Source organism: Mesoplodon bidens (genome assembly GCF_964165515.1).
Source record: "Mesoplodon bidens genome assembly, chromosome: X".
In the NCBI taxonomy this organism is placed as follows: Eukaryota; Metazoa; Chordata; class Mammalia; order Artiodactyla; family Ziphiidae; genus Mesoplodon; species Mesoplodon bidens.
In genome coordinates this window covers 3,852,392-3,910,761 of record NC_138163.1, presented here as the reverse complement: position 1 = coordinate 3,910,761, position 58,370 = coordinate 3,852,392, and the positions used below count along the sequence as shown (strand labels likewise).

The window sequence follows — 58,370 nt, the reverse complement described above, 5'->3', positions numbered from 1 at the left end:
CCCTGCTTAGATGGGCCCAAACAAAGAGTCCTGATTTCCTGCCTCCCAGGTCAAGCTGTCCCCGACTAGGGCTGTGCGCGACCTCACATTCAACTCGAATGTTCCCCAAGCACCTCAGACACAGCCCTGCCCACGATGCCGCGTGGGAGGGCATAGCCACGTGCCCTCCGCTGGGCATCGAGCCTCCTTTTGAGCTCTGCCTGCCCCCAGACCTCATCCCTGTGCGGATCACAGAGGCATTGTCTTCAGCGTCCATTTCTTCCCGTAGAAGCCCTTCTCATGGCCCAAGAGCACTCACTTTTGGAACACCTGCGTGTGTCCTTTTCCCATCGCCTTCCCAGACCGTCGGATTCAGCCTCCCTGGAGGCTGCCTCGAAAGCCCTGTTTCCTTTCCGCAGTGGGGTGGTTTGGCTTCTGCTCCCCCCCGATCCTGGCCTCCCACGTCCACCTTGGGTCTCCGTGGGTACTTGCCCTTTGAAGGACTTGATTTGGGGCTTCAGCGTGTAGCCTGTCCCATTGAAAGCAAGCATTTCACTGGTGCGCTCCCAGGCCAGGCCTGCTCTCCTTCCCCACGCCCGCCCCTGCCCCCCCTCCACCTCCACCCCCGGGGCCCTGTCCCACTGTTACCTTGAGGATACATAGAATGATTCTGTTTGCTTTCAGCTTAGACACTTTTGAATGGGCCTACATGACACGGACTCAGTCCCAAGGAAATTTCCTACTTGCCAACCTAGACGTGACCGGAGGAAGCCCCCATCCACGTGCATTTGGAAATAGATGAGGGTCTGGGTGTCGGACGCGCTGAAACCCGAATGAGAGTCGTCCGTCTTCACCGTAGGTGGGAGGATAGGTTGGTGGGTTTGGTGATGCGCGTTCTCTGGCCGTTGTGGGCGACTTTGTCCTTCATAGTCACTGTGTAGGGGACAGAGTGGCACCTTGGAAAGGCCCGTCTGCGAGGATCCTAGGTCCCTGTCCCAGCTCTGCCACTAAGCAGGGTCATCTGTCCTCTGTGGGCGCCACTGCCCTATTTCTGAAAGGGGAGAGCTAAGAGGGTGTGGAAGAGGATCTCCCGAGGTGCCTTTCAGCCTAAGGACTGGCATCCTGGATGGAGCTCCCAGGCCTAGATTCGGGCCTGCTCCCTGGTCTTTATGCTTCTAAACTGGTTTACAAAGCATTCTTCAGGTCATGTCCTCCTGTAGGGACATGACCTCGGAGGCTGCGAATTTTGGTAGAGGCCGTCGGTGGCTCCTCAGAAGGGGCCCGAAGGCTGGGGCCTCCTTGGGCGAGCCTGCCTGCGTGGCCTTGCCTGCTGCCCCCCTCCTCGGGCCCTCCCTCGCCCCCTGCGTCCCGTAGGAGCTGCCTCCTTCCTGGTCCCCCTCCCTCCCAGGTGCCAGCCAGGCCCCAGCAGTGGGTTTGTGTGGCACCGTGGGGTCTTTCTCAGCCGGGTCTCGGGACCTTTCACTTGGGCAGGCACAAGCCCTGGTGACGTCCAAGGCCTGCCTTTCCCAGCCTTGCCCTCCAGCCCCTGCCCTTGGCTTCTGCACCCTGATGCCCCCAGCCCAGAGGCCCTCCAGCCGCTCCCCTCCCTCGCTGCCGCCAGGGTCTTGGGGTGTCTGCCAGCGTTAACTTCCCTCCAGTATCTGAGGAGGCTCCTGGAGGGGCCTTATCCCAGTAGGCACTGGAGCCTTACAGTCAGTCCCAGGCAGTCTCATTCCCTCCCTCCCCGTGGCTCAGCCATGAGCAGCTCAGCAGGCCGGGTTCCCGTTGGACAGGAGGGCCCCAGGGCAGGAGCAGGGACAGGGCGCCGTCACACGGGAAGGTGCTGGGACTGGACAGAAATGCCGGCACCTGGCAGTGTCAGATCTCAACAAACCACAGACGAGCCCCGCACTGTCTCTGCTTCTCCTTGGCACCTTCCTTTCTTGGGCCTGCTTTTTGTCAACTGAAAGACACCGTGTAACACTGAGAAGAGCAATGAATCGCCAGTCAGAAGGTCAGCCACGGGCTGGGGTGGGTGGGAACAGCATGGGCTCGAGAGGAATTCAGACCAGGGCTCTGGTCCCCACCCCGTCACTTACCAGCATGTGATCCTGGGAAGATTCTCAAGCCCCGTGGCCTCGGGTTCTTCACCTGTGAAGCGAATGGGTGTGATGAGCCCTGTCTTGGGTTGCAGGGATGTGTGTGAGCTACGTAAAGCAGCTCACAGGGCCTGGCGTCTGTTGGAACTTTGATGATGGGCAGTTATTTCTCGTGTTGTTTGGCCTCAGACCCTTCCCCTCTCTCCTCTGGCATTTGGTTGGGAGGTTTCTTGTCCCGGTCATGTCAGAGAATATGCAGCTCAATAGGATGTGGAAAAGCTAATTAGCCAAACAAGATGTTTCATGAATAAAACTAAGTAAATTTTCCCAGTTAGAGGATGTGTTAAATTCGGGTGGGGAGGAGTGTTCCCAGTGGGATACAACACGAAGCTCCAGGAAATAGAATCAAGGAACAAGGCTTTACATCCCTCCCAGATGCTCTTCCATCCAAACCGTTCCTTTGCTTCATTTCAGCCCCACCAGACATCGAGTCCTTGATTACAATTGCCAAATTACAGTCACCATAATGATTAAAGCTAATTAACACCTTGGGTTCTGGTCCCCCCCAGAACAGGGAAAAGAGGGCCTGTCCACGGACTTCTGGGCATCACGTCAAGGGAGTGTGACCGCATTTCTCCAGATGTTGCATATATAACACCTACTTCTTCACTATGGTCAACAGCAATGCGACAAGAGCCAGGAACCCTTCCTTCCTGCCCGAGTATGAGATTTCTCTCGGGTTTATCTGTGATCCAGAAGAACACCTCACAGCAATGTCGCATTTCAGACTTTCCCCCCAAACCCAAGTCACACCGCCTGCAGGTCTGGCTGCTGCCACCACCCAGCTTCATCACCATCACCTCCCACAGAAGGAAGCCCCACTTCCCAAAGCCCCAAACTGCCCTGGCTTGGGGCACTTACCCTCCAGGGCCCGCTCCTGGAGCCTCACCGCCTCGTCCCGTGTTGACTTGTTCTGTGGGACTTAGGGGACGTCTCACCACGTTCCTCATGTGACTGCAGCTCCCAGACCATCACTCTTCGTGTGGTGTGTCCTGCTTTTCCTAGCGTTCCCGCTACTAACACAGGGCCTTCCGGAGAGCAGAGGCTCCGTCGAGGTCTGCCGAATAAATAAGCCGGAAAACAGGGGGCTTACTTATCAAATCAATTTTTTCATACTTTCGTAAATCACCGTGCAAATCCAACTAAACAGAGATAGCTTAGTTTTACAGAATGACAGACAAGAAGGATAAGAAGCAAAAACTCAGTACGATTACTTTTATTTTTCTAATTCTTCCCCCATCTATATTACTGCTAAGTACTTTCACATTTCCAGAGCAGTTCTGATTCCAATTCTATGTTATCTGCTTCAGGGTCACAAAACGAAATGGGAGATTTCCCAGTCTCTTTTACAAAACAGCAAAACCCTTGTTCTTAAACTGGGTAATTATAAACACATTCTAATCAATGTCATTCACAAAGTTAGACACTGAAGCTTGTTTAGTCTTCCATTAAAAGGAATAACGTTTGAAAAACTCCTAAAGAAAACACGGGTGATATTCCATGTCATCAGACACAACAGGAACCCAAAGATGCAGCACACCGGGTTCCCCCCACTCGCAGGGGCCCTCACTACTTGGAAACTCGACCGCTCCCTCTTCAAACTCAGAGTGAAGGACCAACCTCACTTCCTACCAGTGAACTTGGGCCTGGAAGGAGCCTGGCTGCTGCTCTGGCTCAGGGTCCCTGTTCCTCATCGCTCACACCCTCTGCACACAGGGATGGGAAGGACCTGGGATCGGATCCAAGCTACTGACCCAGAGCAGATGCCCCAGGACCTGACACTTGCTGGTCTCCGCGTGGGCCCGGGGACCCCAGAGGAACTCGTAGCGGGCGGGGTCGCTGTGGGGCACCTGCCGGTACTCCACGTAGCCCTCCTGCACCCACACTTTGGTGAGGAGCTCCCTGGGCTCCCCGTAGATGTAGTGCTCCCTCCTGGCACACACCCCAATCTTGCTAAGTGCTCCCCAGACCTCCTCCCCAGGGGCAACAAAGTCGTCCTCCAGGAGGATCAGGCCCAGGGGCAGCACCAGGAGGCTGGTCTTGTGCACGCTCGGCCTGTCACTCAGCATCCCATCGTAGGTGAGGCCCAGGAGCTGGGATTCTAGCCATAGCACACCTGAGACCGGCCCCTTATACCTGTTCCTAAGCCTCTCTGAGACCCGGATACGTAAGTCAGCACTCGCTGCCAAGTGCTCAGCCCGCCTCAGGGCCTCCCAGGCCTGAAGGCGGGGAAGGGTATAAGGGTCAGGGTCTCACAGAGACTGCGGAGCAGGTGTAAGGGGCGGGGTCTCAAAGAGGCTAGGGAAGGGTATAAGGGGCGGGGTCTCAGGCGGGCACAGGAGAGAATCCCAGGTCCTGCGTGGAGTCAAGTTGAGAGCACTGAGGGAGGACTGCCGGAAACCTGGACACCGGAACAGAGTTGGCCCTGGGAGGCCATAGGGGGGGATGAGCACGTGCAGCACTTCCTGACATCCGGGCCTCAGAGAAGCTGGGGACCTGGGATCAGAGGCGGGGCCTCCACTGGGGAGAGTGGAGAATCCCGGGTCCTACCATGAGTCAAGGTGAGGACCCTGAGGGAGGACTGAGGGGATCCTGGACCTGAGAACGTGGGTGGAATGTGGTGTGTCCTGGAGAAATCTGTCCCTGGCCTCAGCTTGTGGAAGCCCCATGGCGTGATGAACAGGTGGCAGCCTGTCCTGACTTCCTCATCTGGGTCCCACAGAGACTGGGCACCTGGTATGAGGGGCGGGGTCTCAGGGGGGGAGGGGGGAGAGTCACGTGAGCCCACAGTGAGAGTGAGCACCCTGAGGGAGCACTTAGGGGACCCCACTGAAACCCGCCCCTGCTGCCAGGCCAGGGAGGCCCTGGGTGGCATGAGCACACGAGGTGTGTCCCAACTTCTGCATCCGGGACCTAGAGAGAATGGGGAGCTGGTGTGAGCAGCGGCGTCTGGATGAAGACGGTCCAGTCCTGGACCTGCAGGGACGTTAGTTGGAGACCCTGAGGGAGGGTCGGCACTTGGACTCCAGAACCCCGGGGCCTCTCTCCACCCCTGCTGTGCCCCTGGGGCCTGGGCTTTTGGCTCCAGGTGCCACCCCCGAAGGGCAGCCTCGCAGGTTGGACCCGGTGAGGGTCTGGGTTGAGGGGTCAGGAGGCTCAGGCCCGGGGGGGTGGAGAGGGCCTGTGTGTGAGGCGCCCCAGGATGAGCCTGGGCGGGAAAGGCCTGATCCACCCTCGTGGAGAGCTGTAGGTCCCCAGCTCCCTGAGAGCAGTGACCCCAGGGGCCCGGCTGTCCCCTGTCCCCCACGGGAGCCCAGGCAGGGAGGCTGGGATGACGTGCCTTCCTGCTGCGCCATGCTTGGGGGTGCTGAGCGGCTCAGGCTTCAGGGGGAATAGGTCAGCAGGGGTCAGGTCAGGCTCCACGGGAATAGGGGCGAGGATCCTGGGGCCGGACTGAGGACGCAGCCTTCCAGAACAGAGGGCACCCTGCGTGGGGTCAGGGCAGCCTGCTGGGGAGGGGGGACCCGGCGTGGGAGGATGGCGTCGGGGCATCTAGGGAGCACATCTGCTCAGCAGCGGGAGGAGCCCCAGAGCCGCCAGGAGTCAAGGTGAAGACCCTGAGTGAGGGGTGAGGGGACCCCACCCTCACCACAAAGAGTGAGCCCACAGGAATCCCTCCAGCCAGCCCTGGAAACCCCCGCAGGGCCCGTACGCCAGCCTCCTCATCCAGACGGCTGGTCTCGGCCAGGGGGCCTTGCTCCGTGGGTCTGGCCTCAGGCTCCGGCAGGGGGCACGGTGAGCACTGGGGAGACCCCTCCTCACACAGAGGACTTGGAGCCCAGCCGGCCCTGCCTCTTTTGTCACCCGTGGGTGTCCCAGAATAGGTGGGAGCATTGACGGCCCTCACGTCCTCTCCTGGTGTCTTCTGGAGGTGAGGCCTTGGCTGAAGGAGATTGGTCACAGTCAGCAGAGGGGGCTGTCCCAGGCCCTGCAGGGTGTCAAGGTGCAGACTGAGCCGACCGCCATCGTCCCAGCACAGATGGACCCCACGGACTTTGGTTGTCCCCTGTGACCCCTGTTAGCCCCTGCGCAGGTGTGGCCAGTATTCGGGGCCCCACACTTCTTTTCAGTGCAGGGAATTTGTCTTGAGAATTTTGACTCAGGACAGCAGACAGCAGGGCCCAGGCCCTGCCAGGGGGAAGGGGAGGCCCTGCCCTGAGTGAGCACAGAGGGGGCCACCCACGCCAGGACAGTGGGAACCTCACAGAGTCCAGCCCAGTCCTCCTGCCAGCACCGAGGGGCCCAGGGCTGTGCCACAATCTACACAAGAGGTGCCTCCTCCATTCCTCTTACAGGGGCTCCAAGAACCGGGAGGTGAAGGCCCAGGTCTGAGGACCGTGTCCTCAGGCCACAGAGCAGAGGAGGTCCAGGCAGTGCCAGGAGTCAGAGGGAGGTATGTGCCCTGAGTGTGTACCTAGGGGCTCCCCCTCCCAGAACAGAAGGGACCCCACAACACCCGAGTCACCCCACCGTCCTGTTCAGCCCCAGAACCTGGGGCCGTGCTGGCTGCACCCTGAGGAGCCCCCTCACTTCCTTCTTCTGGTTGGCAGGGGACAGGCCGCCCAGGAGGACCGCCCCTGTGAGGCCCGAGGTCACCCCTCAAGATGAGACCTGTAAGTGACTTTTGTCAGAGCTGCCCAGGGTGCCTTTCTCTGCCGAGGCCGCTCACACCCCCTGTCTCCCCCAGGTCCGTGGTCCCTACCTGTCACCCCTGCCCACACTCCCGTCGGCGGCCCGACCCCAGTCATCATGCCCCTGGTCGAGATGAGTGAGCTCCGCCAGCCGGAGGCAGACCTTCAGACCCCAGTCCCAGCCATGGGCCCGGTGGAGGCGCAGCTGTTGGGGGCTGAGGGGGAGGAGGCCGCATCCCCCTCGTCCTCCTCCTCCTCGTCCTCCTCCTCTTACTCTGTCCTGTTCCTGGACACCCTGGAGGAGGTGGCTGATGCTGGAGAACCAAGTCCCCGCCAGAGCCCCTCCCCCACTGCCATGGCCACCCCACCTTGGAGCCAGTCTGAAGACGACAGCCTCAGCCCCCAAGATGAGGAAGGGCCGAGCACCTGGCATGACCAGGAAGATGCTAATCCCTTGCACCTAGACCGACTACCACTGAAGGTGGCTGACCTGGTGGCATTCCTGCTCCTCAAGTATCGCACCAAGGAGCCAACCTCCAAGGCGGAGATGCTTGATATCGTCCTCTGTGACCATCGGGACCACTTCCCTGTGGTCTTCAGAGAAACTTGCGAGTGCATGCAGCTGGTGTTTGGCGTGGACGTGAAGAGGGTGGACCCCAGCGAGCGCACGTACGAACTGCTCCCCACCCTGGGCCTCACCTGTGATGCAGTGCTGGGCGATGGGCCGAGCATGCCCAAGGCTGGCTTCCTGGTGCTGCTCCTGGGCCTGATGCTCCTAGAGGGCAACCACGCCCCTGAGGAGAAGGTCTGGGAAGTGCTGAGCATCATGGGGGTGTATGCAGGGAAGCAGCACTGCATCTATGGGGAGCCCAGGGAGCTCTCACCAAAGTGTGGGTGCAGGAGGGCTACGAGGAGTACCGGCAGGTGCCCCACAGCGACCCCGCCCGCTACGAGTTTCTCTGGGGTCCCCTGGCCCACGCGGAGACCAGCAAGTGTCAGGTCCTGGGGCATCTGCTCTGGGTCAGTAGCTTGGATCCGATCCCAGGTCCTTCCCATCCCTGTGTGCAGAGGGTGTGAGCGATGAGGAACAGGGGCCTTGAGCCAGAGCAGCAGCCAGGCTCCTTCCAGGCCCACGTCCAGCAGCTTCTCCCGTGGGGCAGGAAGGGAGGCTGATCCTTCACTCTGAGTTTGAAGGGGGAGCTGTCAGCCTTCTAAGCAGTGAGGGCCCGGGCCAGAGGGGGAACCCGGTGTGCAGCATCTTTGGGTTCCTGTTGTGTCTGATGACGTGGAATGTCATCTTTGTTTTCTTTAGGAATTTGTCAAATATTGTTCCACTTGAAAGAAGGCTTAATGAGCTTCAGTATCTAAGTGTGTGAATGACTTTAATCACACATGTATTTGCACTAATTCGGTTCAACGACAAGAGTTTTGCTATTGTGTAAAGGAAACCGTAAGATTCCCATGTTATTTTGTGACCCTGAACAAGATAACATGGCATTGGAATATGAATCTCTTGGAAATAAGAAAGAACTTTAGAATGCAATGGATGAGGTCAAGAAAAAGAGGAATAAAAGTACAAGTTAGTTAATTCTCACTTCTTGTGCCTTCTCATCTGTCATTTTCCAAAACTAATATGCATACATATATGTATGTGTAAATATCAGATTAGCATCGTTCACTTAAGAAATAGCTGAAAATTAATCTGAGTCAATAAGCCCCCTGCTCACTGGCTTGTTTATTCCGCCGACCTCCACGGAGCCTCTGCTCTCTGGAAGGGCCTGTGTTAGTAGTGGGGCCACTAGGAAAAGCAGCACACAGCCGCACCTAGAGTGATGGTCTAGGAGCCGCAGTCACATGAGGAACGTGGTGAGACGTCCCCTAACTTCCACAGAACAAGTGAACACGGGACGAGGTGGTGGGGCTCCAGGAGCGGGCCCTGGAGGGTAAGTGCCCCGAGCCAGGGCAGTTTAGGCCTTTGGGAAGTGGGGATTCCTTCTGTGGGAAGTGAGGGTGATGAGGCTGGGTGGTGGCGGCAGCAGGCGTGTAGACGGAGTCTTAGGGGTGAGAAGCAAATCTGAAATGGGACATGCAAATTAGAGGTTTCTCTTCCGTCGTGGATAGATCTTCTGGGGCAGGAAGAGAAGGTGCACTTTGGGCAGAGACCCTCAGAGTCCTGGTTATTCTGCCTGCGCCTAAATACACTCAACATCTTCCAAATGGGGAGGGGTGAGTGGACTTTGGTTTCGCTCACAATTTACTCAGCCCTGAGGCATACAGTTGAAGCAGCTTTGGTAACCACCCCCAGACTGTTGGCAGGATTTTAATGGGGCAACTTCTTTGAAAGTGGCTTCTGGACACTTAAACTGATGGATCAGCTTTCCTAGGTGGTCGGACCCCAAAGCCTTAGGTGAGGAATGGTCATAGAAACCATGGTGGCAAAAACACCGAGTGAAGCTGAATTCCACGCATCTCAGGAGCCTCCTTGGAGGTGAAGGACGGCTCCTTGTGCGTATCCTAGCGGAATGCTAGCAAGAAAACTCACTAGCCCTCCTCCCACAGTCTGGTGTCTGGTCCTTGCCCCACAGGAAGGTCGTGGCTGTCAGGGTGCCCAAGGGCACCTGTGCAGGTGCTCAGGCACGTTCCATCGTGTGGCGGCAGCTGAGACTCCCAGGCTGAGTGAGGTGCGTCCTTGCGTGAGGAGGAAGGGGCACATCCTCAACCTGCTGTGACTACGGGCTTGATTGCAGAGGGAAGGGCAGGAGGTGCTCTGGAGGGAATAGGGGGAACCCTCCCTGTTGACGTTCACAAGAGCCTTGGAAAGTCAATGGGATCTTGTATTAGAAAGTACCCATCACAGAGAAGTGACTAGAAGTAGTTGCAGATTCAAGGCCCATTTGGCTTTGTCAGAAGCTCCTCCACCTAATGAACGGAATTTTTTTCAAGGCAAAGTTATAGCAGCTGCTTTTTGTTGAGCACCTAGTACACAGCATTGCAGGGGAGAGACTCACTCCAAGTCCTGGCCCATATGTTGTCTTCCTCTGCTTCCTGGCAGCTGCCTGCAGGGAATCTGGGATCCTTTATGTAAACCCACAAATATTTAAAAATAAATGGTGTTTAAATCACTGTTTTAAATACAAAGACAGAAGAAACTTTCCACTTAAACAAAAATAATACATTGGTGCGGAAACATTGTGGATTCTGGGCAGTGCAGAAGGTGTCCTAGGGGTGGGACATGCAGAGGGACCCAGGAGGGGCCGAGATCCCCGGGAGCAGGGGGCAGGGATGCAGCCTAGGAGCCTGGAGCTGAGCTGCAAGCAAGAACCCCGTGAGGAGCCTGCAGTCCTCTCACCACTAGCCTCATTCTGGGGACAAGCCTTCCGTGCCCTTCCCTTGCCCACGTGGTAGGGCCTGGCCGGGTGGAGAGCAGACTCGGGGATGGGGAACTGGCACCTGAGCCTCTAGGGGGAGGAGCCCACAGTGCCCAGGTGGGAACCGTGGCTTATAGGTCAGTAGGACCCTTATCGTGTCTCCTGGGGGAAGCAGTCTCGCTTTGGGAACCATAGGTCCTGCCAGCCCTGTCAATGGGGCACCAGTAGCCACATGAGGCTGCTATTGAGTACTGACATGTGATTGGTGTGTCCCAGGGCCTGGACTTCTACCTTAAAACGCTTTAAAGTTAAATGTCAATAGCTAGATGTGCCTATAGCTAGATGGCTGGACAGCCCAGGTGTGGAACTACGGACCCTGAACTTGGGGGACAGGGGGAATCTATGGACAACACATCAGGCCCCCAAGCCCAGGGCTTCCCAGGGCTGAGATGGTCCCGCGGGGTTGCCTCAGCCCTCCCTCGGTCCTCACTTTCCCTCCCAGCTGGTCTGGGCCCCTCCCTCTGCCCAACTGCCTTTGGTCCCCTGAGACCCAGGCCCTCCCCTGCCAGGACCCCTGAGAGGGAAGCGGGGGTCGCGGGTGGCGCTTATACCCACAGCCCTGCCGGGGGTCTCTCAGGGCTGACAGCAGGGCCGACCTGGATGCCTTGCGGCCTCCGAGTCCCCCTCACAGTTGTACCTTGACTCCTGGTGGGGCTGGGCTCCTTCCCTCTGCCAACCTGGCCCCGGCCTCCCTGACCCAGGCCCTCGCCTCCCCCTCCCAGGTGGATCAGTGCACGACCCACCTGGACAGCATGCCGGGGGGCTCCCAGGGCTGTCGGGAGGGCCTCAGATGCACCCCCTGGGGGCCCGCAGTCCTCCTCTGGTCCTCACCTCGACTCCAGGCAGCACCTGGGCCCCTCCCTCGGCCCACCTGAGACTGTGCCCCTCAGACCGAGCCTCTGAACCCCCAAGATCCCTGAGGACTTGGGGGCGGTGGGCGGGGATGGGCCCTGACAGCCCGGCCCGGTGTGCCCCAGGAGTCCCAGTACGGGTGGAGTTGCATGCTGGGGGACCCTTTGTTGCGGGCCTGCTGGACCCCTCCATCCTCACTCAGGAGGGTCCTCCTCAACCCCTCAGAGAAAGGCTGCAGTCCCAGCACAGATGCTGGATGGGGGGCTGCCGCACCCATGACCGTGGGGGGAGTACAGAGAACCGCACACCTTCCCCTCGGGGCTCCTCACCAGCCACCAGACTTTGGAAAGCTGTTTTAGGAAAGGTTTAGTTTTAGCTGAAGAGGCCTGAGCAGTGGCAGGTGATTTAGGGGAACGCTTGGTTTGATGATTAGATCATGTTACCTGTTGGAGTTACGTGATTGTCACTTTTTCATCGTGATTCATAGTGAGAAATATATTTTACATGTCTGTGTAGTGTAGTGTGTGTCCTATACATATACCTATATATCTATAACGTGTGTGTAGAATATATGTGTTTATATACCCATGCATCGACACACCACCACACGTATGTATAGGGAACGCATCATGTATGTTCCAGTACCCACACTGAAGTCATCCACAGGGCCCTGAAGGGCACAGACACTCAGGCCCCGTGGGGATGCCGAGAGTCCTGCAGCCCGGCCGTCCCCATGCTTTGAATGCAGGCTTGCCGCCTGCCTGACAGCCAGTGTGCCCGGGGAAGTGAGCCTGCAGGAGAACGTGGGGCCACCACGCCTCTGGGAGAGAAGGAAGCAGAGTGGGCAGTGGAAGGAGAGAGCAGGGCCCAAGCCTGAGCATAAGAGCCGCCTTCAGAGGGCCTTGCCTCGGACCCCCACATCCAGGACCCTTCTCCATCCTCACGCCCTCAGTCCCAGACCCTCACCCTCTTCCCTGGCCCTCGTGTCCATTTCACGAGAGATGGTGAGCTGATGGGGCTGGGAGGCCACGTGGGCAGAATCCAGTGTCAGGCGCTCATGGGCACTAATGCCTGGCTTCCCCGTGTTTTCTCCATTATGTGGCCTGAGGCATCAGGTAGTAGGACCCCATTGAGGACAGCTGAATCCCCCTTGACTGTTGGGGAGACAGGTCAGGCCAGCGCGGGGACGGGGCTTTGCACATACACGAAGCTCAGCTTCAATAAGAGTCCTTCTAGTGATAAGCTGATCAAATCATGGAGACTCCCTATGCCTCGATTTCTCCATCTGTAAAATGGGCCTCGTAATAGTACAAGGCAAAAGCATTGGTGTGGGTTTCCCCATGATGTGACCTGTTTGTAAAAAGCCTGGGCCAAATGAAGTGGTCGGTGGATGTAGCTCTTGTTACTGAGTGTGTAAGAAAGATGCGCCCTCCCCCATGCTGTGACGATTCCCAAGCAGTCCATGTCTTGTGATCCCTGCATACGTGGATTAGTGCAGTTTTTCTTTTCTCGCTGAAAATTTGTCATCAGAATGCTTGGATTCGTCTTACTCTTTTTCTCGCTTGCCCCTGTGCAAGATGAGGCTATTGATTTGAGGTGTTGCTTCCATTTGAACACAGGTGTTTGCAGCTTTAACTCCCAAGTGCCTCTTTGTCCGCGTGCCATAAGTCCTGGGGGGTTTGGTATGTGTTTTCTTCATTTCAAAGTATTTCCAAATTTCCCTTGTGATGTCTTGTATGATCCCTGGGCTATTGTTATGGACTGAACTGCGTCCCCCCAAATTTTGCATGTTGAAGCCCTAACCCCTAGAACCTCAGAATGTCACTGTGACGGGAGTTAGTGGTTCTTAGGTTGAAATGAGGCCACTGGGATGACGTCTAAAGCAAGATGGCTGGTGCCCTTGAGGGAAGAGCAGATCAGCACATGCAAGGAGAGAAGGCAGGGGCTGGGGGTGTGTGCACAGAGGGTGACCATGTGAGGGGCGGTAAGAGCACGGCCACCTGCAACCAAGGATACCGGCCGCAGTACAAGCCACCCCTGCTGGACCCTCCCTCTCGGCCTCCCAGTCCCCACCACTGTGAGAACCTGTGTCTCCTGTTTCAGCCCCTCATCCTGTGCTGTTGGATTAGGTATCGCCCCAAACTAACGCGGTTATCTGGGGACGCACGGCTCAATTTCCCTCTATTTGCAGATTTCTCACATTTCCTTCTGTTATTGATATCTAATTTCACTCTATTTGGACAGAGAACATGCTTGGTACCTTGGGTCAAATTCCCCTCCTCCCCCAACCCTCCATTTTTTTCGTTTTTGTTTTTTTGGCCACGCCACAAGGCTTGGGGGATCTTAGTTCCCCGACCAGGGGTTGAACCCGGGCCACCACAGCGAAAGCATCGAGTCCTAACCCCTGGAACTCCAGGCAATTCCCACTCCACCCCCCACCCCACCGAGCAGTGTTTGGGAGGGGATGTCACCCTATCGCTGTGATAGCCAGCCACAGAGTCCTGGCCGGGTCCCCCGGCCCATCCCCCACGCGTGGAGGCAGCAGCTGTGAGCTGGGGGTGCGCCGTGGCCTTCAGTGCTCTGTACACATCACTGGGCACTGACCCTTCTCACTGTCTTCGTGGGGACGCAGGCTCAGGATGCCCCCACCCCCACCCCCGAAGCTGGGACCCAGCACATTTCCAGAATTTACATCGTTGACCAGTGCGAGCCGGATCAGTCACGTGTGTGCCCGCATGGTGCTGAGTCCTCGGGGCCCTGCCGCGGCTGGTATTGGCACAGGCGGCAGCGAGGGCGACGAGGCCGCGGCTGGTGGACAGGCAGCCCCGGGCTGCCCACTGGGCTGTAGGAGGCTCCGGCAGAGCTGGTAGCAAGTGAGTCCGCCATCGATCGCCAGCCTCACCTGGCTCTGCCCGTTTTGGCCGCCAGGGTCACCCTTGCAGAGTCTGGAGCACTTGTGATGCAGCCCTCTCTCTCTCTGAGCCACCCTTTCTGGTTGAGAAGCCTTTCCACTGTCCTAGACACTGTCGCCTAGGACGCCCTGGGAACAGAAGTCAAGCCCAGGGCTCGGAACCAGCCTGGACTCTCCTCTGGTGGCCCGGGCACGAGTGGTTCGGCGACTCTCTGTGGCTGTCACAGGTCAGCCTGAGAAGCCCCTTCTCGCGCCCCCTTTACTCCCGCGGGAGCTTAGGCCGCCGCCTCTACCCAGCCCAGGAGGGCGGGAGCTCAGTGCGCAGACATGCGGTGCAAAGTCTAGAGGGACTCAGCGCTGGCGAGAGGTACGCCGCTGGTCTCTTACTGACGCCAGGCAGCCTAGACTTCGTAAATCAAAAGGCGCCTTTGGTGAAAAGCAGAGAGCTTGACATTACAGTCCGCACAATCTCCCCTTTCTCTGTAGAGTTACACGGAAGCAAGTTCCCCCCCACGGGCTGAGGTGAACGGCAAAGTGGTTTGTAAATAGGAGCATCTCCCTGTGGTCCCAGGTCAGGAGGCCTACGGAAGTCCAGGACCAAGAGGAAAGCAACCTGCTCCTTAAAAGTTAAGGCCTGCCTCAGTCAAGGAACCCTACAAAGGGGCTGAACGCGCATCGGCGGGACTCAGGCTGTAAGCGTGAGCAGCCCGGGCCGGGTGGCACCTGCAGGTCAGCGCCCGGGGTGACGGCGCTCCTGTCCCGCACCGCCCAGTGCGCCCTTCGCAGGGGACCTGCTCTACCTGCAGCCACAGTGCAAACAAGGGAGCCGCCAGTCTTTTGGTGCTGGTGGACGGCTGTGTGCGCTCTCTCCTCCCGCTGAGCTCGGGGCTCTCATATCGACAGTATGACCCTGGAGCTTTACTTCCTTTGCTCCTTTAGGCAAGCACTCTTTAGAGGGGCTCGTCCACAAGGACTCGCGCTATAAGCTCGACACCCCAGCGCCCAGAGGGTGGTGGAGCATGGAGCCCTGGAAATGTTTAGCTCGAAAAGGCACGGAGAAGAGAACCAGGAAAATGTCACCAGACGCCGGACCCGCAGAGAAAAGCACACCTCAATCCTGCTGTCCAGACACCAGAGAGCACCCCCAAACTGAACACCCGCAGGCCCCTGGCAGGGACCGTCCCCTCCACACCTGTGCGTCTCAGGACAGTAAGGGCTCTTTTCAGGCCTCTGACCAGGGGAGGCCTGAGCTCTTCTCATCTGTCAAATCAAGACCCTGCTGGACACGGTGTCCCCGCGACTGTGAAGCCGCAGATGCCAGGCCCTTCCTTGTGCTTCTCAAGCCCTTGAAGGGTCTCTCTAGTGAGTGGACGCAGGGCGTCTGAGGGGCTTCACCGGCTGTCTGCTAGGTGCCCGCACTGTGCCGGGGGTGGGCTGTCACCTGTCATCGTTTCCTGCTGAGGGGACTCAACTGCTCAGCCAGGCCCAGGACGGAGGCGCCAAACACGTGTTGGGCGAAACATTGCTCTCATGTCCCCACGCTCTTTATTGCCCTGCAAGGTTCTGGCCGCATTACCACTTCCATGTGTCTGCAGGGTCTGCTTGGTCAGGGTCTTCTGTGGGCCGCCCGGAGGGGCCAGGTATTCCGGGAAAACAGCAGGAGCCCACGTAGTAGCAGCACAGGGGCCGAGGGATCCCTCAGGGGCTGAGGGATCAAGGCCAGGAGAGGCGACAGGCCTGGCGGCCACCTCGGTCATCAAGCGTGTGCGAGAGGCAGCGCCGCGGCCACCGGGAGCCGCGCGGGGGGGCTGGCTGAGGAGCTGGGGGGGCGCAGCGGCCAGGCCCAGCACGGGCCAGGGAGGACGCATGTGGGTGGGACGCCAGGCGCAGCAGAGCCTGGGGCCCTCGGCGGGCTGGGCCACCTCTTCCGGGACAGGAACTAGAAGGACTAGAGGGACCAGAGCCGGTGCATTGTGATCCGGCGCGGGGGGCTCGGCTGCTGTCCGAGGAGGGACCGGAGGGACAGAGTCAGTCCTGGCCAGGGCGGAGGCATGGTCGAGTTCCGGGTCGCTCGGGGTCCCCTGGATGTCCTCAGCATAGGGTGGGAGGCCGTCCTGTGGCTCCGAGGTGCTGGGCGGCAGGAGGTACCCCAGGGCTGCCGGCTTGCCGTCCACCTGCCCGGGTGCTGGTTTAGTGTGCTCCCTCCTCTTCATCCTCACGAGGAGGTGCGGGCAGTCTCTCTTAAACAGGGGACTGCGGTAGAAGTGTAACTGAGGTCGCAGTTGAGAGAGAAAAGGAAACCCCGAGTCACAAAAGAGTTGCTCGCAAGCAGCAGCCGCCTGGCTGGGCCCCTGACCGCCCTCCCCCAGCCGACCCAAGGCCTCTTTGGAGAAAGGGGACCCGGTCCCAGCAGGACGCTGTGCCCCAGCTTTTACATCCCCGAGACTCGCTCACTCACCATCCCCTTTCGCCCTTGGAAAATGACTGAAAATGGCCCCTTAGTATGAGTACAAGGCCCACGAAAGGGGACTTGGTGTTTGCAGATATGAGACTGCAAGAAGGTTCGGTAGCTTTCTAAGGAAGTGTCAGAATACCCCCCTGGCCAGCATCGCCTGGGGCGAGACCGGGGACACTGACTGCTTCCCAGGAAAGGACCTGAGCCCTCACTTAAGTGATGCTCTGGAGCTATGGGAGTCAAGGGGGCACAGAAACCTCCCCCCTCCCCCCGCCGGGCCACTTGTCCCCGAGCAGGAGGACGGGAAGGGCCAGCATTTCAGCAGTGTCCTCTTGTCCCCCGGTGTGACTGCGATGTCAGGGACGAGCAGCACTGCCCACGTGTCAGGAGGACAGGATGATGCCTTGCCCCTGTGTACTGTGAAATGATCACCACAGGGGGGTCAGTTCACACGCATCATCTCACACAGACACACCAAAGGGAAAAAGAGGAGGAAGAGAAATGACGTCCTTGTGCTGAGACGCTTCGGGTCCCCCCGTAACAACGTCCCAACACAGCGCGCGGCGCTGCCAGCTCCGGCCATCACGCCGGTCCCCAAGTACCACCTTTAAAGGAAGCTCTCCCGACACGCCTGCCGCCGTCCCAGGTGGCCCCGGGGTTGGCACCCACCCCCCACCCCACCCCCACCGCCGGGCCCAGCGGCTCAGCCCCTGGAGAGGGCTCCTTCCCCGCTGTCCCCCGCCCTCCTTACCTTGCTCAGGACGTCGGCGGGCCGCTCGTTCATGGAGAGGTCGTTCAGGCGGAGGGACATGTGCTTGTCCTGGCGCACTTTCCTAAATCCATAGATATTGAGCTGGTGGACGAAGCTCTCCATACAGTCTGTCTTGAACACCTTGTCCAGGCCGTCCCTGTCCAAAACCTCCTTTTGAAACAGCTGCGTGTTGAAGACTATGCAAGTCCCGTCTTCATTCCACGAAATAGATGTAAAGCGACTGCTATTGACAAGTATCCACAGCTTCCTGGGAAAGGGGAGGGAGAGGAGGCTGCCTTCCCACATGGCCTCGCAGGTGGAACGAGGCCTTTCCAACACAGGCTCTTCGGTCAAATCCTGGAAAGCGGCTTCTCCAGGCAGCAGCCTGAGGTCGGGGTGCCCCGCGGGCACGGGCTGGGCCAGGGCGAGGGACTGCGGGGTGCAGCTCCCTGAGCCGAGGGCCGGAGCCGCTGCGTCGGGAGGAAGAGGTGCCTCACCGAAGCCGGGTGCCCTGCCTGCGGCGGGGCCCTTCTCGTCCGCAGCCATGCGGAGGGCGGCGCGTGCCTCTGTCACGTGAACGGGACAGTGCAGCGTGGCCGGCAGCACCCTGGGTTCACACTCCTGCTCAGCCCCTCACAGAAGTGCTCCGGTTGCTCGGGGGTGACATCACAGCCCAGCCAGGACGTGACATCATAAACGGCAGGCCCCCACCCTACTCTGGAGGATCTTCCTGAGATTTCCACGAACCAGAAACGCCTCCAAACCCAATACGTCACCTGCCCACAGCCCAGGCGCCCGGCCCAGTGGGTGAGAGCGACGGCTCGGCCACAAGATGCCAAGGCCGGCACCACAGACCTGCTGATCCCCAGCTGCCTGGCTCACACCCTCGGAGCCTCTGCTTCCCCACGAGGCTACTCGTAGGAGCACATGCTTCATGGGGTCCTGAGGACTCAGGGGGACGTACAGCAGGAGGCAAGGTACCTGCCACTTAACTCACAGCTACCGTGGTTACGGAGAAGCGTGCTGTCTCACAGCAAGTTTGAATCTAAGGAGCTTAAGCAATGGTCCATCGGTGGCCCTTGGCTACCTGCAGGAAGCCTTCCATCACCAGCAAAAGGTGGCCTTCCTTGTCGATTCTTGCAAACCGTGGGCTGAAACGCCACCTGAGTTAACTGTCTCTAGAGACGGCTAGGGGGAGCTACACAGAAATCACAGTGCATTTTGCATAGATGTAAGTGGTACTCAGGGCCCACGTGACTGGGCAATGCCTCACGACCACTGAAAAGCCGAGTTCCACTTCAGAGTGTCTGGGAACTCGCAAACACTCTCGGGCACCTCCTCAGCTGTCAGCATTGTGGCCGTGTGCTCCCCCGCCAACAGCCGAATCCCTGGGCCTCCCGCTTTCCTCTCTGTACCGCATATCCCGGCTGCCCCTGGAGACTCCTGAGAGATGCTCACCCACCCCTGCTCCCCTCGGCTGCTGGTGGCAGCTCGAGGTTCCCTTTTGTGCTCGCTGACAGGACTTCCAGCATCCTGGACCATATCCAAATTAAGACCCGCACAGTGCACATGGAAAATGATGAACCGGTTTATTGAACAGCTAAAGGGGGAAAGGAGAGCGGGTTGGGCTACATTTGCTATACACCAAGCAGGAAAGGTGGCACCATTCCAAGTGTCCCGCTTCAGACAGCACAGGCTTCCTACAGGCTGGCGCCAGGGCGGAGCGGTGGGCGCGGTGGATGTCAGCGGAGCCCGGTTTAGACAGAGTAGCAGCTGCCCCCTCTCCCCCTCTCCCCTGCTCCCAGGTGACAATGCCAGGGCTCCTTTTACCTTCTTTTACTCACGGCCTGCTTGTTCCCATCGCATCTGCCCTCTTCCCTCTGACCTGTGGCTGTACCCCCAGCTCCTGGAGCCGTGGTCCTCCTAGCTAAAAGCATGGGCCCAGCTTGGGGGCAGACAAAAACCCCCAGACCTCAATGCGCACACTCTGATGGCCATTTCTAGTCTCGGCACCCTTCTCCAGTGTTCCAGTTTCCAGTCGTGCTTTATGGCTTTCTGCAAGTCAGTACTCCCAGCATGTTAGAAAAAAGCACAAACAGCTTCTTGCTTACTGTGGCCATTCTGGCAGTAGCAGCTACTATGCATGTGGAGAAACTGAAGGGGAAACGGCAATGTCCCATGAAGGGGTGGCACCCCAGTGGGCCTCTACTTCTGCAGCAGAGCACGTATGTCTTCAGTACAAGCTTGTAAAAAAATACTTTAACAGAATATACTGTACAGAACTAGGATTTCACACGGTATATTACAACGCTAAAATATTTGTATAAATACTATACAGGCACGGAGTCACTCCATTAGAAAGGGCTCACCAATGGGGCCAGTAAAAACCCAGAGAGAAACGACAGGAGCATGGCCAGCTGAGGCGGCATGGGTGCACACGGGGCCCGAGGCCTATTCACAGTCCCCTAACTATGCCACAACAGGGGCATCTGAGCTATGCGGCCAGGCCGGCCTGGTTCAAAAATGCATTTTTCAATAACACTTTTGATGGGAATTTTCACACTTTGAAAACCAGCTGTGTAGCCATTCCTGCTTAGGCCTAATCAGCCATCCAGGCTGGCTCCAAGCCAGCTCCGCAGGCACCTGCCCGGGGGAAATCACTGTTTCCCTCTCCACAGGCTCCCTCCATCAGATCCACAGCCACTGACACGCACCCCACACCATGCTGCGTGAACCAGGCACCTGTCACCTGCGTGTCCTGTCGCGGTGAGTCATTGGTAGGCATTGAGTGCAAACAAGGCATGAGATGGAAGTCCCCGGAGACCCAGCTCCAGCTCCAGCTCCCGTTCTGGGGGTGGGGGAGGCGAACGGAGAGGCAGAGGAAGGCGGAAGAGAGTGCGGGCCAGGTCCACTCACGATCTGCCCTGGGAGGGGCTGTCTAATCTGGCATTTCGATATTTAACTTGGGAGGTGGGAGGACATACTTTCCAGGGCTCTGGGTGATAACCACCCTGGTCTTCTTTCGAAACATAGGAGCGATCTTAGGAGGTTCTGGAACTGGCGTTTCTTCAGTTTCCTCATTACCTTCATGGTGGAGGTCGTAGGAAATGTTTCCATATTCCCTCAAAAATGGGCAGATTTCAAGCAGAAACTGACAGAAATCCTTGCGAATCCCAAACCACCCTGAAAAGGAAGAAATGTACTTTCTCAAACACTAGTCTCCACTGAATTTCAGGTTACTTTTCTTTCATGAATGAGAACTTTTCCTTGTACACTGTAGTGCTTTATCCTGATGTCTTGGGAATAATGAAGCCTGAGCAAGGCCTCAATACCAACTAAGGGTAAGAAGGAAGCCCTGCAGCTCTGCGGCTCTGCAGGTGGCAGTCGTGGACTGGCAGCTACCAGGTGTCTCCCGGGGGCCTGTCAGGGATGGGATCTCGGGCCCTGGCCCACACCTCCTGAACCAGAAACTGTGGTGGGGTGGCGGGGGGCGGTCCTGGGATTCTGATGGGCCCTCCGGTATGCGAACCTACTGTCCTCACGACTCTCAGATATCTGCGGTATCTGGACTATGTCACCATCCTCCAGTCTTCCCGGCCCATGAGAAACACACGTGCCACAAAGAATGTCACCCACGAAAAGGATCTGCATCACCCTCAGGAGTCCGGGAGGATGGCAGGCGTGTGTTGGTCCAGGCCTCAAAGCTCCTTCTCCAAGGCCTGCTCTCCCGGTCTGGGTACACCACTAAACCGTCAGCTTAGGGCTGGCTCTCCGGGGGCAAAACCCCCTGTGGCATTAGTTTCCAGAAGGGCGTGCTCTGGGGCTGCATGCAAAGGAGCTCACAGTCTAGTGAGGAGGGGCCCTCAGCAAAGGGCACTGCAGAACGGGTTATCACAGCACACAGGTGGAGAGGGAGAGAGAGAAGCCGGGCACCACTGACAAGACTTGGAGACCTCAGGAAAGACGCTGGCGAGAGCGAGGGCAAAACAGACACCGGGAGGACGCCCAGGGTTCGGTCGATGATGTGGATTTTCCTCTCATCCTCAGGAGCCCCTGGGAAAAAGGAATCTTGGTCCCCGTGTTGCAGCGGAGGGGGTGGGCTCAGAGAGGCTGCCTGCCGCGCTCAGGCCTCCCTCTGGTCATAGGGCCACGAAAGCAAGGCTGACAGCACGCCCTTCCCCTGGAAGATTCCAGGCCTTCTTCAGTCCTACTTCTCCCAGGGAAACTCCCTGATTGGGGTCCTTAGGCTCGTCTGTGCATAAAGCGGGGCCACATACACACACACACACACACACACAGCCACGCAACAGGCACACAGACACACACGCACACACACACAGTTGAAGCACTTCGGAAAGCCTGAGTACATACAGTGGTTTCCGCCCTTCTGTCCAAAAGTGGTTGCCATCAGAGTGATCAAGGAAAGCCACAGGGGGACAAAGATCGGGATACAAGAGAACGCGTTGTGGCCGTCTAGCTTGTGAACCAGCAGGATCTAAAGAAAGAGAAACAGTTGAGGTTCCACCGATGGAGCATCTGAAAACAGACCCTCTCTGAAGCCAGACTGCACTGCCCCTCCCTCGTCAGGTCTCATAAGGGGGAAGTTCACTCCACAGGAGGCAACAGTAACCCTCCATTCTGGGGGAAAGGACAAGATGAGCTTGCATATGGCTCTTCAGGACTAAGCAAAATCCATCCACCTACAACATTTCCAACATCAGGATTGTTCTGGGAAACTCTTGCTGCTGTTTTCTTGGAGGAGTCAACAGTGCCCACTCTACAATTCTCCACAGGGCTCCAATACAAAAATACCACATCCAACTTTCTCCTTCTGGAAGACGACAAATCAATACATTCAGATGCGGGGTGGCTAGAAAGGTACACTTCTCACTGCCAGCCCCCAGGCCCCCAAAGAAAGGCCTCTCCGACTGTCCTGTGGTCCTCTGTTGGCAGGCTCGCTCGGGGAGCTGCTGTTCTGGGGAAGCGCAGGCTGCTGGGCCTCAAGAGTTCTGCCGAAAGGTTACCTCAAAAGTGAGGAGGGGCACGACGATGGTCATCCAGCTCAGCGCCATGGTGATGTGTGTCCTCCGCTGCTCCGCGATCACATCCATGGAGCGCAGGAACAGGACGGACCACACGATGTAGTAGAGGACCACCAGGCACAGAAAAGACATGAGAATCCACAGGGGGACACACACGACCTAAGGGGAGGAGGAGAGAGGAAAGGTCTTTAGGGTAGGCAGAGCCAACTCCTTCCTGGATCTCTGCGCTTAAGATGGTGCCAGGCCTGGATGGGGCCAGCGTGGGAAGAGGACCCGCTGCTCACTGTTGGGGTTGCCATTGCCCCGGCAGCCCTCAGGGTGACGGGACTCGCGGCCACCGCCCTGAGGCGTGAGCTCGCTCAGCGGGCCCCGGGCTCTGCCCGCCTCCCCTCCACCCGTGCCCCGGCTCACCCGGACATCCCCTCTTCCCAGTCATTTCCCATCCTGCCAGAGGCACTGTGGCCAAAGGCTCCTTGGCAACTCGGGCTGCGCAGGGGGCCCAGGCCCCCCGTGAACTTGCAAGTCGAGGCCGGGAGGCTTCCGCCACTCGGTCTCCGCTGCCTCGCCCAGGTGGGTTCTGTGTCAGTTGCTGTCATACCAAAAAGAGCTTGTTTCACCCTCACACACAAGCCCACACGATGAGTCCTGGGGGCCTCAGCAGGCTCCTCCCGTGTGACCTTTTCTCCCTTCTGCATGGCCCCCTTGGGTACATCTGTTGTCCCTTTGTCTTCTCTTACAAAACAGTAAAATTGACTGTTATCCTTTGGTGTCCAGTTCTACGGCTTTTCTCGCACACACGTATAGACCTGTGGAGCCTCGGGCGGGACATGGGACAGCTCCTTCACCCTGCCAGACTCCCTCGTGCTCTCCCATCACTGTGTCACCCCCTCGCCCCACCCATAACCCCCGACAGCCACTGCTCTGTCCTCTGTCACGACACTTTTGTCTCTGCAAGAACGTGATGGAGATGGACTCCCTTCTCCCAATCAGCAGAACATCTCTGAGATGCCTGCAGGTTGTTGCGTGTATCTACACGCCACTCCTTCTCATGGCTGAGCGCTGTTCCACTGGATGGATGCACCCCAGCCTGCTATCCAGTCACCCTGGGAAGGAGATGTGCGTGCTTTCCCGCTTTGGGCTATTGCAAATAAGGTAGCTATAAACATCTGTGCCCAGGTTTTTGTGTGGCTGTACATTTCTCCAGGGGAAACACCCAGGATCGGCACTGCTAGGTCACATGGTAACTCCATGTTTAATTTATAAGAAACTGCCAAGCCGTTTTCCAGACTATCTACCTAGTTTGGCATTTTTACCAGCGACGGGCGAGGGTCCGGGTCCCTCGGGTCCGCCCCAGCACTTGGTATTGTGGTTCTTATCTTTGCCATTTTGATGAGTGTGTTGTGGTACCTCATCCTGGGTTTTATTTGCTTTTGCCTAATGGGTAATGATGTCCTTTGTCATGTGCTTACTCGCCATATGTCTATCTTCTTTGTGAATAGTCGGTTCAAGTCTCTTGTCAATTTTAAAATTAGGTTGTTGAGCTTTTAGAGTTTTGAGAGTACTTTAGATGCTTTGGATACATGTCCTTGGTTAGACATCTGCTTTGCAAATATTTTCTCCTGGCCTGTGACCTGTCTTTTCATTAATTTCATTTTAATTTTGAGCTTCTTTTATAGACCATGTTGTTGGTGCCATTTCCGGGAACTCTTCACCTAACTCCAGATCCCGAAGATTTTTCTCCTATGTTTTCTTCTAACAGTTTTTTAGTTTTTACCTTTCCCTTTTAGACCTACGACTTGAGTTGGTATATGAGTTTTAATCCTCCTGAGGAACTTGGAGTTCCTGACTGGAGGTTTGCTGTGCACAGCTTCCCCTTACGTTCCTCCTCCTAAAGCACGTCTGGGAACAGACTCACTTAGAGGCCTGGCCCTCGTGGGTGGAATGTTAGCGACCAGCCTCACCTGGTTTCTCTTGAACACTGTGGGAAACCTGCAATCAGGCTGCCTCATCTGTTGGGACTTGCACAGGATTGGGGCTGGAAAAATTCCTCTGTTCATCTATAGAAACACATGCACAATTCCTAATCTTTTTTTTTTTTTTTTCTGATTTCACCTTACACTAAAATTTTGGTCTTACCCAGATTTGTTTCCTCCATGGCACAACAGAAAGCTCTGAACCCAATTATCGTTGTCTAGACACAGCACCCTGAAGATGTAAGATGGGTGCCTGAACAGTATTTTTTATTATGAATGTTTTATCAAAGACTTTAGGCAGAAGGGATGGATCTTGTCTTTATTCACTAGAGAGGTAACTTATGTTCCCTTATTTTCTTTCTTGTCACCAAATGAATATTTTCTTTTTTTTTTTTTACTATATTTTTTTACATTTGTCCTTTTTTTTTTTAAAGGTAAACCATGTTAATCACAGAAGACAATGTCTTATGTACAAAAGTACACATCAAGCAGGGTGGGGCCGGGGAGAAAACCCCAAACCCTGGCAAGACCCCGCCTCCCAGAGGCAAGATAATTCTTCTACCTTTTGTCTCATCTTCTTTCTGTGCGTTACTAGTCGAAACCGTACTGTTTTCTCTAATTTGCAGCTTGCCATATATATATCTCTCTCCATCCATTCTTCTCTCTATCTATGCACAATCAGTTTTAACCGAACACCCATTAATGGAAGCAAGAGGTCACTAGCATGACTCACACTTCACCCCTGGCAGGAGTGTAAACTGGCTCAGCTTTTTTGAAAAGGGAGTTGGCAGTGCAGTTTGTATTTCAAAATCTCAAAAAGTTCCCACCCTCTGGCCAAGTAATACTGTTTCTGTAGTCCTTCCTAGGAAAACAATGAAAAAAAAAACAACAGGCAAAGATTTTTATGCACAAAATTCTACGCTGCAGCATTATTTATAATTGTAAAACACCAGTAAGAACTTCAGTATTCGGAAATGAGGGGCCAGTCTCGTCAATGTATTTGAAGAATATTTTGCATCAATTAAACTTGAAAAGTTATGCTTATAAAAACCTTTTATTGACACATAAAAATGCTTATAATACAACACTAGAACAACAAAGCAGGATACCAAATTATACATGCAGTATGATCTCAATTATCTTTATGAGACAATAAACCCCCAAACAAGGAAACAACAAACACTAACCATGTTAGCTCCCAGTGGATTATGGGTGATTATTATCTTATTATCTACGCTTGCCTGTCTTTTCCGACATTTCTACAATAAACACGAATAACTTTTATAATAAAAAGAAAAGTTTATTTAAGGATTTAAAAAGTTACATACAAGCCACGGCCAGTGGATGATCTTGTCCAGTCTTAAGGCAATGAATATGAACTGGAGAATGTTGACAGAACACAGGATTTCTAACTAAAAATGAAGAGAAGAATCAGTTAAACAAAATAACGGTTGCATTCAGTGCTACAACTGTTTGGTTAACACACTAAAAGGCAATGCAGATTAGAATGCAGCAAAAGTTTTATTATATCACAGTTGCAACCTTCTGATTTGCAGCACCGGAGGAGGAGCAAAGCAGTGCTGTGTCAAGGAGAAACCTGGCCCTGGCCTTGTGCCTCGTCCTCTCTGCTCAGTGGCTGCTCGGCCCTTTATGCTCATCCAGGCAATGACCTGTTTCCAGGCTCGTGATCTGCAGAGAGGCAATCTCCGGTGGTCTCCCCCAGCTTCCGTCCCGCGCCTACCCACAAACATCTCTCTCTCTTCTTAATCATGCCTGTACTGCTTTCTTCTTGTACCTGGCACTCAGCCTGCATCCCACCCCTTCCTTTCTGGCTCCTCGAGGACCCTGTCACATCAAGACATCAATTATGGATTCTTTATTGCATCTTTAACCCCGCCACTCCACGATCCTTCCCAGAAGCACAGAAACATGTTCAACTCATTCCCATTGAACACAAAATAACCCCAAGACCCAGTGAACCCACCCTTCCCTTGATCCAGTACCCCTCCCGGCCCTAGCTCTCTCTTTCCGTTACCATCAAGCTTTCTGAGACACCGTGGACACTCGAGCCCCTATGGCCACCCCTGCCACTCCAAGCTCCACCCACTGTGGCCCAGCCTCCACCCTCAGGACCACCCGGAAACTGCTTTCATCAAGGTCACCTGATCAGCTCTGCGGCGTCGGACCACTTCAGCTGGCATCCTACAGGGCATCTCTGCAGCGTGGGAGATTGCCCTCCACTGCTCCCTCCTCCCAGGATCCCAGCGTGCAGCCTCGCCATCCTCCTGGTCTCTGACAATTCCCTTTCATGTGCCTTTTCCTCTCCTTAAATGGTGATGCCCCCCAAAGCCTTAAACTCAGCCTCTCTGCCCACTGTAGAGACTCAGACACAAACACACGTGCTTTCGCTCCCTCACCCCGCCCTGGGTGGGGAGCAGACCCAGCCTCCACATCCCTGGCCTGCGCCACCTCCTGCTGCTCGCTCCTCCAACCTGTCTCCACCTTGGCCTTCCTGCTGTGGCCCAGAGCCAACTCTCCCTGAGGCACTTCAGAGGAAGCCCTTCTCCCCACGGAGTTCATTACCCCACCCCCTGCACCTTGCTGCCTTCACCCTGTCTCACCGGGAGCTACCGCAGCGGCCTGATTCCCCAAATCAGGACACAGGAGGGCAGCCCGCATTCTGTTTCCCACACCCTCGGGCTCAGGCGCTTGGCCCTGTCCTCCACCTTGCAGACTTCTCTAGCATCCACAGCCCGGCCCCACGTCCCGACTACTCCTGCCTCCTCGGGCCCTCGTGCTCCCGAATGCCCCACAGGCGGCCCTCCTTCTGGCTCCAGTGCTCACTGCTCTTCAAGGGCTCATCACTGCCCACAAGATGAAAGTCACAGGACGCCACGTGACCTGGCCCAGAGCTGCCCCAAAGTTCCCAGTTCGCAGGGCATTTAGCGACTCAGCAATTCATTCTGAGGCCTCTGGGCAAAAAGAAACACCTAACCGTTCCACTGATTTAAGTCATTAGATCTAAACTGAGTACTTATCCTAAGTAGCCATCTAAAAAAAAAATACCTCACGTTAACTGAAAGAAAAATATGATGTGTGTGCCTTCTTTACAAACGACACGTAATTCCTAGTGGCACGTGTGTGCCTGTTGGCTAGGCACCATTCCTCAAGACACCGCCACCCCCATCAACTGCTGTCCGCTGGTGGGGGGAGTTCTCCAGTCGGGGTGCAGAGGGTGGAGCTAATGGCTAAGCGTGGGGGGGCCCGGAGCAGAGGGCTTCCTGCTGGGCGGGTGTGGCCGGCCTTGGGGCCAGAGGAGAGGAGGACTGGCTGAGGGGGTGGGGAGGTCGGGATGGGCTGGCCCCCGCCCCAGGGGCCTACAAGGGAGGGGAGGGCTAAAGGCTGCTGCGTGTGGCGGGAGGAAGGGGGAGGTACTCCTGGCTGAGGCGGGGGTCGATGGGGAGGACTCCTGGGCGCAGGTACGTTAGGTAGGCGTTAGGGGAGGTCCCGCCGGGGCGGGGCGTGGGTAGGGGGGCGACGACGCTCGTGACAGGAAGGGGGCTCAGGCTCCCGGGTGGGGGGGGGCACGAGGGTTGGGCTCTGCGTCTCGGGTGCGAGAACCGAGGGCCCCTGGCGCTGAGGGTGCTCGTGGGAGGACTCTCCCGTGTGGGGAGGTGAGAGAGGCACTCAGATGTCTGTGCATGAGGGGCCGCCAGCGGAGAGTCAAGGTGAGGAGCCGAGGGAGCGCTGAGGGACCCCCGCGGGATCATCTCAGCCCTGAGAAGCCCTGGGCTTGGTGGCCTGATGTTTTGTCCATAGATTCCCCCTGGGGCTCTCGGGACAGTGAAAGCCTTGGTGTGAGGGTCCGGCCTCGGGTGAACACAGGGGGCGTCCCCGGACCTGCCAGGGCTCAAGCTGAGGACTCTGAAGGAGGACAGAGGGGACCCCACTGATCCCCGCCCCTGCCATCAGCCCTGGGCAGTCCCGGGCCGGAATGAGCACTTGGCAAGGAGATTTGACTTCCGCCTCCAGGTCTCAGAGACACTGGGGACCTGGTGTAAGGGACGGGGCCTAAAGAGGGCGGAGGGAAGAATCCCAGGACCTGCCGGGAGTCGAGGTGAGGAACCTGAGGGAGGAATGAGCGGACCCTGGACCCCAGAAGAGAGGGGGCCCTGGGGAGGCGATAGGGTGGGATGACCCCATGCAGCACTTCCTGACATCCGGGTCTCAGAGACCCTGGTGAGGGGTTAAAAGGGGCGGGGTCTCAGAGAGGCTGGGGAGGGGGTATAAGGGGCGGGGTCTCAGGCGGGCACAGGAGAGAATCCCAGGTCCTGCGTGGAGTCAAGGTGAGGGCCCTGAGGGAGGACTGAGGGCAGCCTGGACCCCAGAACAGAGCTGGCCCTGGGAGGCCATAGGGTGGGATGAGCACAGCAGCACATCCTGACATCCGGGCCTCAGAGAAGCTGGGGACCTGGGATAAGGGGCGGGGTCTCATGAGGGCAGAGGGTAAAATGTCAGGTCCCTGGTGGACTAGAGTTAGAGCCCTTAGGGGACCCTGAGAGAGGACAAAAGGGACCCACCAGGTCCCCGCCCTGGCAGGTGGCCGTGGGAGGCCCCGGGGCGGGATGAGCACAGTAGGCCTGTCCTGACATCCTGACGTCCGGGTCTCTGAGAGACTGGCGCCCTGGTAGAAGGAGCAGGGACTCACAGTGGCAGACGGGACAATCCCAGGTCCTGCCCAGAGTCCAGCCTGCACGCGAGGAAGCCAGGATTGAGGACGTTAGACCCCAACACAGGGAGGGATTCTTTACCCTTCCGCGGGGGCCTTGGAGGCGCCAGAGCACGGTCAGCAGATGAGATGTTTCCTGACTTCTGGCTCAGGGTCCTCGGGAGGTCAGGTGTTTGGTGTGAGGGGTGAGGCTTCAGGTCCGCAGAGGGTGGACTCCCAGGACCCCGAGGGCAGACTGAGCAGACCCTCAGTCCTGGTACGGGGGACTCCACAGAAACCTGCCCCTGTGGTCAGTGCTGGGAGGCCAGGCAGGAGGTGAGGACCCAGAATGTCCCCATCCTAGGACCCTCGGGAGGCCCTGGACAGGTGCGGCCACATGTGGGGACCCCTCACTGCTTTCTGTTCAGACTCGGGGTCTTGTTCTGAGTTTCCCCTCAGGCCCACAAAGGGGAGAGTCCAGGCCCTTAAGGGGAACGGTGAGCACTACGAGCCAGCCCCGAGGAGACCACCCACCCCAGAACCCAGAACTGGGGGGATCTCACAGAGTCCGGCCCATCCCTCCTACCAGCACCGAGGGGCCCAGGGCTGTGCCACAGTCTACACAAGAGGTGCCCCCTCCATCCTTCTTACAGGGGCTCCAGGAACCGGGAGGCGAAGGCCCAAGTCTGAGGACCGTGTCCTCAGGCCACAGAGCAGAGGAGGCGCAGGCAGTGCCAGGAGTCAAGGGGAGGTGCGTGCCCTGAGTGTGTACCCAGGGGCTCCCCCTCCCAGAACAGAGGGGACCCCACAACACCCGAGTCACCCCACCATCCTGTTCAGCCCCAGAACCTGGGGCCGTGCTGGCTGCACCCTGAGGAGCCCCCTCACTTCCTTCTTCAGGTTGGCAGGGGACAGGCCGCCCAGGAGGAGCGCCCCTGTGAGGCCCGAGGGCACCCCTGAAGACGAGACCTGTAAGTGACTTTTGTCAGAGCTGCCCAGGGTGCCTTTCTCCGCCGAGGCCGCTCACACGCCCTGTCTCCCCCAGGTCCGTGGTCCCTACCTGTCACCCCTGCCCACACTCCCGTCGGCGGCCCGACCCCAGGCATCATGCCCCTGGTCGAGATGAGTGAGCTCCGCCAGCCGGAGGCAGACTTCCAGACCCCAGTCCCGGTCCAGGGCCTGGTGGAGGCACAGCTGTTGGGGGCTGAGGGGGAGGAGGCCGTATCCCCCTCGTCCTCCTCTTCTTACTCTGACCTGTTCCTGGGCACCTTGGAGGAGGTGGCTGATGCTGGAGAACCCAGTCCCCCCCAGAGCCCCTCCCCCACTGCCATGGCCACCCCTCCATGGAGCCAATCTGAAGACGACGGCCTCAGCCCCCAAGATGAGGAAGGGCCGAGCACCTGGCATGACCAGGAAGATGTGCTCCAACATGCTCTATGTCAGAAGGTGGATGAACTGATGGGGTTCCTGCTGTTCAAGCATCACACCAAGGAGTTGACCACAAAGGCAGAAATGCTGACCATCCTCGAAGATTACCAGGACCACTTCCCCATGGTCTTCAGGCGAGCCTCTGAGGGCATGCGGCTGGTCCTTGGCCACGACGTGAAGGAAGTGGACCCCAGCAATCACTCCTATGTCCTCGTCCCCACCCTGGGCCTCACCTACGATGGGATGCTGAGTGACAGGCCGAGCATGCCCAAGACCGGCCTCCTGTTGCTGCTCCTGGGCCTGATCCTCCTGGAGGCCGACTCTGTTGCCCCTGAGGAGGTGGTCTGGAGAGCACTTAGCAAGATAGATGTGTGTGCCGGGAGGGAGCACTACATCTATGGGGAGCCCAGGGAGCTCCTCACCAAAGTGTGGGTGCAGGAGGGCTACGTGGAGTACCGGCAGGTGCCCCACAGCGACCCCGCCCGCTACGAGTTCCTCTGGGGTCCCCGGGCCTACGCGGAGACCAGCAAGAGTCAGGTCCTGGAGCATCTGCACAGGGGCAGTGAATGGGATCCCAGGTCCTTCCCATCCCTGTCTGCAGAGGGTGTGAGCGACGAGGAACAGGGACCCTGAGCCAGAGCAGCAGCCAGGCTCCTTCCAGGCCCACGTCCAGCAGCTTCTCCCGTGGGGCAGGAAGGGAGGCTGATCCTTCACTCTGAGTTTGAAGAGGGAGTGGTCAGCCTTCTAAGCAGTGAGGGCCCGGGCAAGTTGGGGCAACCCGGTGTAGCATCTTTGTTTTCCTGTTTTCTAAGATGACGTGGAAATTCATCTGTTTCCTTTAGTGCTTTTTCAAATGTTGTTCTTTTTCATAGAAGATGTTTTAAATGCCAATACTTTGTATTTTTTATACAATTTTTAAAGGTTACATTCAATTTACAGTTGTTACCAAATATTGGCTCTATTCCCCATGTTGTACAATACATCCTTGTAGCCCGTCTTACACCCCAAAGTTTGTGCCTCCCACTCCTCCATCCCTGTAGTGCCCCTCCCTCATCCCTACTGATAAGCACTAACTAGTTTGTTCTCTGTATCTTTGAGTCTGCTTCTTTTTTTGATATATTCACTAGTTTGTTGTATCTTTTAGATTCCACCTGTGAGTGATATCGTGCATTATTTGCCGTTCCCTGTCTGACTTACTTCACTTAGCATATTGCCCTCCAAGTCCATCCATGTTGCTGCAAAAGGCAAAAGTTTGTTCCATTTTTATGGCTGAGTAGTAGTCCATTGTACATATATAGTACCTGTTCTTTATCCATTCATTTGTCGATGGACACTTAGGTAGCTTCCGTATCTTTGCAATTGTAAATAATGCTTCTGTGAGCATTGGGGTGCATGGATCTTTTCGAATTAGTGGGGTTTTGAGGGGATATATACCCAGGAGTGGAATTGCAGGATCCTATGGTAGTTCTGTTTTTAGTTTTTTGAGAAACCTCTATGCTGTTTTCCCCAGTGGCTGCACCAATCTTACATTCTCCCAACAGCGTACAAGGGTTCCCTTTTCTCCACATCCTTACCTACATTTGTTATTTGTGTTCTTTTTCATGAGAGCCATTCTGACTAGGTGTGAGGTGATATCTCTTTGTGGATTTGACTTGCAGTTGCCTGATGATTAGTGATGTGGAGGATCATTTCATGTGCCTGTTGGCCATCTGCATTTTCTCCTTGAAAAAATGTCTATTCAGTTCTTCTGCCCATGTTTGTAATTGGGTTGTTTGTTTTCTTGATGTTGAGTTGTATGAGCTGTTTATATATACTGGATATTAATCCTTTGTCAGTCACTTCAGCTGCAAATCTTTTCTCCCATTCAATAGGTTGTCTTTTAGTTTGGTCAGTGGTTTCCTTTGTTGTGCAAAAAAGCTTTTAAGTTTAGTTAGGTCCCATTTGTTTATTTTTCCTTTTACTTCTTTTCCTTAGGAGATAGGTCCAAAAAAATATTGCTGTGATTTATGTCAAAGAGTGTTCTGCCTGTGTTTCCCTCTAGGAGTTTTATAGTATCCGGTCTTACATTTAGGCCTTTACCCTATTTTGCATTTATTTTTGTTTATGCTGTTGGACAATGGTCTAATTTCATTCTTTTACATGTAGCTGTTCAGTTCTCTCAGCACCACTTTTTGAAGAGACTGTCTTTTCTCCAGTGTATACTGTATTCCTGCCTAGTTTGTTGTAGATTAATTGACCATAGGTGCGTGGGTTTATTTCTTTGCTTTCTATCCTGTTCCATTGATCTATTTGTCTGTTTTTGTGCCAGTCCCATACTGTTTTGATTACTGTAGTGTGAAACCAGGGAGTATGATTCCTCCAGCTCTGTTGATCTTTCTCAAGATTGTTTTGGCCCTTCAGGGTCTTTTGTGTTTCCATAGAAAATTTTAAATTATTTGTGCAAATTCTGTGTAAAATGCCAAGAGTATTTTCATAGGAATTGCATTGATTGCAGTTCTGTAGGTTGACTTGAGTAGTATGGTCATTTTAACACTACGGATGCTTCCAATTCAAGAATGCAATGTTATCTTTCCATCTGTTTGTGTTGTCTTCAGTTTCTTTCATCACTGTTATACTTTTCAGGGTACAGGTCTTTTGCCTCCTTAGGTAGGTTTATTCCTAGGTATTCTATCATTGTGATGCAATGGTAAATGAGATAGTTTCCTTAATTTCTCTTTCTGATACTTTGTTTTTAGTGTATACAGATGCAACTGATTTCTGTATATTAATAATAGTATTTAATAAGCTTCAGTTTCTATGTTTGTGAATGGTATTGACCACATATATTTGTACTGATCCAATACAAGGCTGAATTTTGGTATTTGTAAAATCAACTGGGAAACACTCCTTCATAGTTTGTGATCCCAACCTAGATAACACAGCATTGCAATAGGAATTTACTTGGAAATGTGAAAGTAATTACCAGTACAATTAATGGCCACCGGGTTGTTCTTCGGGACACCACGTCGTCGGCTCAGTGGTGCGTGCCCTGCTGTGGGACTGTCCTGTGCCCACCATAGGGCAGGGCCAGGCCCCAGGCATGTGGGCCATAGCGGGAGGGGCTTCCCTGCGGGGAGCAGGCATTGCCAGCACACATCGTCCTGGAGAGAGGCCACATGTGGCGCCCTCAGGAAGGGAGACTGTGGGGGGATGGAGGGCCGATGGGTGGGGTGTAGCGGAGGCACCTTGTTGGGGACCCTGGGGGGGGGGACCCGTGGGGTCCGGTGGCCGTTAGAAGTTCCTCTCTGTGTTATCATGCCCTCCGTTCAATGGTTTCAGTCAATGTTTCTCTTTAATAAATTTCTCGGAACGTTTCAGCTGAGTGTGGCCTCCGCAGTGGGCAATGGAGGGAAAGGATTGCTGCGGGTGAGGGTGGGGGTCCAGAGTCGGATTCCTGCTCAGCACCTGTGGGACACCTCTCCAGTGAGAGGGTAGGGTAGGCACTTTGCAGACCCAGACATGGTGAGGGTTCTTCTTCCATTTCATAGGTGAATTGTAAAGTTTTAGCGAAAACTGATAATTGCCTGAAAAGGCAGTAGAGAAGTTAAAATGTAAATGAAAAACTTGATTATCTCAGCAGGAAAAAGGGAACATAGGAGCAACAATAGTTGGACTGACAGTGCTACGGACTGAATATTTGTAATCCTCTCCCCCTCATTCACCTGTGAAATTCTAACCCCCAAAGGGATGGGATTTGGAGGTGGGGCGCTGGGAAGTGATTAGCCCATGATGGGGGAGCCCTCATGGATGAGATTAGCTCCCTTATAAAAGAGACCCCAGACAGCTGCCTCATCCTCTTGTGCCATGTGAGAAGGTGGCTAGTTGATACAACTAGACAAGAAATCAGTCCATATAAAGAAGAGCTTTATTACTGTTGCTTTATTACTCAGCTGTACAAAGGAACGAAATGGGTCGTTTGTAGAGACGTGGATGGATCCTAGAGACTGTCATACAGAGTGAAGGAAGTCAGAGAGAGAAAAACAAATATCGTATATTAATGCATATGTGTGGACCCTAGAAAAATGGTACAGATGAACCGGTTTGCAGGGCAGAAACAGAGACACAGATGTAGAGCACAGACATGTGGACACCAAGGTGGGAAAATGGTGGGGGCGGGGGTGGTGGTGTGATGAATTGGGAGATTGGGATTGACAAATGTACACTAATATGTACAAAATGGGTAACTAGTAAGAACCTGCTGTATAAAAGAATACATAAAATAAAATTCAAAAATTAAAAAAAACAAAAGAAATCAGAATAGGTTTATGACATTATCAATCACAGTAGAAAACCACCTGTAAAGACAAATTGACATATTTGCCACAATGGGCTCTGCATCGCCAAGTTTGCTCCCCCAACTCCACAGCCTTGCAGGGAGGCCTTCCTATTGGTGCAAGGCCAATGGGCGTGTCTTTTGCCTCCAGAGGCGCCAAACCTTGGGACCTCAGACCCTCAGTGCGCAAGGCTTCTGCTGCTTCCATAGCAAAGCGCCTCCTCACGTGCTCTTCTCATCCAACCACTTTCTCTGTAAAGAGACGTCTAGAACTTTCTCCCGAATCTTCCTGGAGCTTCCGGGAGCACCCGGAAACCCGCGTGGCGTTCGCACGGAGTGCCTGGGACCGTCGGCTGCTGAGACGAGCTCTTCAGCCCCTTCTGAGCGGGACTCCGGAGTCATCCACAGAGTCAGAGCAAGTCAGGAGACAGGCGGGGGCTTTGCCGGGGGCTGGACTCCGCAGGTACCAGGGCCCTGGGAAGGAGTGGAGGTGGGGGGAGGGCTACGGGCTGCTCGGTTGGGAGTGGGGGAGCGGTGGTGGAGGGCAGCGGGCTGAAGCGAGGCTGAGGGAAGGGTCCCCATGTGTTTGGGTCCGAGGGGAGGACCGCTGGCTGGTGGGGTGGCTGGTGGGGGGCGTTCTCGAGTCGGCGTGCAGAGGGTGGGGCTAATGGCTAAGCGTGGGGGGGCCCGGAGCGGAGGGCTTCCTGCTGGGCGGGTGTGGCCGGCCTTGGGGCCAGAGGAGAGGAGGACTGGCTGAGGGGGTGGGGAGGTCGGGATGGGCTGGCCCCCCGCCCCAGGGGCCTACAAGGGAGGGGAGGGCTAAAGGCTGCTGCGTGTGGCGGGAGGAAGGGGGAGGTACTCCTGGCTGAGGCGGGGGTCGATGGGGAGGACTCCTGGGCGCAGGTGCGTTAGGTAGGCGTTAGGGGAGGTCCCGCCGGGGCGGGGCGTGGGTTGGGGGGCGACGACGCTCGTGACAGGAAGGGGGCTCAGGCTCCCGGGTGGGCGGGGGCACGAGGGTTGGGCTCTGCGTCTCGGGTGCGAGAACCGAGGGCCCCTGGCGCTGAGGGTGCTCGTGGGAGGACTCTCCCGTGTGGGGAGGTGAGAGAGGCACTCAGATGTCTGTGCATGAGGGGCCGCCAGCGGAGAGTCAAGGTGAGGAGCCGAGGGAGCGCTGAGGGACCCCCGCGGGATCATCTCAGCCCTGAGAAGCCCTGGGCTTGGTGGCCTGATGTTTTGTCCATAGATTCCCCCTGGGGCTCTCGGGACAGTGAAAGCCTTGGTGTGAGGGTCCGGCCTCGGGTGAACACAGGGGGCGTCCCCGGACCTGCCAGGGCTCAAGCTGAGGACTCTGAAGGAGGACAGAGGGGACCCCACTGATCCCCGCCCCTGCCATCAGCCCTGGGCAGTCCCGGGCCGGAATGAGCACTTGGCAAGGAGATTTGACTTCCGCCTCCAGGTCTCAGAGACACTGGGGACCTGGTGTAAGGGACGGGGCCTAAAGAGGGCGGAGGGAAGAATCCCAGGACCTGCCGGGAGTCGAGGTGAGGAACCTGAGGGAGGAATGAGCGGACCCTGGACCCCAGAAGAGAGGGGGCCCTGGGGAGGCGATAGGGTGGGATGACCCCATGCAGCACTTCCTGACATCCGGGTCTCAGAGACCCTGGTGAGGGGTTAAAAGGGGCGGGGTCTCAGAGAGGCTGGGGAGGGGGTATAAGGGGCGGGGTCTCAGGCGGGCACAGGAGAGAATCCCAGGTCCTGCGTGGAGTCAAGGTGAGGGCCCTGAGGGAGGACTGAGGGCAGCCTGGACCCCAGAACAGAGCTGGCCCTGGGAGGCCATAGGGTGGGATGAGCACAGCAGCACATCCTGACATCCGGGCCTCAGAGAAGCTGGGGACCTGGGATAAGGGGCGGGGTCTCATGAGGGCAGAGGGTAAAATGTCAGGTCCCTGGTGGACTAGAGTTAGAGCCCTTAGGGGACCCTGAGAGAGGACAAAAAGGACCCACCAGGTCCCCGCCCTGGCAGGTGGCCGTGGGAGGCCCCGGGGCGGGATGAGCACAGTAGGCCTGTCCTGACGTCCTGACGTCCGGGTCTCTGAGAGACTGGCGCCCTGGTAGAAGGAGCAGGGACTCACAGTGGCAGACGGGACAATCCCAGGTCCTGCCCAGAGTCCAGCCTGCACGCGAGGAAGCCAGGATTGAGGACGTTAGACCCCAACACAGGGAGGGATCCTTTGCCCTTCCGCGGGGGCCTTGGAGGCGCCAGAGCACGGTCAGCAGATGAGATGTTTCCTGACTTCTGGCTCAGGGTCCTCGGGAGGTCAGGTGTTTGGTGTGAGGGGTGAGGCTTCAGGTCCGCAGAGGGTGGACTCCCAGGACCCCGAGGGCAGACTGAGCAGACCCTCAGTCCTGGTACAGGGGCCTCCACAGAAACCTGCCCCTGTGGTCAGTGCTGGGAGGCCAGGCAGGAGGTGAGGACCCAGAATGTCCCCACCCTAGGACCCTCGGGAGGCCCTGGACAGGTGCGGCCACATGTGGGGCCCCCTCACTGCTTTCTGTTCAGACTCGGGGTCTTGTTCTGAGTTTCCCCTCAGGCCCACAAAGGGGAGAGTCCAGGCCCTTAAGGGGAACGGTGAGCACTACGAGCCAGCCCCGAGGAGACCACCCACCCCAGAACCCAGAACTGGGGGGATCTCACAGAGTCCGGCCCATCCCTCCTACCAGCACCGAGGGGCCCAGGGCTGTGCCACAGTCTACACAAGAGGTGCCCCCTCCATCCCTCTTACAGGGGCTCCAGGAACCGGGAGGCGAAGGCCCAAGTCTGAGGACCGTGTCCTCAGGCCACAGAGCAGAGGAGGCGCAGGCAGTGCCAGGAGTCAAGGGGAGGTGCGTGCCCTGAGTGTGTACCCAGGGGCTCCCCCTCCCAGAACAGAGGGGACCCCACAACACCCGAGTCACCCCACCATCCTGTTCAGCCCCAGAACCTGGGGCCGTGCTGGCTGCACCCTGAGGAGCCCCCTCACTTCCTTCTTCAGGTTGGCAGGGGACAGGCCGCCCAGGAGGAGCGCCCCTGTGAGGCCCGAGGGCACCCCTGAAGACGAGACCTGTAAGTGACTTTTGTCAGAGCTGCCCAGGGTGCCTTTCTCCGCCGAGGCCGCTCACACGCCCTCTCTCCCCCAGGTCCGTGGTCCCTACCTGTCACCCCTGCCCACACTCCCGTCGGCGGCCCGACCCCAGGCATCATGCCCCTGGTCGAGATGAGTGAGCTCCGCCAGCCGGAGGCAGACTTCCAGACCCCAGTCCCGGTCCAGGGCCTGGTGGAGGCACAGCTGTTGGGGGCTGAGGGGGAGGAGGCCGTATCCCCCTCGTCCTCCTCTTCTTACTCTGACCTGTTCCTGGGCACCTTGGAGGAGGTGGCTGATGCTGGAGAACCCAGTCCCCCCCAGAGCCCCTCCCCCACTGCCATGGCCACCCCTCCATGGAGCCAATCTGAAGACGACGGCCTCAGCCCCCAAGATGAGGAAGGGCCGAGCACCTGGCATGACCAGGAAGATGTGCTCCAACATGCTCTATGTCAGAAGGTGGATGAACTGATGGGGTTCCTGCTGTTCAAGCATCACACCAAGGAGTTGACCACAAAGGCAGAAATGCTGACCATCCTCGAAGATTACCAGGACCACTTCCCCATGGTCTTCAGGCGAGCCTCTGAGGGCATGCGGCTGGTCCTTGGCCACGACGTGAAGGAAGTGGACCCCAGCAATCACTCCTATGTCCTCGTCCCCACCCTGGGCCTCACCTACGATGGGATGCTGAGTGACAGGCCGAGCATGCCCAAGACCGGCCTCCTGTTGCTGCTCCTGGGCCTGATCCTCCTGGAGGCCGACTCTGTTGCCCCTGAGGAGGTGGTCTGGAGAGCACTTAGCAAGATAGGTGTGTGTGCCGGGAGGGAGCACTACATCTATGGGGAGCCCAGGGAGCTCCTCACCAAAGTGTGGGTGCAGGAGGGCTACGTGGAGTACCGGCAGGTGCCCCACAGCGACCCCGCCCGCTACGAGTTCCTCTGGGGTCCCCGGGCCTACGCGGAGACCAGCAAGTGTCAGGTCCTGGAGCATCTGCACAGGGGCAGTGAATGGGATCCCAGGTCCTTCCCATCCCTGTCTGCAGAGGGTGTGAGCGACGAGGAACAGGGACCCTGAGCCAGAGCAGCAGCCAGGCTCCTTCCAGGCCCACGTCCAGCAGCTTCTCCCGTGGGGCAGGAAGGGAGGCTGATCCTTCACTCTGAGTTTGAAGAGGGAGTGGTCAGCCTTCTAAGCAGTGAGGGCCCGGGCAAGTTGGGGCAACCCGGTGTAGCATCTTTGTTTTCCTGTTTTCTAAGATGACGTGGAAATTCATCTGTTTCCTTTAGTGCTTTTTCAAATGTTGTTCTTTTTCATAGAAGATGTTTTAAATGCCAATACTTTGTATTTTTTATACAATTTTTAAAGGTTACATTCAATTTACAGTTGTTACCAAATATTGGCTCTATTCCCCATGTTGTACAATACATCCTTGTAGCCCGTCTTACACCCCAAAGTTTGTGCCTCCCACTCCTCCATCCCTGTAGTGCCCCTCCCTCATCCCTACTGATAAGCACTAACTAGTTTGTTCTCTGTATCTTTGAGTCTGCTTCTTTTTTTGATATATTCACTAGTTTGTTGTATCTTTTAGATTCCACCTGTGAGTGATATCGTGCATTATTTGCCGTTCCCTGTCTGACATACTTCACTTAGCATATTGCCCTCCAAGTCCATCCATGTTGCTGCAAAAGGCAAAAGTTTGTTCCATTTTTATGGCTGAGTAGTAGTCCATTGTACATATATAGTACCTGTTCTTTATCCATTCATTTGTCGACGGACACTTAGGTAGCTTCCATATCTTTGCAATTGTAAATAATGCTTCTGTGAGCATTGGGGTGCATGGATCTTTTCGAATTAGTGGGGTTTTGAGGGGATATATACCCAGGAGTGGAATTGCAGGATCCTATGGTAGTTCTGTTTTTAGTTTTTTGAGAAACCTCTATGCTGTTTTCCCCAGTGGCTGCACCAATCTACATTCTCCCAACAGCGTACAAGGGTTCCCTTTTCTCCACATCCTTACCTACATTTGTTATTTGTGCTCTTTTTCATGAGAGCCATTCTGACTAGGTGTGAGGTGATATCTCTTTGTGGATTTGACTTGCAGTTGCCTGATGATTAGTGATGTGGAGGATCATTTCATGTGCCTGTTGGCCATCTGCATTTTCTCCTTGAAAAAATGTCTATTCAGTTCTTCTGCCCATGTTTTAATTGGGTTGTTTGTTTTCTTGATGTTGAGTTGTATGAGCTGTTTATATATACTGGATATTAATCCTTTGTCAGTCACTTCAGCTGCAAATCTTTTCTCCCATTCAATAGGTTGTCTTTTAGTTTGGTCAGTGGTTTCCTTTGTTGTGCAAAAAAGCTTTTAAGTTTAGTTAGGTCCCATTTGTTTATTTTTCCTTTTACTTCTTTTCCTTAGGAGATAGGTCCAAAAAAATATTGCTGTGATTTATGTCAAAGAGTGTTCTGCCTGTGTTTCCCTCTAGGAGTTTTATAGTATCCGGTCTTACATTTAGGCCTTTACCCTATTTTGCATTTATTTTTGTTTATGCTGTTGGACAATGGTCTAATTTCATTCTTTTACATGTAGCTGTTCAGTTCTCTCAGCACCACTTTTTGAAGAGACTGTCTTTTCTCCAGTGTATACTGTATTCCTTCCTAGTTTGTTGTAGATTAATTGACCATAGGTGCGTGGGTTTATTTCTTTGCTTTCTATCCTGTTCCATTGATCTATTTGTCTGTTTTTGTGCCAGTCCCATACTGTTTTGATTACTGTAGTGTGAAACCAGGGAGTATGATTCCTCCAGCTCTGTTGTTCTTTCTCAAGATTGTTTTGGCTCTTCAGGGTCTTTTGTGTTTCCATAGAAAATTTTAAATTATTTGTGCAAATTCTGTGTAAAATGCCAAGAGTATTTTCATAGGAATTGCATTGATTGCAGTTCTGTAGGTTGACTTGAGTAGTATGGTCATTTTAACACTACGGATGCTTCCAATTCAAGAATGCAATGTTATCTTTCCATCTGTTTGTGTTGTCTTCAGTTTCTTTCATCACTGTTATACTTTTCAGGGTACAGGTCTTTTGCCTCCTTAGGTAGGTTTATTCCTAGGTATTCTATCATTGTGATGCAATGGTAAATGAGATAGTTTCCTTAATTTCTCTTTCTGATACTTCGTTTTTAGTGTATACAGATGCAACTGATTTCTGTATATTAATAATAGTATTTAATAAGCTTCAGTTTCTACGTTTGTGAATGGTATTGACCACATATATTTGTACTGATCCAATACAAGGCTGAATTTTGGTATTTGTAAAATCAACTGGGAAACACTCCTTCATAGTTTGTGATCCCAACCTAGATGACACAGCATTGCAATAGGAATTTACTTGGAAATGTGAAAGTAATTACCAGTACAATTAATGGCCACCGGGTTGTTCTTCGGGACACCACGTCGTCGGCTCAGTGGTGCGTGCCCTGCTGTGGGACTGTCCTGTGCCCACCATAGGGCAGGGCCAGGCCCCAGGCATGTGGGCCATAGCGGGAGGGGCTTCCCTGCGGGGAGCAGGCATTGCCAGCACACATCGTCCTGGAGAGAGGCCACATGTGGCGCCCTCAGGAAGGGAGACTGTGGGGGGATGGAGGGCCGATGGGTGGGGTGTAGCGGAGGCACCTTGTTGGGGACCCTGGGGGGGGGGACCCGTGGGGTCCGGTGGCCGTTAGAAGTTCCTCTCTGTGTTATCATGCCCTCCGTTCAATGGTTTCAGTCAATGTTTCTCTTTAATAAATTTCTCGGAACGTTTCAGCTGAGTGTGGCCTCCGCAGTGGGCAATGGAGGGAAAGGATTGCTGCGGGTGAGGGTGGGGGTCCAGAGTCGGATTCCTGCTCAGCACCTGTGGGACACCTCTCCAGTGAGAGGGTAGGGTAGGCACTTTGCAGACCCAGACATGGTGAGGGTTCTTCTTCCATTTCATAGGTGAATTGTAAAGTTTTAGCGAAAACTGATAATTGCCTGAAAAGGCAGTAGAGAAGTTAAAATGTAAATGAAAAACTTGATTATCTCAGCAGGAAAAAGGGAACATAGGAGCAACAATAGTTGGACTGACAGTGCTACGGACTGAATATTTGTAATCCTCTCCCCCTCATTCACCTGTGAAATTCTAACCCCCAAAGGGATGGGATTTGGAGGTGGGGCGCTGGGAAGTGATTAGCCCATGATGGGGGAGCCCTCATGGATGAGATTAGCTCCCTTATAAAAGAGACCCCAGACAGCTGCCTCATCCTCTTGTGCCATGTGAGAAGGTGGCTAGTTGATACAACTAGACAAGAAATCAGTCCATATAAAGAAGAGCTTTATTACTGTTGCTTTATTACTCAGCTGTACAAAGGAACGAAATGGGTCGTTTGTAGAGACGTGGATGGATCCTAGAGACTGTCATACAGAGTGAAGGAAGTCAGAAAGAGAAAAACAAATATCGTATATTAATGCATATGTGTGGACCCTAGAAAAATGGTACAGATGAACCGGTTTGCAGGGCAGAAACAGAGACACAGATGTAGAGCACAGACATGTGGACACCAAGGTGGGAAAATGGTGGGGGCGGGGGTGGTGGTGTGATGAATTGGGAGATTGGGATTGACAAATGTACACTAATATGTACAAAATGGGTAACTAGTAAGAACCTGCTGTATAAAAGAATACATAAAATAAAATTCAAAAATTAAAAAAAACAAAAGAAATCAGAATAGGTTTATGACATTATCAATCACAGTAGAAAACCACCTGTAAAGACAAATTGACATATTTGCCACAATGGGCTCTGCATCGCCAAGTTTGCTCCCCCAACTCCACAGCCTTGCAGGGAGGCCTTCCTATTGGTGCAAGGCCAATGGGCGTGTCTTTTGCCTCCAGAGGCGCCAAACCTTGGGACCTCAGACCCTCAGTGCGCAAGGCTTCTGCTGCTTCCATAGCAAAGCGCCTCCTCACGTGCTCTTCTCATTCAACCACTTTCTCTGTAAAGAGACGTCTAGAACCTTCTCCCGAATCTTCCTGGAGCTTCCAGGAGCACCCGGAAACCCGCGTGGCGTTCGCACGGAGTGCCTGGGACCGTCGGCTGCTGAGACGAGCTCTTCAGCCCCTTCTGAGCGGGACTCCGGAGTCATCCACAGAGTCAGAGCAAGTCAGGAGACAGGCGGGGGCTTTGCCGGGGGCTGGACTCCGCAGGTACCAGGGCCCTGGGAAGGAGTGGAGGTGGGGGAAGGGCTACGGGCTGCTCGGTTGGGAGTGGGGGAGCGGTGGTGGAGGGCAGCGGGCTGAAGCGAGGCTGAGGGAAGGGTCCCCATGTGTTTGGGTCCGAGGGGAGGACCGCTGGCTGGTGGGGTGGCTGGTGGGGGGCGTTCTCGAGTCGGCGTGCAGAGGGTGGGGCTAATGGCTAAGCGTGGGGGGGCCCGGAGCGGAGGGCTTCCTGCTGGGCGGGTGTGGCCGGCCTTGGGGCCAGAGGAGAGGAGGACTGGCTGAGGGGGTGGGGAGGTCGGGATGGGCTGGCCCCCGCCCCAGGGGCCTACAAGGGAGGGGAGGGCTAAAGGCTGCTGCGTGTGGCGGGAGGAAGGGGGAGGTACTCCTGGCTGAGGCGGGGGTCGATGGGGAGGACTCCTGGGCGCAGGTGCGTTAGGTAGGCGTTAGGGGAGGTCCCGCCGGGGCGGGGCGTGGGTTGGGGGGCGACGACGCTCGTGACAGGAAGGGGGCTCAGGCTCCCGGGTGGGCGGGGGCACGAGGGTTGGGCTCTGCGTCTCGGGTGCGAGAACCGAGGGCCCCTGGCGCTGAGGGTGCTCGTGGGAGGACTCTCCCGTGTGGGGAGGTGAGAGAGGCACTCAGATGTCTGTGCATGAGGGGCCGCCAGCGGAGAGTCAAGGTGAGGAGCCGAGGGAGCGCTGAGGGACCCCCGCGGGATCATCTCAGCCCTGAGAAGCCCTGGGCTTGGTGGCCTGATGTTTTGTCCATAGATTCCCCCTGGGGCTCTCGGGACAGTGAAAGCCTTGGTGTGAGGGTCCGGCCTCGGGTGAACACAGGGGGCGTCCCCGGACCTGCCAGGGCTCAAGCTGAGGACTCTGAAGGAGGACAGAGGGGACCCCACTGATCCCCGCCCCTGCCATCAGCCCTGGGCAGTCCCGGGCCGGAATGAGCACTTGGCAAGGAGATTTGACTTCCGCCTCCAGGTCTCAGAGACACTGGGGACCTGGTGTAAGGGACGGGGCCTAAAGAGGGCGGAGGGAAGAATCCCAGGACCTGCCGGGAGTCGAGGTGAGGAACCTGAGGGAGGAATGAGCGGACCCTGGACCCCAGAAGAGAGGGGGCCCTGGGGAGGCGATAGGGTGGGATGACCCCATGCAGCACTTCCTGACATCCGGGTCTCAGAGACCCTGGTGAGGGGTTAAAAGGGGCGGGGTCTCAGAGAGGCTGGGGAGGGGGTATAAGGGGCGGGGTCTCAGGCGGGCACAGGAGAGAATCCCAGGTCCTGCGTGGAGTCAAGGTGAGGGCCCTGAGGGAGGACTGAGGGCAGCCTGGACCCCAGAACAGAGCTGGCCCTGGGAGGCCATAGGGTGGGATGAGCACAGCAGCACATCCTGACATCCGGGCCTCAGAGAAGCTGGGGACCTGGGATAAGGGGCGGGGTCTCATGAGGGCAGAGGGTAAAATGTCAGGTCCCTGGTGGACTAGAGTTAGAGCCCTTAGGGGACCCTGAGAGAGGACAAAAAGGACCCACCAGGTCCCCGCCCTGGCAGGTGGCCGTGGGAGGCCCCGGGGCGGGATGAGCACAGTAGGCCTGTCCTGACGTCCTGACGTCCGGGTCTCTGAGAGACTGGCGCCCTGGTAGAAGGAGCAGGGACTCACAGTGGCAGACGGGACAATCCCAGGTCCTGCCCAGAGTCCAGCCTGCACGCGAGGAAGCCAGGATTGAGGACGTTAGACCCCAACACAGGGAGGGATCCTTTGCCCTTCCGCGGGGGCCTTGGAGGCGCCAGAGCAGGGTCAGCAGATGAGATGTTTCCTGACTTCTGGCTCAGGGTCCTCGGGAGGTCAGGTGTTTGGTGTGAGGGGTGAGGCTTCAGGTCCGCAGAGGGTGGACTCCCAGGACCCCGAGGGCAGACTGAGCAGACCCTCAGTCCTGGTACAGGGGCCTCCACAGAAACCTGCCCCTGTGGTCAGTGCTGGGAGGCCAGGCAGGAGGTGAGGACCCAGAATGTCCCCACCCTAGGACCCTCGGGAGGCCCTGGACAGGTGCGGCCACATGTGGGGCCCCCTCACTGCTTTCTGTTCAGACTCGGGGTCTTGTTCTGAGTTTCCCCTCAGGCCCACAAAGGGGAGAGTCCAGGCCCTTAAGGGGAACGGTGAGCACTACGAGCCAGCCCCGAGGAGACCACCCACCCCAGAACCCAGAACTGGGGGGATCTCACAGAGTCCGGCCCATCCCTCCTACCAGCACCGAGGGGCCCAGGGCTGTGCCACAGTCTACACAAGAGGTGCCCCCTCCATCCCTCTTACAGGGGCTCCAGGAACCGGGAGGCGAAGGCCCAAGTCTGAGGACCGTGTCCTCAGGCCACAGAGCAGAGGAGGCGCAGGCAGTGCCAGGAGTCAAGGGGAGGTGCGTGCCCTGAGTGTGTACCCAGGGGCTCCCCCTCCCAGAACAGAGGGGACCCCACAACACCCGAGTCACCCCACCATCCTGTTCAGCCCCAGAACCTGGGGCCGTGCTGGCTGCACCCTGAGGAGCCCCCTCACTTCCTTCTTCAGGTTGGCAGGGGACAGGCCGCCCAGGAGGAGCGCCCCTGTGAGGCCCGAGGGCACCCCTGAAGACGAGACCTGTAAGTGACTTTTGTCAGAGCTGCCCAGGGTGCCTTTCTCCGCCGAGGCCGCTCACACGCCCTCTCTCCCCCAGGTCCGTGGTCCCTACCTGTCACCCCTGCCCACACTCCCGTCGGCGGCCCGACCCCAGGCATCATGCCCCTGGTCGAGATGAGTGAGCTCCGCCAGCCGGAGGCAGACTTCCAGACCCCAGTCCCGGTCCAGGGCCTGGTGGAGGCACAGCTGTTGGGGGCTGAGGGGGAGGAGGCCGTATCCCCCTCGTCCTCCTCTTCTTACTCTGACCTGTTCCTGGGCACCTTGGAGGAGGTGGCTGATGCTGGAGAACCCAGTCCCCCCCAGAGCCCCTCCCCCACTGCCATGGCCACCCCTCCATGGAGCCAATCTGAAGACGACGGCCTCAGCCCCCAAGATGAGGAAGGGCCGAGCACCTGGCATGACCAGGAAGATGTGCTCCAACATGCTCTATGTCAGAAGGTGGATGAACTGATGGGGTTCCTGCTGTTCAAGCATCACACCAAGGAGTTGACCACAAAGGCAGAAATGCTGACCATCCTCGAAGATTACCAGGACCACTTCCCCATGGTCTTCAGGCGAGCCTCTGAGGGCATGCGGCTGGTCCTTGGCCACGACGTGAAGGAAGTGGACCCCAGCAATCACTCCTATGTCCTCGTCCCCACCCTGGGCCTCACCTACGATGGGATGCTGAGTGACAGGCCGAGCATGCCCAAGACCGGCCTCCTGTTGCTGCTCCTGGGCCTGATCCTCCTGGAGGCCGACTCTGTTGCCCCTGAGGAGGTGGTCTGGAGAGCACTTAGCAAGATAGGTGTGTGTGCCGGGAGGGAGCACTACATCTATGGGGAGCCCAGGGAGCTCCTCACCAAAGTGTGGGTGCAGGAGGGCTACGTGGAGTACCGGCAGGTGCCCCACAGCGACCCCGCCCGCTACGAGTTCCTCTGGGGTCCCCGGGCCTACGCGGAGACCAGCAAGTGTCAGGTCCTGGAGCATCTGCACAGGGGCAGTGAATGGGATCCCAGGTCCTTCCCATCCCTGTCTGCAGAGGGTGTGAGCGACGAGGAACAGGGACCCTGAGCCAGAGCAGCAGCCAGGCTCCTTCCAGGCCCACGTCCAGCAGCTTCTCCCGTGGGGCAGGAAGGGAGGCTGATCCTTCACTCTGAGTTTGAAGAGGGAGTGGTCAGCCTTCTAAGCAGTGAGGGCCCGGGCAAGTTGGGGCAACCCGGTGTAGCATCTTTGTTTTCCTGTTTTCTAAGATGACGTGGAAATTCATCTGTTTCCTTTAGTGCTTTTTCAAATGTTGTTCTTTTTCATAGAAGATGTTTTAAATGCCAATACTTTGTATTTTTTATACAATTTTTAAAGGTTACATTCAATTTACAGTTGTTACCAAATATTGGCTCTATTCCCCATGTTGTACAATACATCCTTGTAGCCCGTCTTACACCCCAAAGTTTGTGCCTCCCACTCCTCCATCCCTGTAGTGCCCCTCCCTCATCCCTACTGATAAGCACTAACTAGTTTGTTCTCTGTATCTTTGAGTCTGCTTCTTTTTTGATATATTCACTAGTTTGTTGTATCTTTTAGATTCCACCTGTGAGTGATATCGTGCATTATTTGCCGTTCCCTGTCTGACATACTTCACTTAGCATATTGCCCTCCAAGTCCATCCATGTTGCTGCAAAAGGCAAAAGTTTGTTCCATTTTTATGGCTGAGTAGTAGTCCATTGTACATATATAGTACCTGTTCTTTATCCATTCATTTGTCGACGGACACTTAGGTAGCTTCCATATCTTTGCAATTGTAAATAATGCTTCTGTGAGCATTGGGGTGCATGGATCTTTTCGAATTAGTGGGGTTTTGAGGGGATATATACCCAGGAGTGGAATTGCAGGATCCTATGGTAGTTCTGTTTTTAGTTTTTTGAGAAACCTCTATGCTGTTTTCCCCAGTGGCTGCACCAATCTACATTCTCCCAACAGCGTACAAGGGTTCCCTTTTCTCCACATCCTTACCTACATTTGTTATTTGTGCTCTTTTTCATGAGAGCCATTCTGACTAGGTGTGAGGTGATATCTCTTTGTGGATTTGACTTGCAGTTGCCTGATGATTAGTGATGTGGAGGATCATTTCATGTGCCTGTTGGCCATCTGCATTTTCTCCTTGAAAAAATGTCTATTCAGTTCTTCTGCCCATGTTTTAATTGGGTTGTTTGTTTTCTTGATGTTGAGTTGTATGAGCTGTTTATATATACTGGATATTAATCCTTTGTCAGTCACTTCAGCTGCAAATCTTTTCTCCCATTCAATAGGTTGTCTTTTAGTTTGGTCAGTGGTTTCCTTTGTTGTGCAAAAAAGCTTTTAAGTTTAGTTAGGTCCCATTTGTTTATTTTTCCTTTTACTTCTTTTCCTTAGGAGATAGGTCCAAAAAAATATTGCTGTGATTTATGTCAAAGAGTGTTCTGCCTGTGTTTCCCTCTAGGAGTTTTATAGTATCCGGTCTTACATTTAGGCCTTTACCCTATTTTGCATTTATTTTTGTTTATGCTGTTGGACAATGGTCTAATTTCATTCTTTTACATGTAGCTGTTCAGTTCTCTCAGCACCACTTTTTGAAGAGACTGTCTTTTCTCCAGTGTATACTGTATTCCTGCCTAGTTTGTTGTAGATTAATTGACCATAGGTGCGTGGGTTTATTTCTTTGCTTTCTATCCTGTTCCATTGATCTATTTGTCTGTTTTTGTGCCAGTCCCATACTGTTTTGATTACTGTAGTGTGAAACCAGGGAGTATGATTCCTCCAGCTCTGTTGTTCTTTCTCAAGATTGTTTTGGCTCTTCAGGGTCTTTTGTGTTTCCATAGAAAATTTTAAATTATTTGTGCAAATTCTGTGTAAAATGCCAAGAGTATTTTCATAGGAATTGCATTGATTGCAGTTCTGTAGGTTGACTTGAGTAGTATGGTCATTTTAACACTACGGATGCTTCCAATTCAAGAATGCAATGTTATCTTTCCATCTGTTTGTGTTGTCTTCAGTTTCTTTCATCACTGTTATACTTTTCAGGGTACAGGTCTTTTGCCTCCTTAGGTAGGTTTATTCCTAGGTATTCTATCATTGTGATGCAATGGTAAATGAGATAGTTTCCTTAATTTCTCTTTCTGATACTTCGTTTTTAGTGTATACAGATGCAACTGATTTCTGTATATTAATAATAGTATTTAATAAGCTTCAGTTTCTACGTTTGTGAATGGTATTGACCACATATATTTGTACTGATCCAATACAAGGCTGAATTTTGGTATTTGTAAAATCAACTGGGAAACACTCCTTCATAGTTTGTGATCCCAACCTAGATGACACAGCATTGCAATAGGAATTTACTTGGAAATGTGAAAGTAATTACCAGTACAATTAATGGCCACCGGGTTGTTCTTCGGGACACCACGTCGTCGGCTCAGTGGTGCGTGCCCTGCTGTGGGACTGTCCTGTGCCCACCATAGGGCAGGGCCAGGCCCCAGGCATGTGGGCCATAGCGGGAGGGGCTTCCCTGCGGGGAGCAGGCATTGCCAGCACACATCGTCCTGGAGAGAGGCCACATGTGGCGCCCTCAGGAAGGGAGACTGTGGGGGGATGGAGGGCCGATGGGTGGGGTGTAGCGGAGGCACCTTGTTGGGGACCCTGGGGGGGGGGACCCGTGGGGTCCGGTGGCTGTTAGAAGTTCCTCTCTGTGTTATCATGCCCTCCGTTCAATGGTTTCAGTCAATGTTTCTCTTTAATAAATTTCTCGGAACGTTTCAGCTGAGTGTGGCCTCCGCAGTGGGCAATGGAGGGAAAGGATTGCTGCGGGTGAGGGTGGGGGTCCAGAGTCGGATTCCTGCTCAGCACCTGTGGGACACCTCTCCAGTGAGAGGGTAGGGTAGGCACTTTGCAGACCCAGACATGGTGAGGGTTCTTCTTCCATTTCATAGGTGAATTGTAAAGTTTTAGCGAAAACTGATATTTGCCTGAAAAGGCAGTAGAGAAGTTAAAATGTAAATGAAAAACTTGATTATCTCAGCAGGAAAAAGGGAACATAGGAGCAACAATAGTTGGACTGACAGTGCTACGGACTGAATATTTGTAATCCTCTCCCCCTCATTCACCTGTGAAATTCTAACCCCCAAAGGGATGGGATTTGGAGGTGGGGCGCTGGGAAGTGATTAGCCCATGATGGGGGAGCCCTCATGGATGAGATTAGCTCCCTTATAAAAGAGACCCCAGACAGCTGCCTCATCCTCTTGTGCCATGTGAGAAGGTGGCTAGTTGATACAACTAGACAAGAAATCAGTCCATATAAAGAAGAGCTTTATTACTGTTGCTTTATTACTCAGCTGTACAAAGGAACGAAATGGGTCGTTTGTAGAGACGTGGATGGATCCTAGAGACTGTCATACAGAGTGAAGGAAGTCAGAGAGAGAAAAACAAATATCGTATATTAATGCATATGTGTGGACCCTAGAAAAATGGTACAGATGAACCGGTTTGCAGGGCAGAAACAGAGACACAGATGTAGAGCACAGACATGTGGACACCAAGGTGGGAAAATGGTGGGGGCGGGGGTGGTGGTGTGATGAATTGGGAGATTGGGATTGACAAATGTACACTAATATGTACAAAATGGGTAACTAGTAAGAACCTGCTGTATAAAAGAATACATAAAATAAAATTCAAAAATTAAAAAAAACAAAAGAAATCAGAATAGGTTTATGACATTATCAATCACAGTAGAAAACCACCTGTAAAGACAAATTGACATATTTGCCACAATGGGCTCTGCATCGCCAAGTTTGCTCCCCCAACTCCACAGCCTTGCAGGGAGGCCTTCCTATTGGTGCAAGGCCAATGGGCGTGTCTTTTGCCTCCAGAGGCGCCAAACCTTGGGACCTCAGACCCTCAGTGCGCAAGGCTTCTGCTGCTTCCATAGCAAAGCGCCTCCTCACGTGCTCTTCTCATCCAACCACTTTCTCTGTAAAGAGACGTCTAGAACCTTCTCCCGAATCTTCCTGGAGCTTCCGGGAGCACCCGGAAACCCGCGTGGCGTTCGCACGGAGTGCCTGGGACCGTCGGCTGCTGAGACGAGCTCTTCAGCCCCTTCTGAGCGGGACTCCGGAGTCATCCACAGAGTCAGAGCAAGTCAGGAGACAGGCGGGGGCTTTGCCGGGGGCTGGACTCCGCAGGTACCAGGGCCCTGGGAAGGAGTGGAGGTGGGGGGAGGGCTACGGGCTGCTCGGTTGGGAGTGGGGGAGCGGTGGTGGAGGGCAGCGGGCTGAAGCGAGGCTGAGGGAAGGGTCCCCATGTGTTTGGGTCCGAGGGGAGGACCGCTGGCTGGTGGGGTGGCTGGTGGGGGGCGTTCTCGAGTCGGCGTGCAGAGGGTGGGGCTAATGGCTAAGCGTGGGGGGGCCCGGAGCGGAGGGCTTCCTGCTGGGCGGGTGTGGCCGGCCTTGGGGCCAGAGGAGAGGAGGACTGGCTGAGGGGGTGGGGAGGTCGGGATGGGCTGGCCCCCGCCCCAGGGGCCTACAAGGGAGGGGAGGGCTAAAGGCTGCTGCGTGTGGCGGGAGGAAGGGGGAGGTACTCCTGGCTGAGGCGGGGGTCGATGGGGAGGACTCCTGGGCGCAGGTGCGTTAGGTAGGCGTTAGGGGAGGTCCCGCCGGGGCGGGGCGTGGGTTGGGGGGCGACGACGCTCGTGACAGGAAGGGGGCTCAGGCTCCCGGGTGGGCGGGGGCACGAGGGTTGGGCTCTGCGTCTCGGGTGCGAGAACCGAGGGCCCCTGGCGCTGAGGGTGCTCGTGGGAGGACTCTCCCGTGTGGGGAGGTGAGAGAGGCACTCAGATGTCTGTGCATGAGGGGCCGCCAGCGGAGAGTCAAGGTGAGGAGCCGAGGGAGCGCTGAGGGACCCCCGCGGGATCATCTCAGCCCTGAGAAGCCCTGGGCTTGGTGGCCTGATGTTTTGTCCATAGATTCCCCCTGGGGCTCTCGGGACAGTGAAAGCCTTGGTGTGAGGGTCCGGCCTCGGGTGAACACAGGGGGCGTCCCCGGACCTGCCAGGGCTCAAGCTGAGGACTCTGAAGGAGGACAGAGGGGACCCCACTGATCCCCGCCCCTGCCATCAGCCCTGGGCAGTCCCGGGCCGGAATGAGCACTTGGCAAGGAGATTTGACTTCCGCCTCCAGGTCTCAGAGACACTGGGGACCTGGTGTAAGGGACGGGGCCTAAAGAGGGCGGAGGGAAGAATCCCAGGACCTGCCGGGAGTCGAGGTGAGGAACCTGAGGGAGGAATGAGCGGACCCTGGACCCCAGAAGAGAGGGGGCCCTGGGGAGGCGATAGGGTGGGATGACCCCATGCAGCACTTCCTGACATCCGGGTCTCAGAGACCCTGGTGAGGGGTTAAAAGGGGCGGGGTCTCAGAGAGGCTGGGGAGGGGGTATAAGGGGCGGGGTCTCAGGCGGGCACAGGAGAGAATCCCAGGTCCTGCGTGGAGTCAAGGTGAGGGCCCTGAGGGAGGACTGAGGGCAGCCTGGACCCCAGAACAGAGCTGGCCCTGGGAGGCCATAGGGTGGGATGAGCACAGCAGCACATCCTGACATCCGGGCCTCAGAGAAGCTGGGGACCTGGGATAAGGGGCGGGGTCTCATGAGGGCAGAGGGTAAAATGTCAGGTCCCTGGTGGACTAGAGTTAGAGCCCTTAGGGGACCCTGAGAGAGGACAAAAAGGACCCACCAGGTCCCCGCCCTGGCAGGTGGCCGTGGGAGGCCCCGGGGCGGGATGAGCACAGTAGGCCTGTCCTGACGTCCTGACGTCCGGGTCTCTGAGAGACTGGCGCCCTGGTAGAAGGAGCAGGGACTCACAGTGGCAGACGGGACAATCCCAGGTCCTGCCCAGAGTCCAGCCTGCACGCGAGGAAGCCAGGATTGAGGACGTTAGACCCCAACACAGGGAGGGATCCTTTGCCCTTCCGCGGGGGCCTTGGAGGCGCCAGAGCAGGGTCAGCAGATGAGATGTTTCCTGACTTCTGGCTCAGGGTCCTCGGGAGGTCAGGTGTTTGGTGTGAGGGGTGAGGCTTCAGGTCCGCAGAGGGTGGACTCCCAGGACCCCGAGGGCAGACTGAGCAGACCCTCAGTCCTGGTACAGGGGCCTCCACAGAAACCTGCCCCTGTGGTCAGTGCTGGGAGGCCAGGCAGGAGGTGAGGACCCAGAATGTCCCCACCCTAGGACCCTCGGGAGGCCCTGGACAGGTGCGGCCACATGTGGGGCCCCCTCACTGCTTTCTGTTCAGACTCGGGGTCTTGTTCTGAGTTTCCCCTCAGGCCCACAAAGGGGAGAGTCCAGGCCCTTAAGGGGAACGGTGAGCACTACGAGCCAGCCCCGAGGAGACCACCCACCCCAGAACCCAGAACTGGGGGTATCTCACAGAGTCCGGCCCATCCCTCCTACCAGCACCGAGGGGCCCAGGGCTGTGCCACAGTCTACACAAGAGGTGCCCCCTCCATCCCTCTTACAGGGGCTCCAGGAACTGGGAGGCGAAGGCCCAAGTCTGAGGACCGTGTCCTCAGGCCACAGAGCAGAGGAGGCGCAGGCAGTGCCAGGAGTCAAGGGGAGGTGCGTGCCCTGAGTGTGTACCCAGGGGCTCCCCCTCCCAGAACAGAGGGGACCCCACAACACCCGAGTCACCCCACCATCCTGTTCAGCCCCAGAACCTGGGGCCGTGCTGGCTGCACCCTGAGGAGCCCCCTCACTTCCTTCTTCAGGTTGGCAGGGGACAGGCCGCCCAGGAGGAGCGCCCCTGTGAGGCCCGAGGGCACCCCTGAAGACGAGACCTGTAAGTGACTTTTGTCAGAGCTGCCCAGGGTGCCTTTCTCCGCCGAGGCCGCTCACACGCCCTCTCTCCCCCAGGTCCGTGGTCCCTACCTGTCACCCCTGCCCACACTCCCGTCGGCGGCCCGACCCCAGGCATCATGCCCCTGGTCGAGATGAGTGAGCTCCGCCAGCCGGAGGCAGACTTCCAGACCCCAGTCCCGGTCCAGGGCCTGGTGGAGGCACAGCTGTTGGGGGCTGAGGGGGAGGAGGCCGTATCCCCCTCGTCCTCCTCTTCTTACTCTGACCTGTTCCTGGGCACCTTGGAGGAGGTGGCTGATGCTGGAGAACCCAGTCCCCCCCAGAGCCCCTCCCCCACTGCCATGGCCACCCCTCCATGGAGCCAATCTGAAGACGACGGCCTCAGCCCCCAAGATGAGGAAGGGCCGAGCACCTGGCATGACCAGGAAGATGTGCTCCAACATGCTCTATGTCAGAAGGTGGATGAACTGATGGGGTTCCTGCTGTTCAAGCATCACACCAAGGAGTTGACCACAAAGGCAGAAATGCTGACCATCCTCGAAGATTACCAGGACCACTTCCCCATGGTCTTCAGGCGAGCCTCTGAGGGCATGCGGCTGGTCCTTGGCCACGACGTGAAGGAAGTGGACCCCAGCAATCACTCCTATGTCCTCGTCCCCACCCTGGGCCTCACCTACGATGGGATGCTGAGTGACAGGCCGAGCATGCCCAAGACCGGCCTCCTGTTGCTGCTCCTGGGCCTGATCCTCCTGGAGGCCGACTCTGTTGCCCCTGAGGAGGTGGTCTGGAGAGCACTTAGCAAGATAGGTGTGTGTGCCGGGAGGGAGCACTACATCTATGGGGAGCCCAGGGAGCTCCTCACCAAAGTGTGGGTGCAGGAGGGCTACGTGGAGTACCGGCAGGTGCCCCACAGCGACCCCGCCCGCTACGAGTTCCTCTGGGGTCCCCGGGCCTACGCGGAGACCAGCAAGTGTCAGGTCCTGGAGCATCTGCACAGGGGCAGTGAATGGGATCCCAGGTCCTTCCCATCCCTGTCTGCAGAGGGTGTGAGCGACGAGGAACAGGGACCCTGAGCCAGAGCAGCAGCCAGGCTCCTTCCAGGCCCACGTCCAGCAGCTTCTCCCGTGGGGCAGGAAGGGAGGCTGATCCTTCACTCTGAGTTTGAAGAGGGAGTGGTCAGCCTTCTAAGCAGTGAGGGCCCGGGCAAGTTGGGGCAACCCGGTGTAGCATCTTTGTTTTCCTGTTTTCTAAGATGACGTGGAAATTCATCTGTTTCCTTTAGTGCTTTTTCAAATGTTGTTCTTTTTCATAGAAGATGTTTTAAATGCCAATACTTTGTATTTTTTATACAATTTTTAAAGGTTACATTCAATTTACAGTTGTTACCAAATATTGGCTCTATTCCCCATGTTGTACAATACATCCTTGTAGCCCGTCTTACACCCCAAAGTTTGTGCCTCCCACTCCTCCATCCCTGTAGTGCCCCTCCCTCATCCCTACTGATAAGCACTAACTAGTTTGTTCTCTGTATCTTTGAGTCTGCTTCTTTTTTGATATATTCACTAGTTTGTTGTATCTTTTAGATTCCACCTGTGAGTGATATCGTGCATTATTTGCCGTTCCCTGTCTGACATACTTCACTTAGCATATTGCCCTCCAAGTCCATCCATGTTGCTGCAAAAGGCAAAAGTTTGTTCCATTTTTATGGCTGAGTAGTAGTCCATTGTACATATATAGTACCTGTTCTTTATCCATTCATTTGTCGACGGACACTTAGGTAGCTTCCATATCTTTGCAATTGTAAATAATGCTTCTGTGAGCATTGGGGTGCATGGATCTTTTCGAATTAGTGGGGTTTTGAGGGGATATATACCCAGGAGTGGAATTGCAGGATCCTATGGTAGTTCTGTTTTTAGTTTTTTGAGAAACCTCTATGCTGTTTTCCCCAGTGGCTGCACCAATCTACATTCTCCCAACAGCGTACAAGGGTTCCCTTTTCTCCACATCCTTACCTACATTTGTTATTTGTGCTCTTTTTCATGAGAGCCATTCTGACTAGGTGTGAGGTGATATCTCTTTGTGGATTTGACTTGCAGTTGCCTGATGATTAGTGATGTGGAGGATCATTTCATGTGCCTGTTGGCCATCTGCATTTTCTCCTTGAAAAAATGTCTATTCAGTTCTTCTGCCCATGTTTTAATTGGGTTGTTTGTTTTCTTGATGTTGAGTTGTATGAGCTGTTTATATATACTGGATATTAATCCTTTGTCAATCACTTCAGCTGCAAATCTTTTCTCCCATTCAATAGGTTGTCTTTTAGTTTGGTCAGTGGTTTCCTTTGTTGTGCAAAAAAGCTTTTAAGTTTAGTTAGGTCCCATTTGTTTATTTTTCCTTTTACTTCTTTTCCTTAGGAGATAGGTCCAAAAAAAATATTGCTGTGATTTATGTCAAAGAGTGTTCTGCCTGTGTTTCCCTCTAGGAGTTTTATAGTATCCGGTCTTACATTTAGGCCTTTACCCTATTTTGCATTTATTTTTGTTTATGCTGTTGGACAATGGTCTAATTTCATTCTTTTACATGTAGCTGTTCAGTTCTCTCAGCACCACTTTTTGAGGAGACTGTCTTTTCTCCAGTGTATACTGTATTCCTGCCTAGTTTGTTGTAGATTAATTGACCATAGGTGCGTGGGTTTATTTCTTTGCTTTCTATCCTGTTCCATTGATCTATTTGTCTGTTTTTGTGCCAGTCCCATACTGTTTTGATTACTGTAGTGTGAAACCAGGGAGTATGATTCCTCCAGCTCTGTTGTTCTTTCTCAAGATTGTTTTGGCTCTTCAGGGTCTTTTGTGTTTCCATAGAAAATTTTAAATTATTTGTGCAAATTCTGTGTAAAATGCCAAGAGTATTTTCATAGGAATTGCATTGATTGCAGTTCTGTAGGTTGACTTGAGTAGTATGGTCATTTTAACACTACGGATGCTTCCAATTCAAGAATGCAATGTTATCTTTCCATCTGTTTGTGTTGTCTTCAGTTTCTTTCATCACTGTTATACTTTTCAGGGTACAGGTCTTTTGCCTCCTTAGGTAGGTTTATTCCTAGGTATTCTATCATTGTGATGCAATGGTAAATGAGATAGTTTCCTTAATTTCTCTTTCTGATACTTCGTTTTTAGTGTATACAGATGCAACTGATTTCTGTATATTAATAATAGTATTTAATAAGCTTCAGTTTCTACGTTTGTGAATGGTATTGACCACATATATTTGTACTGATCCAATACAAGGCTGAATTTTGGTATTTGTAAAATCAACTGGGAAACACTCCTTCATAGTTTGTGATCCCAACCTAGATGACACAGCATTGCAATAGGAATTTACTTGGAAATGTGAAAGTAATTACCAGTACAATTAATGGCCACCGGGTTGTTCTTCGGGACACCACGTCGTCGGCTCAGTGGTGCGTGCCCTGCTGTGGGACTGTCCTGTGCCCACCATAGGGCAGGGCCAGGCCCCAGGCATGTGGGCCATAGCGGGAGGGGCTTCCCTGCGGGGAGCAGGCATTGCCAGCACACATCGTCCTGGAGAGAGGCCACATGTGGCGCCCTCAGGAAGGGAGACTGTGGGGGGATGGAGGGCCGATGGGTGGGGTGTAGCGGAGGCACCTTGTTGGGGACCCTGGGGGGGGGGACCCGTGGGGTCCGGTGGCTGTTAGAAGTTCCTCTCTGTGTTATCATGCCCTCCGTTCAATGGTTTCAGTCAATGTTTCTCTTTAATAAATTTCTCGGAACGTTTCAGCTGAGTGTGGCCTCCGCAGTGGGCAATGGAGGGAAAGGATTGCTGCGGGTGAGGGTGGGGGTCCAGAGTCGGATTCCTGCTCAGCACCTGTGGGACACCTCTCCAGTGAGAGGGTAGGGTAGGCACTTTGCAGACCCAGACATGGTGAGGGTTCTTCTTCCATTTCATAGGTGAATTGTAAAGTTTTAGCGAAAACTGATATTTGCCTGAAAAGGCAGTAGAGAAGTTAAAATGTAAATGAAAAACTTGATTATCTCAGCAGGAAAAAGGGAACATAGGAGCAACAATAGTTGGACTGACAGTGCTACGGACTGAATATTTGTAATCCTCTCCCCCTCATTCACCTGTGAAATTCTAACCCCCAAAGGGATGGGATTTGGAGGTGGGGCGCTGGGAAGTGATTAGCCCATGATGGGGGAGCCCTCATGGATGAGATTAGCTCCCTTATAAAAGAGACCCCAGACAGCTGCCTCATCCTCTTGTGCCATGTGAGAAGGTGGCTAGTTGATACAACTAGACAAGAAATCAGTCCATATAAAGAAGAGCTTTATTACTGTTGCTTTATTACTCAGCTGTACAAAGGAACGAAATGGGTCGTTTGTAGAGACGTGGATGGATCCTAGAGACTGTCATACAGAGTGAAGGAAGTCAGAGAGAGAAAAACAAATATCGTATATTAATGCATATGTGTGGACCCTAGAAAAATGGTACAGATGAACCGGTTTGCAGGGCAGAAACAGAGACACAGATGTAGAGCACAGACATGTGGACACCAAGGTGGGAAAATGGTGGGGGCGGGGGTGGTGGTGTGATGAATTGGGAGATTGGGATTGACAAATGTACACTAATATGTACAAAATGGGTAACTAGTAAGAACCTGCTGTATAAAAGAATACATAAAATAAAATTCAAAAATTAAAAAAAACAAAAGAAATCAGAATAGGTTTATGACATTATCAATCACAGTAGAAAACCACCTGTAAAGACAAATTGACATATTTGCCACAATGGGCTCTGCATCGCCAAGTT

At 55.1% G+C, this 58,370-nt stretch overlaps 3 protein-coding genes across 3 annotated transcripts; 2 read left to right on the top strand and 1 right to left on the bottom strand.

Moving 5' to 3' along the window:
* Positions 1-5,675: 5,675 nt before the first annotated feature.
* Positions 5,676-7,906, top strand: LOC308609269 (melanoma-associated antigen 8-like; the record flags this gene model as incomplete). The annotated part of the gene is given in 6 exon segments (XM_081222968.1): positions 5,676-5,746; positions 6,018-6,206; positions 6,494-6,524; positions 6,681-6,777; positions 6,886-7,707; positions 7,710-7,906. Coding segments are annotated over 6 exon segments (1,407 nt in total).
* Positions 7,907-18,798: 10,892 nt separating this feature from the next.
* LOC308608332 (transmembrane protein 185A-like) lies at positions 18,799-26,174 on the bottom strand. The gene is made up of 4 exons (XM_081221255.1): positions 25,570-26,174; positions 22,251-22,427; positions 21,598-21,721; positions 18,799-20,409 (listed from the first exon to the last, which is right to left on the bottom strand). The coding sequence occupies exons 2-4, from the start codon at positions 22,398-22,400 to the stop codon at positions 20,165-20,167; spliced, it is 519 nt and encodes a 172-aa protein (XP_081077381.1). The 5' UTR covers positions 22,401-22,427; positions 25,570-26,174; the 3' UTR covers positions 18,799-20,164.
* Positions 26,175-27,942: 1,768 nt separating this feature from the next.
* On the top strand, positions 27,943-31,010 carry LOC308609268 (melanoma-associated antigen 8-like; the record flags this gene model as incomplete). Its single annotated transcript, XM_081222967.1, has 4 exons — positions 27,943-27,969; positions 29,603-29,700; positions 29,850-29,920; positions 29,995-31,010. 4 exons carry the CDS (start codon positions 27,943-27,945, stop codon positions 31,008-31,010), a joined length of 1,212 nt encoding a protein of 403 aa, XP_081079093.1.
* Between the last annotated feature and the right edge of the window lie 27,360 nt (positions 31,011-58,370).

Excerpts from the sequence above, each read along its gene's own strand:
- LOC308608332 (XM_081221255.1), bottom strand. The coding sequence starts at position 22,400 with ATGTCTTTTCTGTGCCTGGTGGTCCTCTACTACATCGTGTGGTCCGTC. Across the intron at positions 21,722-22,250 it reads TGCCCCTCCTCACTTTTGAG|ATCCTGCTGGTTCACAAGCT; the intron begins GTAACCTTTCGG and ends CTCTTTCTTTAG. Across the intron at positions 20,410-21,597 it reads ACAGAAGGGCGGAAACCACT|GGTGGTTTGGGATTCGCAAG; the intron begins GTATGTACTCAG and ends CTTCCTTTTCAG.